General features: G+C 38.7%; 3 protein-coding genes and 2 pseudogenes across 3 annotated transcripts; all 5 read right to left on the bottom strand.

Moving 5' to 3' along the window:
* Positions 1 to 1,882: 1,882 nt before the first annotated feature.
* LOC129562733 (olfactory receptor 4K15-like) lies at positions 1,883 to 2,926 on the bottom strand. Its single transcript, XM_055436154.2, has one exon. It carries the CDS (start codon positions 2,924 to 2,926, stop codon positions 1,883 to 1,885), a length of 1,044 nt encoding a protein of 347 aa, XP_055292129.2.
* A 27,218-nt stretch (positions 2,927 to 30,144) lies between these two features.
* Positions 30,145 to 31,065, bottom strand: LOC129542123 (olfactory receptor 4K1-like). The gene has a single exon (XM_088840426.1). It carries the CDS (start codon positions 30,907 to 30,909, stop codon positions 30,145 to 30,147), a length of 765 nt encoding a protein of 254 aa, XP_088696552.1. The 5' UTR covers positions 30,910 to 31,065.
* A 6,911-nt stretch (positions 31,066 to 37,976) lies between these two features.
* On the bottom strand, positions 37,977 to 38,909 carry LOC148776934 (olfactory receptor 4K1-like). The gene has a single exon (XM_088840425.1). The coding sequence runs from the start codon at positions 38,907 to 38,909 to the stop codon at positions 37,977 to 37,979; it is 933 nt and encodes a 310-aa protein (XP_088696551.1).
* An 8,897-nt stretch (positions 38,910 to 47,806) lies between these two features.
* On the bottom strand, positions 47,807 to 48,768 carry LOC148776933 (olfactory receptor 4K5-like; annotated as a pseudogene).
* A 10,638-nt stretch (positions 48,769 to 59,406) lies between these two features.
* LOC148776932 (olfactory receptor 4K15-like) lies at positions 59,407 to 60,402 on the bottom strand (annotated as a pseudogene).
* Positions 60,403 to 72,089: the final 11,687 nt, after the last annotated feature.

Genomic DNA, 72,089 nt, shown 5'->3' with positions numbered 1-72,089 from the left:
CACTCAATGCATATATCATATGTTAGAGTTCATTGTTTCCAAGTAGGTATAATCATAATGCTAGACTCTTTTCTGGGCATCTGATTGTACGTTCAATTGTTCTTTGAGCCTGGAATTGTTCAGGAAAATTGATCTCATGGTCTTGTGTCTATTGCTACAATATTTGTCAGAGTAAAATCTGTTGCACAGGTAATCTTTGTAGAATCCTAAATACATAAATCAGACCCTTTCTGAGGCCTTGGATAGTGATCTTGGAAGAAGAACTACAAGCAGAGAGAGAAAATTCATATCTAGAGTAAAATTTCATTCCTGTAAAGACAATTTACTACCACCTGTGGAGGAGGAACTGATTGGCAAGTTCTCAATATCAATCTCTTCTACTTACAGGTAAAGTTTTAAGAGTAGTTGTAGTCAAAAAGCCTTCATGAAAGGGAATCCAAAGATTCAGAGTATATGTTGGTTGCTTAGTTGTGTCCAGCTCTTTGCAAACCCATAGACTGTAGCCTGCCAGGGTCCCCTGTCCGTGGAATTCTCCAGGCAAGAATACTGGAGTGGATATCCATTTGCTTCTCCAGGAGATCTTCCCAACCCAGGGATAGAACCCAGGTATCCTCATTCCAGGGAGATTCTTTACCATCTGATCCATAACCTAAATTCCAGCTGATTCATGTCTCTGTTATGTAAGTACTGGGGGGATACAGAACCAAAGTGGGCTAATAGATTACCCTTTCCCCAGACCTTAACTGCCTTCTCTATGGAGAATGGCATATAATGGACATTGATGTAAAACTAGTGAATGATAGAAATTGTGATTTTTTTAAATGGTGGGAAATCCTAGTCACATAGTCACTTGTTAAATCATGGTCAGGAACTTAATTCAGAATAAATCCTGATAGGGTTCTACGATCTGCTTTCCAAATGGTGGATGGTGCTCAGTTGTAGAGTACAAAATTTTCCTCCAGAACCCTTAGAGTTATCATTGATGCTCATCTATTTGATCTTGCTAGTGAATCCCATAATGACCTTGTATCTTGTGAATACTTCCATTTAATTGGAATTCATATGACCCAAATGGCAGGGAAGTTTACAAGGAAAAATGGAGCTGGTGGAGGAACCCCTTGAAAACTAACAATCCAATGATAAGTCACCAAACAAATGACTCGGAACAGTATTCACAATATTCTCCTGCTATTGCAGGAGAGTGAACATAAAATGGCAAAACAGAAAGTTCACGTCACTATTCTTCCAATTTTGAAAAGTTGTTGTAAAACAGTGCATTGCCTTATTTATACACAGTAAAAATAATTCTGTTCGTTGTGGTATAAACAATACTTTTCCAACCAAAGAAGGCCCCATGTATTTACAGTTTATAAAGTTAAAGATATTGTACCATTGATATAACATCAGTAGCTCTTTATCTTAAAACAAATTTAAATTTTAAAAATTAAGGAGGAAAGGATGTCAAAAAGACAAGTAAACATAATAGAAAGAAGAAAAGACGAAAATTGCTAAGGTTTCTTGTATCTTTCATTATCACCATTAACCTTTAGTTCAACTTAATCAATGCTTCCCACTGGTTAAAATGATTGGTTTTAACATGACAGTGATTCCATTCGTAGGAGAAGGGGACGACCGAGAATGAGATGGCTGGATGGCATCACCGACTCTGTGGACATGAGTTTGAGTGAACTCCGGGAGTTGGTGATGGAGAGGGAGGCCTGGCCTGCTGTGATTCATGGGGTCGCGGAGAGTTGGACACGACTGAGCGACTGAACTGAACTGAACTGAACGTGACAGTGATTCCATCTGTAAATATGTAGAGACACAGCTACAGTGTTAACAGTCCTGTGAATTTACTTTGTTTCCAGAAATACGATATTTCTTATGACTGCAGAACCTGGCCAGACTTCAGATAGCGACTCTTCAGTTTTGACATAGCTGCCTTCATTTCTTTATTCCTTAGAGTATAGATAACAGGGTTTAAAATGGGAGTAAAGATGGTATAGAACACTGCAAGGACTTTGTCAACTGAATAACTGCTGAAGGGCCACACATAGATGAAGATGCATGGTCCAAAGAAGAGTGTGACCACAGTGACATGAGCAGTCAGTGTGGAGCGGGCCTTGGCCATGCTAGCAGAGGAGTGGCTCCTAACTGTGATGAGTATCACAGTGTAGGAAAGAACCAACAGGAGGAAGGAACTCAAAGAAAGAAAGCCACTGTCTGCAACAATTAGTAGGCTGACAACATAAGTGTCAATGCAGGCCAACTTAGTCACCAGAGGGAGGTCACAGAAAAAGCTATCCACTTGATTAGGCCCACAAAAAGGCAAGTTAACAGTAAATGCCAGCTGGCTAGTAGTATGGACGAAACCCACACACCAGGAGATGAGTACAAGAATAATACATACACGGCGGCTCATGATTGTCATATAGTGAAGAGGTTTGCATATAGCAACATAACGATCATAAGCCATGGATACAAGAATCACCATCTCGCTGCCAGTGAAAAGATGAACAAAAAAAATCTGGGCCAGACAAGCATCAAAAGAAATAGTCTTGCGTTCAACCAAAAAGTCTGCAATCATTTTGGGGGTAGCAAAGGAGGCAACACATATATCTATAAAAGAGAAGTTTGCGAGCAGAAAGTACATGGGGGTATGAAGGCGGGAATCTGAGGTCACAGTGAGTATGATGAGAAAATTGCCCAGCAGTATTGCTAGGTAGAGTAGTGAAAATATGAGAAACAAGAAAGGTTGGAGCTCCTGGGAATTAGAGAGTCCCAGCAACACAAATTCAGTCACCTGAGAGTGATTTGTCTCATTCATTGACTTTGGAAAGGACTTCTCTTTAGTCACCTGAATGTGAGAGAAACAGATATCAATCAGTGAACTGAGCATGGGTTTGATTTCCCAGTTCTGCTTCATACCCTAGGACTCTAGTTTCTATTTATATTTGTATCTAAATTTTCACTTATCATCAAAGATCATATAGAGAGCACGACAACACTATTCAAGAAGGATGGAGGGGAGAGATGTTCAACCACCTGGCATATCCGATTACATCAATTTAACAAATGGAATAAACGAACTTAAAAATGAAATTGAGTATCTGAAATTTTTTTGACATTACAGAAATCCAGTCTAAGAATCTACAGAGACTAAATCATTTTTCTGCAGTAAAGAACATAAATCCTTTTTGAACTGCTAACACAAAGGAAGATATTTTCACAGACTTAATGTTGACCAAGACAGTTAGATACAAAGAGGTGTATACTGTGCTAACCTTTTGAAATAAATTTCAAAAATAGGTAAAACTAATCTCTAGGGTTGAAAAAGCTTCAATAATGATTATCCTTAAAGGGAAATTGGGGACAGAAAGGATAGGAAGGGCCTTCTGAACTGCTGGTGATGTTCTGTTTCTTGATGTGGTTGATAGTTACATAGGAGTATTCACTTTGTGAAAATGTATCAAGATACATATTTCTGCTCCATGTGCTTTTGAGTGTATGTGATATATATTCAAAAAATTAAATAGGAGAAGAAAAGATGGCATTACATTATGTGAGAGAGTTCATAGGAACTCATTGCCTTGAATAATTAAATCTTATTCCTTTCCCTATTGAGTTACAAATTATCTCAACTAAAATGCAAAACCACAGCAAAACTTAAAGATCCAGAGTCTATTGTAAGTCTTCCTAGAGCTGTGATTCATCTCTTCATGCAGTTCTATCATATGAAAGAATATAGTGTTAGTTCCTCCCAGTTTATTCCCCAAAGATATTAAGCTTTTTAAACTCAGCCATTGGTGTTAGTAATGTAGACATATTATTGAATTATGATTGATATTTTATTTGATTTGGCAAGGCTTAAAAATTGTATTGCATGAAAGTAGTCAGTAAGAAATTTGTATCATAGGAAAATTGTTTTTTTCTTTTCTATTCAGTTATTTTCTATTCTATCAGAACTTTCTCCCTTTTATGCTATTTTAACTTTAAAAAAACTTGGAAAAGTTGTGTGATTAAATGTAATGAAGCATATGATTTTGAAGAACCTTTCTCTGGATCTAAATTAGGTCTTAGGAAAGAGTATCTTTTACTGATTTCTACTCATCTGCAATTTTTTAAATTAATGTCTTCTTAGATTATAATTAAAAATTGCCTAGTATCCTTTGAGTTTCACTGGAATGTTTACACATAAAGACAGGGTATATAATGAATAATTTCAACCCCCAGGAACCAAGTTCAGGGACTCACCTGTATATTTCAAATCTCTAATTCTCTAGAAAATCTACCAAAGAATTAATTCACATTTTATCTCAGATTATATCAAAATATGATCCCAGGCTGTTCAAAAAGCTAACTAGCAGAGGTTGAAGTCAAAACAGGTGGCCAGTAAAATTACACATAGAAACAACTTTATATTTAAGGAGCCACCACATTCTCTTCAGTGCCATTCTCCCCTCCTCATCATTTCTCGGGAGTTTCGTATTAGCAAGTCAACTCCAGGAACCCACCCTGATGTATCCTCCCTGGAAAACACCCTGACTCTTACACCCCTGACATGAATCCTATACTGAATCCTTAGATACAGGGCAAGACTTAATATCTAACAAAACCAGCAAATAAGGGTTCATATCTGCCCTATCAGAAAAAGCAAAGTCTTAAGCACAGGGAGCTTCCAAGGGAGATCTTTTGGTGCTAGAACAGAAAGGGGCAGCAGGAGTCATTGTGAGAAGACATTCTGACATCTTTAGAATAAAATCTATTATGTGAGACAGTCATCCTAAGAGTCACTCTCCCATTGAGTCATTTGCATACTTGTATTCTTCACTGTCATTGGCTTATTGGGGTTCCCAGGAAAAGAAAGGATACTGCTTTCCAGATAGAATACTGGTAGAACTGATTCAATCAACATCTGAGTTTAGTATACAAGATCAAAGTGGTGAGCAAAAGAAACTGAATTAATTAGTCTAAGTATAAATCCTTTACTTCTAATAAAGTTCATTCTTCTTTAGTTCATTTATTCTCTAAGTACATAACTGTCCATTTTCCCCAGGGCTCTGTGCCATGAGCTGGTGATAGATCACTTAGGTTTATAACTTGCCTCCCCAAAGCTCATTTATTAATATTTATAATCCCTTTTTTCATTTAGAGAAGATGCTGAATCCTCATTTCCCTTCACTCCTTTTTAGAGGAATTGGACTGTCTTTTTACATCTAATAAAACTACTGTACTAATAGAAACATAAAGCTGTTAGAGTAAAAACAGTTGTCATTGGGCAGCTATATGACTCTGAACATTTAGTCTTTCAGGGTTCAAATATCCTCAAATATCAAATATAGAAAATGATGTTGCTCTCAAGGAGACATTGAAAATGTTTCTTAACCAATGACATCAGTGACACATCTTTAATCAATTGTAATGATTAAATATATGCAAATGTTCTGAATAATGTATTGTTTCAGACCAGAATAAATAATTATTACTATTTTCAGATTATTTTACTGGTAAAGATGGTGTTATCTGTCTCATTTAAGAATGAGTTCCAATTAGTAGATGTGTTCATGTAAACACCAATTTTTCATTTCTTATAATAATTAAAGATAAATTAACATGCATATAAGATTTACTAGGTGACCCTCAGTCCCCTTCTATATGAAATTCTATCAAATAATTATTTCTCCAATACTTCTATCTCAGAACTTAATACTGGTAGATGAAGTGAAATAATTGAGTATAGTTTACAGAGGCCACCAAACTCTTACCAGTCAGAGATACATCTTTTACAAGCTTTCCCACATTTCCGCTGCCTTTACCTTCTCCATGTAAATCCAGATCAGAGATTTAACCAACTCTGTGGAGACAAAGCTTGTGTGTCATCTTCAAAAGGATACTGACAAAATGCTTTCATTTACCTAAGATGAAGTGAAAAGTGTGGAGAAAGCTTATAATCGATAGCTATTAATTCATGGATCAGATTTAGTTGTTATTCTACATCTTCTAAGAAAACAGACCTGGCCTTGAAGAAATGAGTTATAAAGACGTTTATTTTTAAATAAGTAGGAAATAGACTCGAGATGCTTGTAGACAGGATGGGCTGTTTAGGGGGACATCAACCTGCATGCTGTGTCCTAACGCAGAACTTAAGTCACAGGGAGTATTTGGAGCAGTCCGGAATCTAAAAGACAAAGCAAGAGGTAAAAAGGAAGAAATGCCTCCCCTCCCCCCTAAAAAAACCCTGCTATTTTACAATTTTGCAAAGAATTTAGCATAAATGACTTTCAAAGACCTCCAGAAATTAAAACCAATTAAATATCAATAAGCATACATGAAGAGAATTAGTTTTTAGTCTCCACTGAAGCTTTAAGTATAGAATTATTTACCCACATATTCTAGGAGAATGCTTTCTTTCAACTTAACCTCATCTGACAGGTCCTGAGAATAGATGAAATTTTTGAGGGATTCAAACACTGTTCTCAAGGGGAAGCTCTGAGTGAACTTAATCTACAATTTCATATAAACTTTGTTTTTAATTAGCAAGAATATTTTTAGGAAGCATCACCAATGATAGTGGTTTTTATATGATTTTGGGTCTGTAAAAATATTGAAATATCAAGAATATAGTGTCATGTATCAGAACCATGTTTAGGAAATATTTATTCTTTTTCTTCCCCTTATCTTACTTTCTTTTGATTCAAAGTGTAGGTAACTTTCCCCCTGCTTCTCAGAGATATAAAATCATTAAATACTTGAATCAAATATTCAAATAACACTTGAATATTATTTTGTGAAATAATGAATTTACCATGTAGAAAGTTTATCTTAATAGTAGTAAGAGTCTAAAATACAGTAATCATATATGACATATCTTCTCTTTTCACAAGTAGGGCATATATTCAGCAGGATATTTTTATTTTCATAATTTATTTACATTGGTATTTCTTTGTCATGAATCAACAAAAGCCATTCTAAATTATAAGCTTTAAAATAGCCTAAAACCCAAATCAGCAGGTGATGTCTAAAGATATCATGGACTATACAAGAAGTTATAGCCTGAGTCACTGAAATGTATGTTCTGACTCTGCTGCTGCTGCTGCTAAGTCACTTCAGTCGTGTCTGACTCTGTGTGACCCCATAGATGGAAGCCCACCAGGCTCCCCCGTCCCTGGGATTCTCCAGGCAAGAACACTGGAGTGGGTTGCCATTTCCTTCTCCAATGTTCTGACTCTACCTCTCACTAAATAACTGCAATTTTAGGCAATTTACCACTATGAAGAGGGTGTTTGCTATGACCAGTGCGTTCTCTTGACAAAACTCTATTAGCCTTTGCCCTGCTTCATTCTGTGCTCCAAGGCCAAATTTGCCAGTTACTCCAGGTGTTTCTTGACTTCCTACTTTTGCATTCCAGTCCCCTATAATGAAAAGGACATCTTTTTTGGGTGTTAGTTCTAAAAGGTCTTGTAGGTCTTCATAGAACCGATTAACTTCGGCTTCTTCAGCATTACTGGTTGGGGCATAGGCCTGGATTACTGTAATATTGAATGATTTGCCTTGGAAACGAACAGAAATCATTCTGTCATTTTTAAGATTGCATCCAAGTACTACATTTCAGACTCTTTTGTTTACCATGATGGCTACTCCATTTCTTCTAAGGGTTTCCTGCCCACAGTAGTAGATATAATGGTCATCCGAGTTAAATTCACCCACTCCAGTCCATTTTAATTCACTGATTCCTAGAATGTCGACGTTCACTCTTGCCATCTCCCGTTTGACCACTTCCAATTTGCCTTGATTCATGGACCTAACATTCCAGGTTCCTATGCAATATTGCTCTTTACAGCACCGGACCTTGCTTCTATCACTGGTCACATCCACAGCTGGGTATTGGTTTTGCTTTTGCTCCATCCCTTTATTCCTTCTATAGTTATTTCTCCACTGAGCTCCAGTAGCATACTGGGCACCTACCAACCTGGACTGGACATGGAACAACAGACTGGTTCCAAATAGGAAAAGGTGTACGTCAAGGTTGTATATTGTCACCTTGCTTATTTAATTTATATGCAGAGTACATCATGAGGAACGCTGGGCTGGAAGAAGCACAAGCTGGAATCAAGATTGCTGGGAGAAATATCAATAATCTCAGATATGCAGATGACACTACCCTTATGGCAGAAAGTGAAGAGGAACTCAAAAGCCTCTTGATGAAAGTGAAAGAGGAGAGTGAAAAGGTTGGCTTGAAGCTCAACATTCAGAAAATGAAGATCATGGCATCTGGTCCCATCACTTCATGGGAAATAGATGGAAAAACAGTGGAAACAGTGTCAGACTTTATTTTTTTGGGCTCCAAAATCACTGCGGATGCTGATTGCAGCCATGAAATTAAAAGACCCTTGCTCCTTGGAAGGAAAGTTATGACCAACCTTGATAGTATATTAAAAAGCAGAAACATTACTTTGCCAACCAAGGTCCGTCTAGTCAAAGCAATGGTTTTTCCCGTGGTCATGTATGGATGTGAGAGTTGGACTGTGAAGAAAGCTGATCGCCGAAGAATTGATGCTTTTGAACTGTGGTGTTGGAGAAGACTCTTGAGAGTCCCTTATACTGCAAGGAGATCCAACCAGTCCATTCTAAATGAGATCAGTCCTAGATGTTCATTGGAGGGACTGATGCTAAAGCTGAAACTGCAATACTTTGGCCACCTCATGCGACGAGTTGACTCACTGGAAAAGACTCTGATGCTGGGAAAGGTTGGGGGCAGGAGGAGAAGGGGACGACCGAGAATGAGATGGCTGGATGGCATCACCGACTCTGTGGACATGAGTTTGAGTGTACTCCGGGAGTTGGTGATGGACAGGGAGGCCTGGCGTGCTGTGATTCATGGGGTCGCGGAGAGTCGGACACGACTGAGCGACTGAACTGAACTGAACTGAACTGACCACTATGAAGGTGCACCATTTCTTTTCAAAAATGGATAAGAACTCTTCCTCCTAATCTTTATGATTCTCTAATTCTCTGCCTTTTGAAAGCATAATCCCCAAAATGTGTTAGTTCCATTATAAAAATTATTACAAAATGTTGTATTAAAATAAAAGCATATTCAATCAAAAAAGAAATCCGTCCTGGTTTTAGTAAAGAAATACAGCTGTCTATTACTTTTCAGATATAGATATAGGGCAACAATAATAAGCAAAATGGACATAGAATAATCCAAGATTGAAAGAGTAGAGTATGATTGCTTCTCTTTGTTTTCTGTTCTAACTGAATTAGAAGGCTGAGGAAAAACAGCACTCTTCTAGTGCCTAGCCTCTAGAATAGCCTCTATTTTGTACCTCTAGGTACAAAAATATTTGTACCTACCAGGAAAATACAACATTCTTCAGGATCCATTGGATGGGGGCAAATGCACTGAACCCATGTCTTTACGGACTTCAGTCTTTACCATTTACACTTTGAAGTATCATTGTCCTCAACACACAGATATAAGAAAAACCACCACAAGTGTGAGAAGCTAATTAGTGATTTGACGTCACTAGATTGTAGTGACCATGGGACACAGAGACTTGTAATAACCGAAATTACCTTCATTAGGACTGATTGCATGAGAGTTTGTTTGCTCACAAGAATTACAGTATATCACCTTGAGGATTCACAAATGGACAAAACAGGAGGATTCATGGAAATGCTTTGTCCTATTGGAAAAAATGTAACATGGTGGAAAGAAGAGCCATGAGTAGTTTTGCTAGCTAGTCCTTTCTGCTTCAGGAGAGTTTTAGAACAGGGCCATCGGGGGTGTCAAAAATTGATGAGGAGCCATTTTTTTTGCCTCTGTGTACTACACAGCAGTGTACCATCTTGGTATGTTAATAGCTCTAGAAGATCCATGTACTTGGTTTCAAGGTAAGGCAGGGGAAGATCTTTTATAATAGAAACATTTTATCATGCTGAGTAGATTTTAGTAAAAAAGCTTTAAGCAATTTCCAGAAATTTAAACTTTTTAGTTCAAGCTTTTAGGGAAACTATAGCTAAGTGAAGCTATGATGTTCTCCTCCTTGGGGAGAAATGATAAAGAAAGGAATTCCCTATTATAACATAGAATTTTGAAATTAGTGTGGACACTAAAGTCAACTAGTCCGACATCTTAAATTTATAGATTGGTTGAAAGAGCTCTCGAAGAATTACTGTTTGATTCAGTTGATACTGACCAATACCACTTTCTAACCCCTTGCCAAATGTCCTTTCTTCTCTACCATCATGCCTCTTCCACAGTTTGGAACATTTTGATGTCATGATTAGAGCTAAATTGATTATTCATCTCTTCCCAGACACATGCATCTAAAGCACTCCTAAATGTTTTGTTGACAAGTACTTCCTAGTACCCTTGATATCTATCATTTCTACTATCCTTTTCCTATAGATAATTTCCAAAAGTCTGTCATTTGTAATCATTTTCTTCTTAGGGTCTCCTGCTGGATGATTAATACATTTAAGTAACTTTACTCCCTTATAAGAAAGAGCCCTAAGTATACACCTCTAAAGTTCCAAAATGTATCACAAGACACCTCTGAACCACAAATTTGTCATCTCCAAAACGTCCAACTCTTTGTGACCCCATGAACAATACAGTCCATGGAATTCTCCAGGCCAGAATACTGGAGTGGGTAGCCTTTCCTTCTCCAGGGGATCTTCCCAACCCAAGGATCTAATCCAGGTCTCCATTATTGCAGGCAGATTCTTTATCAGTTGAGCCACCAGGGAAGCCCAAGAATACTGGAAAGGGTAGCCTATCCCTTCTCCAGCAGACCTTCCCCACCCAGGAATCAAACCAGGGTCTGCTGCATCGCAGGTGGATTCTTTTATCATCTGAGCTAAAAGGGAACCCCTCCAAATTAACACATTTTCCCTAAATATATCTTTACCATAATACCAACACTGTTAATGTTATCCTTATCATTCTAGGAAACATTTAGGCTCAAAATCATCAATATGGGTGATATCTACTTCTCTAATATTCCTATACTTAATTCCTAAATATCATTTATTTCGATGGATGGGCTCACCCTGTTTATATAGGTTTTTTTTTAATGCCTAGTGTTTTCTAAACATGAATCATGAACCTTTCCCCTGGTTGTTACATGTAATTTGCACATTTCATTTTTAGCAGATGCATCCTCCTCCAAATTTGTAGATTTAATAAAATAATTATTCCCACATTGTAGAAAATTTAAAGTCTGTTTCTTAACTGAATGTGTGTTTTAAAATAAACTTAGAAGAAATAGGGTCATTCTCCATCCCCCTTCTCATGTCTTTGTCAGAAGCTTTCTCTGTCCCTTTTCTTACTTTAATAAAACTCTGCTACCCAAAAGCTCTTGAGTGAGCAAGCCTGGTCCCTGGGCCCAATGTTAAATCTTCTTCGGAGATCACAAATCTGACGTCTTTCACAGTAAGCTAGCATCTTGGGGGTTTGTCCGGGATCTTCAAGACAAGGTAAGCACACTCAGAGCTCTAGTCTCTCTGCTTTCTCAGTCTGCATGTTTTCTGCTTTCCTTTATTAACTCTATGGTGTGCTTGTGTGAATGAATGACACACCCTGCATTAAACAAGTGATGAGCCCTGCTTGTAGTTTCGCGGTGCCTTGTAGTGACTGAAGGGAGTCCCAAAAAGGGGAATCTTGTCGGGGATTTATACCGACCTGTCAGTGCCAAGAGACACCCAATGTCCCTGAGAGAGGAGAAGCCAGAAATGGGCAAAGCATGTGGACCTAACTTTCCTTTCTCGGTCAACTATTCCTGGTCTCTTTGACCATTTCGTAATTGCATGGGGAATTAGAACTACTAACCTAATCTGTCAGATCATAGACTTTCTAGGGACTTGTGATCCATGCTGTTACTATGTACTTTCACTTAGACCCCAAGTATGAAAGCGCCTAGCTTTGCTAGGAGCTGAAAGTTACTAGGAGCATGTATGGAGCGAGCTGGAAGTCTAGCTCCAGGAATATCTCTCAGGCTAGAGATTACTCTCTTGGCTGCCTGGCTCAGGGGCCAGCAGCCTGAAAGTGAGTCTCTGTCATGGCTGTGCTGCTTGTCTATATGGAGAGAAGCACTGCTGGTGACCATGAGGTTTTTGAGGACACAGATCAGAAATTGCCAGGATCTGTTCAGACTGGAAGTACAGTGGGCTTCTTCCTCTGGTAGCGCTAGCTCTTAGTGGACCAGAGGAGGCTCTCAGGTGGCTTTTGTCTCAGTTCCTTAGATATTCTTTTGTGGAATCTGTGGGAATGAACTGGAAGGATTGGCCCTAATAGCTTGAGGACAAAAATCACTTTTTCCTCACTGGCCGACCCTCCACCACCTCTTTTGCTATCATATATACTGGCGTGGTGACACTCAGAAGGGCCATCTTGGTTGTTGCTCGCCCCTTTACGACTCACCGCTTCTACTGCGGTTAGGACTGTACTCAGGAATGTGCACAGACACACGTAAGACGGATGCTTCCCCTAGCAGTCCTAGCTTGGGAAACATTCCAGAAAGCTACTCTGCTCCACCCCGGTGGCATTAGAGAAAAGGGCAAATCAAACAAAGGTCTTGGTTGTATGGAAATAAATCAATCTGGGATACCATCAGGTCTACCCCTGGTGCATCTCCACCCCGCCAAGGTGGTAGAACCAGGTAAGAACCGGTATGAGTAAGATGCCTGCATCAGTAAGGGACAGACTAAGTCTGACCAGGGAAGGGATGCTTTGGTGGCAAGTCTGTCTACACCCCCATCTAGAGCAGGGAGGGACGTCTCCGGTGGAAAGAAGCCATGGCTGTGGATGCCGCTTTTTTCTCTCTTACAGATGGGAGAACCACACCTTTAATATGTGTTTTAAAAAACAAGCTGGGACAAGTTTGATTCTCCAAGTTTAAAAAGACATATCTGATCTTCTTCTGTGATACTGAATGACCACAGTATCCTTTGGAAGACGGGGAACGCTGACCTGCTAAAGGATCTCAAATATTACTGTTCTACAACTAGACCGGTTCTGTAGAAAATAAGGGAAATTGGTAGAAGTGACATATGTGCTGTTCTTTATCTCTCTGAAAGACATGCCAGACTATGTCCTAAGGGTGCAGATTTGCATGTGAAACCTTCAGCTCCCTCCTGTTCTCTTACTTTACCCCTTTACCTGGGGCTCCCAACTGAACAGGCTGAGAATCAGGGCAACCTTCTAGGAAGGGTTGCCTCAGTCTCCCTAGAAGTTCAAACAGTCCCAGTTTTGGTCAAGACTATTTAGAGGATCCAAAAAGTACATAGAAGACTTTACAGGACTAACTTTATGACCTTACTTGGAGAGATGTTATGTATGTCTTGGGACAGACACTGATTCCTGACTCGAAAACTTGAGTTTTGGGGGAAGTTAGTACTTTTGGAGATGAATGGCTTGAACGTGAGACAAGGGGAAAGAGCGAACACAAAATAGCCCTCCTTCCAACTGGGAGCCAAGTAGTTCCAATAACAGAGCTGCTTTGCTGGATGTACTCTTGAAGGACTTAAGCAAGCACACACTCCTGGTAAATTCCTAGATAGACCATGGGAGGTCTCCACAAGTTTACTGATGTTGATCTTGAAAGTGCAGAAGGAGGAATGATCTTAAAAGATAGAGTTCTCATTCAGCCAGCTCCAGATATCTTCCCTAAGTCACAAAAACAGGAGTTTGGACCAAATCAGTCTTTAGAAAAACTGCTGCAGTTGGCTCAGACAGGATATTATGGTAGAAAATATGAGGAAGAAAATAAGAGGCAAAAAAGAACCAGGCAAAAGACTGAAGCCCCAATAATGGCTGTTAGACCTGCTCTGAAACAGCCTGAGAAAAAAGTGCCCAGAGGGACCCAGGTGAAAAGGGACGGACTTGTTATTACCGTGGAAAGGAGGGGCATCTCAAGCGGGATTGTCCTCAGGCATCTAAGCCGTCCCCAGCTCCATGTCCTGTCTGCAAAGGACCATATTGGAGAAGAGACTGCCCTCTGAGGTGTAGGCCCCAGGGCTTGTACTCTCACGACTATCGGGACCGAAGGTGCCCCGGGGGTCCACACACAAGCTCCCATCCTAGTAACACCTGAGGAACCTTGAGTATTAATAACTATGGAGGGCCAATAGGTTGATTTTCTTTTGGACACTGGGGCAACTTTCTGCTCACTAAAGCCCCTGGTCTGCTTTCCTCCTGATCCACTACCATAATGGGGCTGTCTGGACGAGTCAAATATTTTTCAATCATTGATTTGAAGGATGCTTTCTAGAGTTAAATCTATATTAGATCATCCTCTACCTATTACTTTAAGACAATTGAGAGGATTCTTGGGCATTACAGGCTATGGCCACATATGGATTCCAGGTTATAGGGAACTTGCCTGGCCTTTATATAGACTTACAATTGAGACTCAGCAGGCCCAAACTGACAAGCTGGTTTGGTCTCTAGCTCCTCAAAAGGCCTTTGCTGCTGCTGCTGCTAAGTCGCCTCAGTCATGTCCGACTTTTTGCAACCCCATAGATGGCAGCACACCAGGCTCCCCCATCCCTGGGATTCTCCAGGCAAGAATACTGGAGTGGTTTGCCATTTTCTTCTCCAATGCATGAAAGTGAAAAGTGAAAGTGAAGTCGCTCAGTCGTGTCCGACTCTTTGCGACCCCATGGACTGTATCCCACCAGTCTCCTCTGTCCATGGGATTTTCCAGGCAAGAGTACTGTAGTGGGGTGCCATTGCCTTCTCCCAAAAGGCTTTTAAGGCTCTTCAAATTGCTCTCTTGCAGGCTCCAACTTTGAGCTTGCCCACAGGATTAGAGTTTAGTTTGTTTGTTACCGAAAATAAAGGCTATGGCCACATAATTTAAGGGTAATTGTTACTATTGTTTTACTAATGCCTAAAGCTCAACCCACTCCAGTACTCTTGCCTGGAAAATCCCATGGATGGAGGAGCCTGGTAGGCTGCAGTCCACGGGGTCGTGAAGAGTTGGACAGGACTGAGCGACTTCACTTTCACTGTTCACTTTCACACATTGGAGAAGGAAATGGCAACCCACTCCAGTGTTCTTGCCTGGAGAATCCCAGGGACGGGGAAGCCTGGTGGGCTGCCGTCTATGGGGTGGCACAGAATCGGACACGACTGAAGTGACTTAGCAGCAGCAGTAGCAGCAAAGCTCATAAGGAATTGATGCTTTTGAACTGTGTTGTTGGAGAAGACTCTTGAGAGTCCCTTGGACTGCAAGGAGATCCAACCAGTCCATTCTAAAGGAGATCAATCCTGGGTGTTCTTTGGAAGGACTGATGCTAAAGTTGAAACTTCAATACTTTGGCTACCTCATGCGATGAGTTGACTCACTGGAAAAGACTCTGATAATGGGAGGGATTGGGGGCGGGAGGAGGCGGGGACAACAGAGAATGAGATGGCTGGATGGCATCACCGACTCGATGGACATGAGTTTGAGTGAACTCCAGGAGTTGGTGATGGACAGGGAGGCCTGGCATGCTGTGATTCATGGGGTCGCAAAGAGTCAGAAACGACTGAGCAACGGAACTGAACTGACCTGAAAGCTCATAAGTTTATTAATGGGCAAAATCTTACTGTATTGACTTCTCCTGATGTAAGTGGGATCTTAAACTCTAAATTTCAGAGCAACAATGCTCCACTGTTAAAGCTGTTGTAATTCAAGGGGTGTCTAAAGCTCTAGGAATAGAATATCACTTACACTTTTCCTGGAGACTCCAATCTTCAGAAGAAGTCAAAAAGGCTAATGACATTATTAAGAGGCATCTGTGTAAGCTAACTCAGGAAACACACAGTTGGTTTAAAGTTCTACCCATAGTTTTAATGAGGACTTGAACTGCCACTAAGAAAAAGATACTGTCTCTATGACAGAGTGTTTTAATGCACAGATATTATCATAGATCCTGAGGCATTAAAATTAACTATGTGACTCAGCTTTTAGCTTTCCAACAGACATTACCAGGAGGTTAACTTCTGACCCAGGCTTTGAGTCAATTAGAGGGCAGACACACTGAAATCATAATCACAGAAAACTAGTTGATCTGATCATATGGACCCCAGCCTTGTCTAACTCAATGAAACTGAGCCATGCCGTGTGGGGCCACCCAAGAGGGACGGGTCATGGTGGAGAGGTCTGACAGAATGTGGTCCACTGGAGAAGGGAATGGCAAACCACTTCAGTATACTTGCCTTGAGAACCCCATGAACAGTAGCAAAAGGCAAAATGATAGGATACTGAATGAGGAATTCCCTAGGTCGGTAGGTGCCCACTATTCTACTGGAGATCAGTGGAGAAATAACTCCAGAAAGAATGAAGGGATGGAGCCAAAGCGAAACAAATACCCAGTTGTGGATGTGACTGGTGAAAGAACCAAGGTCTGATGCTGTAAAGAGCAATATTGCATAGGAACCTGGAATGTTAGGTCCATGAGTCAAGGCAAATTGGAAGTGGTCAAACAGGAGATGGAAAGAATGAACGTCAACATTCTAGGAATCAGTGAACTACAATGGACTGGAATGGGTGAATTTAACTCAGATGACCATTATATCTACTATTGTGGACAGGAATCCCTTAGAAGAAATGGAGTAGCCATCATGGTAACAAAAGAGTCTGAAATGCAGTACTTGGATGCAATCTTAAAAACAACAGAATGATTTCTGTTCGTTTCCAAGGCAAACCATTCAATATTACAGTAATACAAGTCTATGCCCCAACCAGTAATGCTGAAGAAGCCGAAGTTGAACAGTTCTATGAAGACCTACAAGACCTTTTAGAACTAACACCCAAAAAAGATGTCCTTTTCATTATAGGGGACTGAAATGCAAAAGTAGGAAGTCAAGAAACACCTGGAGTAACAGGTAAATTTGGCCTTGGAGCACGAAATGAATCAGGACAAAGGCTAATAGAGTTTTTTCAAGAGAATGCACTGGTCATAGCAAACACCCTCTTCCAACAACACAAGAGAAGACTCTACACATGGACATCACCAGATGGTCAACACCGAAATCAGATGGATTATATTCTTTGCAGCCAAAGATGGAGAAGCTGTATAGAGTTAGCAAAAACAAGACCAGGAGCTGACTGTGGCTCAGATCATGAACTCCTTATTGCCAAATTCAGACGTAAATTGAAGAAAGCAGGGAAAACCACTAGACCATTCAGATATGACCTAAATAAAATCCCTTACGATTATACAGTGGAAGTGAGAAATAGATTTAAGGGACTAGATCTGATAGATAGAGTGCCTGATGAACTATGGACGGAGGTTCGTGACATTGTACAAGAGACAGGGACCAAGACCATCCCATGGAAAAGAAATGCAAAAAAGCAAAATGGCTGTCTGAGGAGGCCTTACAAATAGCTGTGAAAAGAAGAGAAGTGAAAAGCAAAGGAGAAAAGGAAAGATATAAGCATCTGACTGCACAGTTCCAAAGAATAGCAAAGAGAGATAAGAAAGCCTTCCTCAGCGATCAATGCAAAGAAACAGAGGAAAACAACAGAATAGGAAAAACAAGAGATCTTTTCAAGAAAATTAGAGATATCAAGGGAACATTTCATGCAAACATGGGCTCGATAAAGGACAGAAATGGTATGGACCTAACAGAAGCAGAAGATATTAAGAAGAGGTGGGAAGAATCACAGAAGAACTGTACAAAAAAGATCTTCACGATGAAGATAATCACAATGGTGTGCTCACTCACCTGGAACCAGACATCTTGGAATGTGATGTCAGGTGGGCCTTAGAGACCATCACTACAAACAAAGCTAGTGGAGGTGATGGAATTCCAATTGAGCTATTTCAAATCCTGAAAGATGATGCTGTGAAAGTGCTGCACTGAATATGCCAGCAAATTTGGAAAACTCAGCAGTGGCCACAGGACTGGAAAAGGTCAGTCTTCATTCCAATCCCAAAGAAAGGCAATGCCAAAGAGTGCTCAAACTACCGCACAATTGCACTCATCTCACACACTAGTAAAGTCATGCTCAAAATTCCCTAAGCCAGGCTTCAGCAATATGTGAACCGTGAACTTCCAGATGTTCAACCTGGTTTTAGAAAAGGCAGAGGCACCAGAGATCAAATTGCCAACATCCTCTGGATCATGGAGAAAGCAAGAGAGTTCCAGAAAAACATCTATTTCTGCTTCATTGACTATGCCAAAGCCTTTGACTGTGTGGATCACAATAAACTGTGGAACATTCTGAAAGAGATGGGAATACCAGACCACCTGACCTGCCTCTTGAGAAACCTGTATGCAGGTCAGGAAGCAACAGTTAGAACTGGACATGGAACAACAGACTGGTTCCAAATAGGAAAAGGAGTATGTCAAGGTTGTATATTGTCACCCTGCTCATTTAACTTCTATGAAGAGTACATCATGAAGAACGCTGGGCTGGAAGAAGCACAAGCTGGAATCAAGATTGCCGGGAGAAATATCAATAACCTCAGATATGCAGATGACACTACCCTTATGGTAGAAAGTGAAGAGGAACTCAAAGGCCTCTTGATGAAAGTGAAAGAGGAGAGTGAAAAGGTTGGCTTGAAGCTCAACAATCAGAAACCAAGATCATGGCATCTGGTCCCATCACTTCATGGGAAATAGATGGGGAAACAGTGGAAACAGTGTTAGACTTTATTTTTTTGGGCTCCAAAATCACTGCAGATGCTGATTGCAGCCATGGAATTAAAAGACGCTTACTCCTTGGAAGGAAAGTTATGACCAGCCTAGATAGCATATTAAAAAGCAGAGACATTACTTTGCCAACCAAAGTCCGTCTAGTCAAGGCAATGGTTTTTCCCGTGGTCATGTATGGATGTGAGAGTGGGACTGTGAAGAAAGCTGATCGCAAAAGAATTGATGCTTTTGGTGCTGGAGAAGATTCTTGAGAGTCCCTTGTACTGCAAGGAGATCCAATCAGTCCATTCTAAAGAGATTAATCCTGGGTGTTCATTGGAAGGACTGATGCTGAAGCTGAAACTCCAATACTTTGGCCACCTTATGCGACGAGTTGACTCACTGGAAAATAGTCTGATGCTGGGAGCGATTGGGGGTGGGAGGTGATGGGGACAACAGAGAATGAGATGGCTGGATGGCATCACTGACTCGATGGACATGAGTTTGAGTGAACTCCGGGAGTTGGTGATGGACAGGGAGGCCTGCGTGCTGTGATTCATGGGGTCGCAAAGAGTCGGACAGGACTGAGTGACTGAACTGAACTGTACTGAGCTGCTGTTTGAGCCAGGAACCAAGATGGGCCTGAGAATCTATGTTGGCTTGCTCTGCTGACTCCAAAAGCCCTGAGTCTGCAGTTTGACCCTCAAGACAATGCCTTCCTGTCCTGGGCTCGTTCCTACGCTGCATTCCACAATCAACATACTTGCTAGGTCTGCAGAGTACTTCCCTTCTCATCAATTGAAGGCTTCCCATGATGGGTTTCTCCGCTTCAAGGAAAGGACTTTCTTCAACTCTGTGATGACATCTAACAATCCTAAGATGGACTGGTGTAACATATTGTACCTTAACTATGGGCACAATGTGACTTTCAACTTTGACTATACATTATTTTGGTTTAATGACTATTTTGCTGCACTTATGAAGGTAAATGGGTCTAGATCTGGTGGTTTTTTACCTGATGTTTATCAAATATGGGATGAGGTCACATGGCTAACTCCTATAAAGGGACGCCTACTATCTACTGCTCTCATATGCTGGGAACAAATAAAGCCTTCCCAGAAGTTAGCTGACAACTTAATTATAATGATTAGAAACAATTGGGATTTTTGCCTCAAGAAATATGCAATGTAATCATTCCTGTGTTTTCCAATCCCAGTTCAAGTCCTCCTTTTGCCTGGCCAGGCACTGATTGGGACTGGATCTCTCAGTCACGCTGGCTTGCACCAAATGGGATCTACTGGATATGAGGCTCTTACCTATGGGCATGGCTTCCCCCTGGTTGGATAGGGAGATGCACCCTAGGTCTAGCTTTTACTCTTGGCTTCATATTTTCAGAGCTTCCAGAGAAGCCTACTAATCTGCCACACCTTAAAACTCATTGGGCAAGATATGTATTTCACTGGCATGATTATCTGGCTGCAATATTAGTTCCATCTCTGGGAACTACAGATCAGATGTTATGCCATGAGTTGACGCTCTGACTAACTTTCAGCCTTTAATGCTGAACAAATACAAATTAGAAAGGCAGTTTTACAAAACAGATTGGCCTTAGATATTCTAAGGGCTGCACAAGGAGGAACTTGTGCTGTTATTCATATCCAATATGAGTACTAATGTTTCTCACTTTACTAAACACATGAACAAGATGATTCAGGCTATGGATTCTCCTGAAGCCTCAGTCATCTCACTTTGGGAAACATTAAGTAGCTCCCCACGGTGGAAAACTATCTTAATCTTAATAAGTTTAATTGTTCTGTCTTTACTGTTTGCTTCCTGCATCTGTAACTGTGTAACTGGATTTGCTTTTAACCATTTGAAAGCTTTTAAGTTACAAATGGTTGGTTGTTCAGGCTCCTACGAGTGCCACAGACTCCTCCAACTTGGGGCCTCTTGATCAGAAACCCTCAATACGAGGGTTAGGAGAATGTATTGCCTCAACAATTTAGGGCCAGCACCCCATCACAGCAGGAAGTAGTTATGGAATGAAAATGATGCCCCTTTCTCTAGGCAACATAATTCTCCTAAAAGAAAAGAAGGGAATGGGGGAGTCAATTCCTAGGCAGGTTGATAAGAACTCCGGGGTTCCACGAGGAGGAGAAAGGGGTCTGAGGCTCTTGAAACAGAGATAGTGGTCTGGAATTCTAAAGGAGGCAGAAAGGACAACCATCTTTTTTTTCCTATACATTCCTTAGTCACATAAATCATTTTTTTCTTTAAGCTGAGAACTGATGATTATACAACAAACAACTCAGTTTGAACTCTGTCATAAGGATTATATAACAACAATGCATCCTGCTTGAGGACAGTTTCTCCTTCCTGAAAATCTTCTTGCTCTTGAGTGTCCAGGGAGTCTCAGGGTCAGTGGTGGCCTGCTGCAGGCTTGGGGGCACTGCCTGCAGCAGTGTGTGCATGGGACCTTTTGAAGGAGGTTGCCATTATCTTGAGAGTCCCTTGGACTGCAAGGAGATCCAACCAGTCCATTCTAAAGGAGATCAATCCTGGGTGTTCATTGGAAGGACTGATGCTAAAGCTGAAACTCCAATACTTTGGCCACCTCATGCGACGAGTTGACTCACTGGAAAAGACTCTGATGCTGGGAAGGATAGGGGGCAGGAGGAGAAGGGGACAACAGAGGATGAGATGGCTGGATGGCATCACCGACTCGATGGACATGAGTTTGAGTGAACTCTGGGCATTGGTGATGGACAGGAAGGCCTGGCGTGCTGTGATTCATGGAGTCACAAAGAGTCGGACACGACTGAGTGACTGAGATGAATTGAACTGAACCATTATCTTCATTACTTACACCACAGTTTCAGTTCAGTTCAGTCACTCAGTCGTGTCCGACTCTTTGTGACCCCATGAATCACAGCACGCCAGGCCTCCCTTGTCCATCACCAATGCCCGGAGTTTACCCAAACTCATGTCCATCGAGTCGGTGATGCCATCCAGCCACCTCATCCTCTGTCGTCCCCTTCTCCTCCTGCCCCCAATCCCTGCTAGCATCAGGATCTTTTCCAATTAGTTAGCACTTCGCATGAGGTGGCCAAAGTATTGGGATTTCAGCTTTATCATCAGTCCTTCCAATGAACACCCAGGACTGATCTCCTTTAGGATGAACTGGTTGGATCTCCTTGCAGTCCAAGGGACTCTCAAGAGTCTTCTCCAGCACCACAGTTCAAAAGCATCAATTCTTCAGTGATCAGCTTTCTTCACAGTCCAACTGTCACATCCATACATGACCACTGGAAAAACCATAGCCTTGACTAGTTTGGCAAAGTAATGTCTCTGCTTTTTAATATGCTGTCTAGGGTGATCATAACTTTCTTTCCAAGGAGTAAGCGTCTTTTAATTTCATGGCTGCAATCACCATCTGAAGTGATTTTGGAGCCCCCCAAAATAAAATCAGCCACTGTTACCCCATCTATTTCCAATGAAGTGATAGGACCGGTTGCCATGATCTTAGTTTTCTGAATGTTGATCTTCAAGCCAACTTTTTCACTCTCCTCTTTCACTTTCATCAAGACACGTTTTAGTTCCTCTTCACTTCTGCCATAACGGTGGTGTCATCTGCATATCTGAGGTTATTGATATTTCTCCCGGCAATCTTGATTCCAGCGTTGTGCTTCTTCCAGCCCAGTGTTTCTCATGATGTACTCTGCATATAAGTTAAATAAGCAGGGTGACAATATACAGCCTTGACGCACTCCTTTTCCTATTTGGAACCAGTCTGTTGTTCCATGTCCAGTTCTGTTTATTCCTGACCTGCATACAGGTTTCTCAAGAGGCAGGTCAGGTGGTCTGGTATTCCCATCTCTTTCAGAATTTTCCACAATTTATTGTGATCCACACAGTCAAAGGCTTTGGCATGGCCTCAGGTCAAATAACAGGGAGGGAACACAGCCTAATCTCTTCAAGAAAATTAGAGATACCAAGGGAACATTTCATGCAAAGATGGGCTCAATAAAGGAAAGAAATGGTATGGACCTAACAGAAGCAGAAGATATTAAGAAGAGGTGGCAAGAATACACATAAGAATTATACAAAAAAGATCTTCACGACCTTTATAATCATGATGGTGTGATCACTCACCCAGGGCCAGACATCCTGGAATGCAAACTCAAGTGGGCCTTAGGAAGTATCACCATGAACAAAGCTAGTGGAGGTGATGGAATTCCAGCTGAACTATTTCAAGTCATAAAAGATGATGCTGTGATATTGCTGCACTCAATATGCCAGCAAATTTGGAAAACTCAGCAGTGGCCACAGGAATGGAAAAGGTCAGTCTTCATCCCAATACCAAAGAAAAGCACTGCCAAAAAATATTCAAACAACCGCACAATTGCACTCATCTCACACGTTAGCAAAGTATTGATCAAAATTGTCCAAGCCAGGCCTCTATAGTATGTGAACCATGAACTTCCATATGTTCAAGCTGGATTTAGAAAAGGCAGAGGAACCAGAGATCAAATTGCAAACATCCGCTGGATCATGAAAAAGCAAGAGAGTTCCAGAAAAATATCTACTTCTGCTTCATTGATTATGCCAAAGCCTTTGACTGTGTGGATCACAATAAACTGTGGAAAATTCTGAAAGAGATGGGAATACCAGATGGGAATACCATCTGACCTACCTCCTGAGAAATCTGTATGCAGGTCAGGAAGCATCAGTTAGAACTGGACATGGAACAACAGACTGGTTCCAAATTGGGAAAGGAATACATCAAGACTGTATATTGCCATCCACCTTATTTAATTTATATGCCAAGTACATCATGAGAAATGCTGGAATGGATGAAGCACAAGCTAGAATCAAGATTTCAAGGAGAACTAACTAGCAATAACCTCAGATATGCAGATGACACCACCCTTATGGTAGAAAGCGAAGAGGAACTAAAGATCCTCTTTATGTGTGTGAAAGAGGGGAGTGAAAAAGTTGGCTTAAAGCTCAACATTCAGAAAACTAAGATCATGGCATCTGGTCCCATCACTTCACGGGAAATAGATGGGGAAACAGTGGAAACATTGGCTGACTTTATTTTTCTGGGCTCCAAAATCACTGCAGATGGTGACTGCAGCCATGAAATTAAAAGACGTTTGCTCCTTGGAAGAAAAGCTATGACCAGCCTAGACAGCAAATTTAAAAGCAGAGACATTACTTTGTCAACAGAGGTCCGTCTAGTCAAGGCTATGGTTTTCCAGTGTTCATGTATGAATATGAGAGTTGGACTATAAATAAAGCTGAGTGCTGAAGAATTGATGCTTTTGAAATGTGGTGTTGGAGAAGACTCTTGAGAGTTCTTTGGACTCAAGGAGATCCAATGAGTCTATCCTAAAGGAAATCAGTCCTGAATATTCATTGGAATGACTGAAGCTGAAGTTGAAACCCCACCACTTTGGCCACCTGATGTGAAGAACTGGCTCATTTGAAAAGACTCTGATGCTGGGAATGATTGAAGCAGGAGGAGAAGGGAACGACAGAGGATGAGATGGTTGGCATCACTGATTCAATGGACATGAGTTTAGTCAGCTTTGGGAGTGGTGATGGACAGGGAGGCCTGGCGTGCCGCAGTCCATGGGGTCACAGAGAGTCAGACACAACTGAGCGACTGAACTGAACTGAAAACCTCTGGTTAATCCTGTTATCTTAAAATGTAAACTATGGGAGTGGGTCTAGTAAGATCTTTGCAACCTTGAGACATTCTTTTGACTTATTGTAATAGCTAATTTTAAAAGTATATAACTCCCGTGCTAGCACTAGCAAGTGGGCTTTCTCTGCTCCCCTTCTGATATCTATGTCAGAAACTTTCTCTGTTCCTTTTCTTACTTTAATAAAACTCTGCTACACAAAAACAAATAAATAAATTTAGAAGAAATGTTTGGCTCAATGTATTGAAAGCTCATCAAACAGGTGCGAGCAGATTAGGATCATTATGCCTTCTTGATGGATTAAGCTCTTTACTATCACAGCATGTCTCTCTTTATTCTCAGTAATATTTCTTGTTCTGAAGTCTTCAGAGTCAGATATTGATGTGATTTCTTTGGTTCCCTTATAATTACTGTTTGCATTGTATGTCTTTTCTCCATCCTTTTATTTTGAGCAGTCTATGTCTTTATATTTAAAGTTGATTCCTTATACACAGCAAATAGCTGGTTCTTGCTTGTGGTTCACCTTGACAGTATCTGTCTCTTAGTGAAGTCCTTAGACCTTTCACATGTAATTACTTTAATGACTGTATATCTACTATCTTGCTATTTTTTTTTCTATTTAATCTTTGGGACCCCAAGAATTCTCCAGGCCAGAATACTGGAGTGGGTAATCTTTCCCTTCTTCAGGGGATCTTCCCAACCCAGGGATGAAACCCAGGTCTCCCGCATTGCAGGTGGATACTTTACCAGCTGAGCCACATGGGAAGCCCTTTATTTTATCTATATCTGCTCATTTTTCCTACTCATTCTGTCCTCTATTGGATTTCTTTTTTTAGTTTTCTATTTTTTCTGTTGGTTTTATTTTACCTTTAAATTTATCTATAACTTTTATCTTCCACTTTATTAAATGATATTGTACCATCTTATCATATAAGTATACTTCTTTTTTTATATAATGTTTTAATTTAAAATATTCACTTCATGTTATATCATTTACTTTGTCATGTTTTATTTTTTTGTTAGATGTGGAGCTTTAATCTTTAAAGAAACATTTTATTGATGTATGACTGATATACAAAGACTGTACATTTTTAATTGATACAGTTTGCTGAGTCTGAAGATAATTATACACCTGTGAGATTGTCACCACAATGTGTGTCAAAAACATATCCGTTACCTCTAAAAGTTTCTTTTTTATAGGTATTGCCTCTTTTGTAATAACATTCAGCATAAGACATACTCTCTAAACAAATTTCAAGTGTAAAATGCAGTATTGTTTACTATGGTCACCATGATGTATTAGAACTCCAGAGCTTTTCATCTTTTAATAGAAACTCCTTTGTCTAAACTAGTATCTCCCTGTTTTCCTCCCCCTCAGGCAACTGCTACTCTCCGTTTCTATGAGATTTTCTATGATTTTGACTATTTTAGATTTCTTGTATAAGTGATACCATGTAATATTTATTCTTCTGTGTCTGGTTTATTGCACTTAGTATAAAGTTCTCCAGGTTGCAGTATTTAAATGTTTCAGGGTGAATTTTTTTTAACTACTCACTTAGTTAATCTTTAAAGTTTATCTGAATTCAATTTGCTGTGAATCCCACCTCCTTCTACTTCCTGTTTATAAATTTTTTTAAAATTTTGTTGACAGTGTTTTGTTTTCTGAACTAGCACTTCAGTTTAGTAGATAACAATGCTATTTATAGGTACTGTTAAATGCTTTGTGCCTCATTGAAGTTTTCAGCCATAGATATTCTTTTCTGTTCTTAGTTAATGAAAGTTTTGTTTTTCAACAATGACTGTTTTTAAAGACTTTTCCCATGTATTGAGATAATCATATGTTTATTTTCTTGTATTTTGTTAGTAAAGTGAATTATATTGAATGATAGTCAAATTTCAAACCAATATTATATTTCTGGGTATCTTAAACTAGATCATCACTTTTGCTTCCTGTTTTTACATATTCTTGAATTTCTATTGCTGTTTTTAAAGGAATTTTTTATACTTCTTTTTAAGTGAAATTGGCTTAAAAAATTCCCTTATAATGATGCCTGTCAAATTTTAGAATGAAGTTTATTCTGGTTTCATTGGATGGAGGAATGCTCTTCCAGAAAGGGGAAGAAATATCAATCTCAGTCTTCAATGGCATTCTTACATGAAAGGAGTCACAGTTTTTTTTTATTTATGACTAGCTTTATCCAGTTCTTAATGGGGACTCTATTTTCTAGAGTCCATAATGTATAATATTTATAAATATTTAATTTTGTGCTTGAGAACTGGGAATTTATTTACTAAAGATAGAAGATGCCTAGATAAATTTATTAAGTTATAAATACAGACATATTTTGATAAATATACCAGATTGCTTTCTAAAAATTTATCAGCAATTTTTGACTAAAGAGAACTTCCGTATTTCCACATTTTCAGTCTTATTTTATTCCTTATCAGTATAACAGAGAACATAACACTTCTCTCTTGTTTTAAATTATATTTTTACTACCTAATAGATTGACTTTTTTTCTGTTTGTGTTTATCATTTGCATAGCTTTTCATGAAATTTGCTGCCTATGATATATGACTCATAAGTGTTCAGAAATAGTAAAATATGGTTGTCATTTGAGAATTAGGTTTTATAACATATATAATGTATAGAACATATGTCAATTCTCTTCAATTCAATTACAGTGACTCTTAGGCCAGTAAATTTTCATTTTAATCTGGTGAGAGGTATTAGCACACCCTGAAAAAGACTATATTTAGTCCTGAATATACAGGGAAATAAGAGAGGGAGTCACCAAGGCAAATCATAACAGTGCCCACCCCAACGTTGTTCAGGTGGTGTTTCCCTGTCAGGTTATCAGAGTATGATGATCTTGTGTCAATCAAGTAACCAACATAGCTTCACCAAAAGCACTAACTAATAATTCGATATCTATTCTAATTACAGTGCTGTGACTATTTGATTTATTTTATAATTACAATTTCAGTGGAACTTGACAAATTCCCCCAAGTTTCTTGCAATTATCAACAAGTTGGCATTTCTGGGTCTGTAAGTCTGTGGGCCAAAACTTGCACTAGGGCAATTCATTAAATTGGTATCAATTATGAGGTTTTCTGGTGGTTGGCCAGAAAAATGTGCTCTGCTGGTCATACCCTTCTGCAATTTGAATACAGAGTAAGTTCTGTGAGTCTTTGTTTCCTTAATGTTCAGTCATTTATATGAAGCCAGAGTTCTTTCTTAATCTCCTCTGACCACAACATCGGCATAAATTAAGTAAAAAAGTATTGAGCTACATTGAATTGAACAAAGCTGAACATTACCACACTGAGACTATTAACACTTCATATGTTTATAACATACCATTATAAACATATGTTTATGATGTCTATTATACCCTTCACTTGCTTTTATTATCTGGTAATGAGCTTTTTAATAGATATCTTGACTTCAGTTGAAATCTTTTACTGAACACGGAACTATGGCTTTGCCTCTTTTGTAAAACCTGTCATTTCTCATTTGAATAATATTCATATAGCCTGTTTTTAATAAATTTAAGTTTATTAAAGTGATATCCAATGAAGTAACCTCACACCCTCACGTGTGGACAACAAATGTGATAAGGAGATCAGATTGCTGCAGGGTACAAGGTCTCAAAGATGTGACTGAGGTAAGGACAATCTAGTTTTCCACTAGTTTCCTGTTTCATCACTCCAAATGCCTCATGTGTATCAAACAACAGTATAACTTACCTGAAAATCAGTGTTTTGAAGATTTTATCCTTTCTATGGCACTTACTGCATGTGCTTGTGTGACTAATAAGGGGCTGAATCAATTATGCTCACCTTCTTTATCACAGTCATTCCCTGATTTGGTGAGATGTTTCTGAAATTTCACTTAATTTTTTTTTAAAGTATAGGATATATTTCATAATTATTAATATGTGCACTTTCTGTGATTACTTTGAAATTTAAACACTCACATGAATTAAACAAATCACTGTCTATTTCAGTCAGTTCAGTTCAGTCGCTCAGTCGTGTCCGACCCCATGAACCACAGCACGCCAGGCCTCCCTGTCCATCACCAACTCCCGGAGTTCACTCAAACTCATGTCCATCGAGTCGGTGATGCCATCCAGCCACCTCATTCTCTGTCGTCCCCGTCTCCTCCTGCCCCCAATCGCTCCCAGCATCAGAGTCTTTTCCAATGAGTCAACTCGTTGCATGAGGTGGCCAAAGTATTGGAGTTTCAGCTTTAGCATCAGTCCTTCCAATGAACACCCAGGACTGACCTCCTTTAGAATGGACTGGTTGGATCTCCTTGCAGTCCAAGGGACTCTCAAGAGTCTTCTCCAGCACCCCAGTTCAAAAGCATCAATTCTTCAGCGATCAGCTTTCTTCACAGTCCAACTCTCACATCCATACATGACCACGGGAAAAACCATAGCCTTGACTAGACGGACCTTGGTTGGCAAAGTAATGTCTCTGCTTTTTAATATGCTATCTAGGCTGGTCATAACTTTCCTTCCAAGGAGCAAGCGTCTTTTAATTTCATGGCTGCAATCAGCCTGTTTAGATATCCTATAATTATTTTTAGCTGGTAGGTTTATTATCAATGATATAAATAAAATCTGTGAAGTGTTATGACAGTTGTCCCAGAAAGCATAAGACTACTCTTATAATTTGAATTATGGCCTTGGTGATGCTGCTGCTGCTAAGTCGCTTCAGTCGTGTCCGACTCTGTGCGACCCCATAGACGGCAGTCCACCAGGTTCTGCCCTCCCTGGGATTCTCCAGGCAAGAACACTAGAGTGGTTGCCATTTCCTTCTCCAATGCATGAAAGTGAAAAGTGAAAGTGAAGTCACTCAGCCATGTCCCACTCTTCGCGACCCCATGGACTGTCGCATACCAGGTCCTCGGTCCATGGGATTTTCCAGGCAAGAGTACTGGAGTGGGGTGCCATCGCCTTCTCCGTGGTGATGCTATTGATATGTTATTTGCTTCAAATTCAGAGCGTCAAAACTCAGTCCTATCATTAATACTATAGTATTTGGGGTATTTAAAATTTAACATAAATAATAAATATAATTTAAAATTTATGAACAGTATTGCCTTATTTATGAATGTGGAATATTTGCAACTACTTATAGGAATCAAGTTATTAGCTGAAATAATTATGAACTATAACTTATGAAAGCAATTTTCATTTAGCTTATAATGTCAAAGCAGTTTCTATTTTTAGCACTAAATTGCTTTCTATGCTACTCCAGTCAAGTTAGATGTGTTTGCTAATCTGATTTAATATGGAGATATCCTTAAAAGGTTGCAAGATTTTTTAACAAGACTTATATAAGGGACATTATAAATTTTAATATATGTAGCTACTGTTTGGGGGCTTCCCTTGTGTCTCAGACAGTAAAGAATCTGCCTGCAATGTGGGAGACCTGGGTTCAATACCTGGGCTGGGAAGATCCCCTGAAGATGGGCATAGCAACCCACTCCAGTATTCTGGCCTGGAGAATCAGAGGAGCCTGGCAGGCTCCATGGGGTCCCAGAGTCAGATACGACTGAGCAACTAAGCACAGCACAGCACAGTTACCCTTTCAGGGAAGATGAAGTGAGCCACAGAATATCAAAACTGGTAACATAATATGCGGTTCTGCATTGCATTTGCCAACTTTAGAGTGACAAATCAGGTCCTATAACCGGAAAGACTAATTATGATAGAAACATAGTGATAACAACTACACATGGGCATTACAAAGAACAAGAAGAAAGGACTTGTGTTGCTTCATCACAGTTGTCTAAAAGGCTTCCTTGGAATCCACATGTTGGTTCCTTAGTTTCTTCATGGCTTCCTTTACATCTTTATTCCTTAGGGTGTAAATCATAGGGTTAAGAAGAGGAGTGAATCCAGTAAAATATACAGAGATAAATTTATCAATTGTGAAGCTTTCAAAGGGCCAAATGTAGATAAAGATTAATGGGCCAAAGAACAGAACTACAACAGTAATGTGGGCAGACAGAGTGGAAAGTGCCCTGGATGTCCCACCAGAGGCTTGGCGATGGACAGTAGCAAGGATGATAGTGTAAGAAATGAGCAAAAGGAGAAAACAGATAAGTGACAACAGGCCACTATTTGTGAGCACCAGGATCTCTAAAACATAGGTGTCCAAGCAGGCAAGTTTAATCATGAGGGGGAGATCACAAAAGAAATTGTCTACCTTGTTGGGTCCACAGAAAGGAAGATCTATTCTGAATACCAGGTGACTGGCTGAGTGCAAGATGCCAATGGCCCAGGAGACCCCCACCAGGACAGTGCACAGTCTTCGGCTCAGGATGGTTATGTAATGCAGAGGTTTGCATATAGCGATATATCTATCATAGGCCATGGCAACAAGAAGTACCATCTCACTGCCCCCAAAAACATGCAAGAAAAAAATCTGTGACATGCATCCCTTGAAAGTGATGGTCTTGTGTTCACTGAGGAAATCTGCAATCACCTTGGGAGTGGCAAATGTAGCCTGACAGACATCAATGAAGGAGAGATTGCTAAGAAAAAAGTTCATTGGAGAATGCAATCGAGAGTCTGTAATCACTGTGAGAATGATAAGAATGTTTCCCAACACTGCAGCACCATAAAACACAGAGAAGACAAAGAAAAGGAAGAGCTGGAGTTCCCGAGAGCTAGACAGGCCCAACAAAATGAATTCAGTAACCACTGACTTATTGATCCATCCATTAACTGAATCCGGGCTGCTCAAGTTATTAAAGGGAAAAAAAAATTTATTTAAAAAAATAACAGATAAGGGTATTATTATTATTTCCAGGAATTTATATTTTTCTTGTGTTACATAACTATACAAATTGTCATTTACTTTTGCATTTATGGATTGGCTAGATAAAAGATGGATAAAGATTTACCCAATTAATAGTTGTCAATATGGAAGGAAGGGAAAATTTGATTTGATATTATATACCAATACACTTTTTATAGAAGTGTGCAAGATCTCAATAGCACTTTGAAAGTCCCATGTACCATACTTACACATTCAGATTACAAATTCAAAAGATGAATCTGATGCCTTTTACAGAATCTTGGAGGGACAAGAAATTTAGGCCAAGTGCAAAAAGATGAAAATCAGACCAGTTACTTTAGCAATGACATTGGAGAAATAAGTGAGATGTGTCCATGCATTTGAGAAAATCTGCAGTGATAATAAGAGAGAGAAATTAATTTGTAAGTTAAGCTACTATGAGTGACAAATTACTTTCACTTTTCTATATTAAAACAATTTGAGTTTTATATGATTTAGTAGTTAAAATGTTTTCCGAGAACCTCAGAAGCATATGTTCTTTTCAATCACTCTTTATTTCTCTCCATATGATCTCCTTTTCACAACAGTTGAATATAATATTATTTAATGAGACCTTTAAAGCACTTCAAAGATGGAACTGAATGTAATTTAATTACTGTGATATGTTTGTTCTTTAAACATATTTGTACCACTTATGTTTGCTGGTCATTTTTTAATCTCTTCTTTCTCTGATGAGTTTTTCACAATAACAAAAGTGTTTTTCCAAAGTCAACTGAAAACATAATTTATATATTAACTCAACAAATAATACAAATTGCCTGCTCTGCACCATTCAACCTTATGGAATCTGGAGCCAAAGCAATGCGAAAAAAAGGAGGGGAAATGTGCCCCACCTTCATTTGGTTATATCCTAAAGAAATGGTGGGACTGGCAGAGGCAATGGAGACAAAATATATATTATGTCATTTAGTGATAAGTGCTTCAGAGAAAATAAAGCAGGGCAAAGGAATATGGACTAACCAAGTGATCATAAAAGCCTCTCTGGGTAGGTTACGTTTCAGCAGCAACTAAAGAAAATGAAGAGCAAACCTTGAGGAAATCTACTTCAGACAAAAGGAATAGGAAACGTGCAATAAATTGTTTATGTGAAATAAGCATTCTCTTGAAAAACATCAGTATAATTTTGGCTGGTTTATTAGAAACTACATAATGGAAACTTAGCTTTTAACCTTACTATGAAATTGGCATAATCGACTTTTTTGAACAATAATCTGCCTCATAGGCTTAAACAATTTTAGAAAGCTGTTAATTCAGTCTCTTAATTGGGCTTCACTGGTGGCTCAGAGCTTAAAGGGTCTGCCTCCAATGCGGGAGACCCCGGTTCGATCCCTGGGTCGGGAAGATCCCCTGGAGAAGGAAATGGTAACCCACTCCAGTATTTTTGCCTGGCGAATCCCATGGACGGAGAAGCCTGGTAGGCTACAGTCCACGGGGTCGCAAAGAGTCAGACACGACTGAGCGACTAAACGGAACGGAATTCAGTCTTAAAATATGGACACACACTAAAAACCTAGTCTTTCTTGTTTTCTAAAAAGAAATATAGATATAAAATTGCATTCCAAATTCTATACATATACTTCTGTATACAGAATTTGAAAAGCAATTTATATTTTTATTTAAATGTGTGGTGATAATTGTGTCATTCAAAATAAAATTGAAATGATCTGTGATTTCTTGTAAGAACCCTTGAAATGAAGCTTATGGCCAGATCTCAGAAACTGGGAAAATTTTTCTGTGTCTGTAGTCACATTCAATGACAGCTGCATGAGATATATTGTATTATTTAGTAAAGGTAAGACATCCACATCCGCATTTTAAAATATAAAAATTACTAATTACTTTTTTGTGTTACTCATAGAATCTTATGCCTTTTAAAACATCTTCCTATAGTGTATCAATATATATACAAGGCTTGACAAGAGTTTTCGAAGTGATAAATGCAAAATCTATTGAGTTATTAAAATGACAATTTTTTGCCCAATTCTATTCTCTATCACCATATCTATTTTTTCAAAATAATTTAGCTATATGCTTACCTTCACCTGGTAAGCATCGACGTGTTAGCAGTGACAATAATCAAATAAGTCTAATGTTTTATTTCAGATTTTAGAATCTCATATACAAACTCCAAGCTTTTTTTTTAATTTAATTCTTTTATATTGGAGTATAGTTGACTTACAATATTGTGTTAGTTTCAGGTGTATAGCAAAGTGATTCAATTCTACATATACATATATCCATTTTTTTTTCATATTCTTGTCCCATATAGGCTATTACAGAATCTTGTCATCTCAATTCTATAAATACTTTAGCCCAGAATCCCTTTAACTCTGAATGCTAATATCTATATTTAATTTTTTGCTTCATGTGATTAAATTCCACATAACAGTTTTGAGCGAAATCACAGGGGAGCAATAATAGGTTGAAGAAAAGAAACCTCCAAAACCTATTGGCTTTTAAAAAAAAAAAAGAAAAGATTGAGTCACAAGAGCCCATAAGACAATATTTGAATACCATACTACATGCCCCCAAATCTCAGATAACCAATCCCATGGACTGCAATAGCCCATTAAAAAAAACTTCCTTTAGTGAGGTCATCTTGCTGTGGGAATTATTAACATACTTCAAGTTGTTTTTCTCAAAAACAAGATGATAAAAGCGTTTATTTGTCTATAATTGAAAGCAAAGTACATATCACAAGAGGGAAATGTAGTGACCTAGGAGTCTGCAACAGCAGTTACTCTTGTTTAACAAGCTGTCTCCCTCCATGTGCCTTTGTCTAAAGTGGCAAAGACAATAAACACCAGCCTAAATGCCCAGAGCAGGAATATGTATCATAAGAAGTATCAGTCTCCAATGGGCCTAAGATAATCAGAATCTTTTCTTTAATCCTTTGCTTTTATCTTTTTATGGAAATATCTATGATGAAGTTTTTGGAACTCCATATCTTATAATAAGCTACCCCTCAAAATCCAATATTTTCATTGTCTTTGCTCATTACTTAACCAAACATCAGAATCAAAAAGAAAGTCATTTGGGCATACAGTGGGTAAAACTGCTTAGATACACAAGTAGTTTGCTTTTGGATATTGTGGAAAGAGGTCTCAGAGCAGTGAAAGGACTGAAGTCTACAGAGAAGAGCAGGTGACAGCAAGAAAGGGAAACTTGGTGAGCCAATAAAGAAGCCCAGGTTTCTCTGAATTCTCTATTGATAGACCAGCTTCCTTCTTGATATCTTTCTCTTTAATATTTCACAGATATTTCAATTCTTCTGTTTCCAAACCTATTCCCCATCCCCAGCTAATGGCATTTCTTTTACCTCAGCATTTTCAGCCAGAAACTTAGTACCTTCTTTTTCCTCAGTCTTTTTCTATATACTACTTTGTATTCTTCCAAAATATTCCATTTATTAAATTATATTCATTATATTCATTTTAACTCCCCTGTCTAAACCGTCATCATTTTTCTCCTCAAATGTTTCAAGATCTTCTGATCATCTGAACTTTTACCATTGACTTTTTCAAATCGATTCCTCCAGTTTGATCTTTAAAAATAAAGTAAAACCATAAGTCATGCCAACCTTTAAAATAAAGCAGGCAGTTACCTTAAGGGTGTTTGCTTCAGTTCAGCTCAGTCACCCAGTCGTGTCCGACTCTTTGTGACCTGATGGACTGTAGCACCCCAGGCTTCCCTGTCCATCACCAACTCCTGGAGCCTACACAAACTCATGTCCATCACATTGGTGATGCCACCCAAGCATCTCATCCTCCATTGTCCCCTTTTTCTCCTGCCTTCAATCTTTCCCAGCATCAGGGTCTTTTCAAATGAGTCAGTTCTTCACATCAAGTGGCCAAAGTATTGTAGTTTCAGCTTCAGCGTCAGTCCTTCTAATGAATATTCAGGACTGATAACCTTTAGGATAGACTGGTTGGATCTCCTTGCAGTCTATGGGACACAAGAGTGTTCTCCAACACCACAGTTCAAAAGCATAAATTTTTCGGCACTCAGTTTTCTTTATAGTCCAACTCTCACATCCATACATGACTACTGGAAAAACCATACGTTTGACTAGATGGACCTTTGTTGGTAAAGGAACATCTCTGCTTTTTAAAATGCTATCTAGGTTGGTCATAACTTTTCTTCCAAGGAGTAAGTGTCCTTTAATTTTATGGCTGTAGTCACCATCTGCAGTGATTTTGGAGTCCAAAAATATAGAGTCTCTCACTGTTTCCATTGTTTCCCCATCTATTTGCCATGAAGTGACGGGACTGGATGCCATGGGTATTTGCTTACTGACTTATAAAACCTCTTTACAAATTAAAGATATTACCCCTGTAGATAATACTGCTTGTCACCTAATTTTTCTTTTGACTTTATTTGTGATAGAATTTTTTAAAAAAAGAAACTAAAACTTTTGTGGGAATTAACGCAGTCATATTTGCCAACTATTTTTTTAACTTTTTGACTTCTGAATTTTTTTATCAAACTCAATGTGACAGGTTGTGCCCAATCACTAAAATCCCAAGTAGACCCAACAATGATTAGAAAGTGGAAGAACGTGTCTCTGGTAGTACAAGGAACTGGCCAAATCAAATGACCACTCACAAATTCTAATTTCCCTCTTTCTCCTACTGTTCTCCCTCACCTCCATTTTTCCTTGTGTCACCTACCCCTCCTCTACCTCAGTATTTGACTATTGAGGATCAGAGCAGCTAAATGACAGTTTTTCAAGGGTACTATTGGCAACTCTCCATTTTCACCTGCAAGTCAGAGTTAAAAGGGAAAAAAATACTACGAACAATATCATGAATGCATTAATGGTTATTACATATTTAAAATGTTTTGGCACTATATAAAATTCGTTTAAAAAAAAAAAAGTCATGTTAAAGGAACATTACCATGTTTGATATTGTACAAATGAATTTGACCTGAACTCTAAAGTTCCAAGAATTCTTAGCTAATAATTAGTATCATGGTTCTAAAAGACTGTCTATATCTAAGAGTCAGCTGGCTCTGATTTATCATGCAGAGTTAATATCTAAACACACAGTCACTAAGTTATGTTTTAAAATATAATTAAAATACTGAACCCAATGTGATGACAATTGCAGGCTTTCTATTTTCTGTTAAGCAACTTTTTTCTTTGTAGAATACATTTAGTCTTTTTGTTATAAGGCCTTTTTCATAAGGCAAAGGGAGAAGTACATAAGAAACCTTTGGCCAGCGAATGAAACAATAATTTGTTGTTCAGTCACTAAGTCTCTTCTGACTCCTTGTGACCACATGGACTGCAGCATGCCAAGCTCCCCTGTACTTCATTATCTCCCATAGTTAGCTCAAACTCATGTCCATTGAGTCAGTGATGCCGTCCAACCATCTCATCCTCTGTTGTCCTCTTCTCCTCTTGCCCTCAATCTTTCCCAGCAGCAGGGTCTTTTTCAGATGATGTGTTGCTTCACATCAGGTGGCCAAAGTATTGGAGCTTCAGCTTCAGCATCAGTCCTTCCAATGAATATTCAGGGCTGATTTCCTTTAGGATTGACTGGTTTGATCTCCGTGCTGTCCAAGGACTCTCAAGAGTCTTCTCCAGCACAGATTTTAAAACCTTATTACCAGGTGGTGCTAGTGGTAAAGAACCTGATTGCCAATGCAGGAAATAATAAGAGATCTGGGTTCAATCCCTGGGTCAGGAAGATTCCCTGGAGAAGGGCGTGGCAATCTACTCCAATATCCTTGCCTGAAGAATCCCATGGACAGAGCAGCCTGGCAAGCCACAGTCCATAGTGTCGCAAAGAGCCGGACATGACTGAAGCGACTTAGCATGCTTGCAAAGCATTATTACAAGTACAAGAATTTTACATTCTCTCTTCTGTGTTCCAAGAAATAAGAAAGAATAGATCCGAGTTTCAAAAAAATTTTGTCATTTTTGTGCATTTGTATGTTTTAGGTACATAAGAAATTGACTTTTTCTGTGAATTTAAATATTCTATATCTGATGTATTTGCAGACAATTTCAAAGATATTTGCAATTTTTATGACTAATGTAGAACTCATTATAACTAACTTTTTCTACTTAAAAATAAGTAGACTAGGGAAATAGATAAGTATGCTGCTGATAGCAACAAATATCTAGAAAAAGTTTTGTAATGAATAGATATGTATATCAAATAATCTAGAAAAAACAGGAAATATTTATTGGGACATAGCAGCAGATAGGAAAAACTATAAATAACCAAAAATTTTCAATACATGAGGAAAAGATAAGCTAAAAATCATGCAAGAAATGTATACAAGTGAGGTGAAATCTATGTTTTAAAACAATGTTTTTCCACCATGTCAATTTATAGAAAAAAATATTATGAATAAGTTGATAGAGCCTAACAGAAACATAATTTACTTGCATGTTTTGATTACAAGACATAAAAATTACACAAGTTCAATTGAAGAGAATCACAAACTTAGTAACATGAATAGCTTTTTTTGTAGATTAGAATCTCTAAATTATTTATAAAATATTTTGAAAGGTTACTAAATATTTTCAAGAGAATTTGTACTTTAGAATTATGAAGTATGAAAAAGTGGTCAAAATTAAATAGCAAACCAAGAACTGGTTTTATGCAATTCCTTTGCAGTTGGGGAAAAAATCTAATTCTGTAATTGAATAACCCCAGTCATTAGCAAAAATAATTGGCTTGATGCTGTGATCCAGTAGGGGCTTTTCATTTCCATTGCATATTTATGTTCCTTCATGGTGTGTCCTAGTTTTTCCAGAAGCTCATATGACGGTTTCTCAATTTTCTCATGGCTGATTTAACATCTTCATTTCTCAGAGAGTAGATGATGGGATTCAACAGGGGTGTGCAAACAGTGTAAAACACAGAAAGGAACTTATCCAGCGAAAGTCTGCTAAAAGGCCATATATAAAAATAAATGCAAGGCCCAAAGAAAAGAATGACCACCGTGATATGGGAAGTTAATGTAGAAAGTGCCTTGGATGATCCGCTGGAGGAACGGTGACGGACAATGATCAAAATGACAGTGTAGGAAATAATTAAAGCCAGAAAACAGCTCAGTGACATCAGGCCACTGTTAGTTAGGGTCATAATTTCCATTTCGTAAGTATCCATGCAAGCCAACTCTACTACCAGGGGAAGGTCACAGAAGCTGTCTACCTCATTGGGGCCACAGAATGGCAGATCCACTGTAAAAGCCAAGTGGCTCACAGAATGAAGAATACCCACAGCCCAGGAAATAAACACAAAAATTATACATAGTCTTCGATTCATAATTGTGCTATAGTGTAGAGGCTTACAAATGGCTATAAATCTGTCACATGCCATAGCTACAAGCAACATCATCTCACTCCCAACAAAACTGTGAAGAAGGAATATTTGGGCCATGCAACCATCACAGGAAATAGTTTTGTGCTCCACAAAAAAGTCCACAAGCATCTTGGGGGTGGCAAATTTAGATTGGCAGATATCAATGAAAGATAGATTACTGAGCAGGAAGTACATAGGAGAGTTCAAATGGGCGTCAGAGGAAACAACAACAATAATCATGATGTTGCCCAGAACTGATGCCACATACACTATTGAGAAGATGGCAAAGAAGAAAAGCTGAAGTTCCCAAGAATTAGAGAGTCCCAGAAGCACAAACTCAGACACCATTGATTCATCTGTGTGAGCCATGTTTCCAATCTACTGTTACCTAAGTAAAAAAAGTCAGGAAAATGTCACAATGATTGACACTTATCTAGTATATATACCAAAGAAATATGATAAGTTTTCAATTAAAAGTTAACTTAATGAGACTATGTAAATAGTCAATAAACTAGTATTTAACATCTATGACTGCTGTGGAAAGCAGAAGTGAGAAACAAAGATAATTAGATATGGATCCTATCATAGACAGATAAGATATTCATATTAAAATTAAAAATATAAAATCAGAAACATGCAAACAATACCTGATGAAATAATACCATGCTGCTGCTGCTGCTGCTAAGTCGCTACAGTCGTGTCCGACTCTGTGCGACCCCATAGACGGCAGCCCACCAGGCTCTGCCATCCCTGGGATTCTCCAGGCAAGAACACTGGAGTGGGTTGCCATTTCCTTCTCCAAAATAATACCATAGATATTAGCAAAATGAAATTAACTATGCCAAAGTGGTAAGGTAACATATCATGGGGTATGTATCATTTTAGCTAAAACTATTTAAAAGCTTGTAATTTGCTAGGCAAAACTGAAGGAAAAGGCTATTTTAAGCATGGGGAATAGCAGAACTAAAGCTACAAGTGTGAAAACATGAAAGGCATACTCAGAGAGCCATGAGCTCAGTGGCTTGGCTGGAGGAGGGTGTGCTAAAGAACAGTAAAAATGAAGTTGGGAATGGTAGGTTAGGAGTAAATCATGGATTCAATTAGCCTTAAATGTAATTCTAGTGGGTTACATGAATGTTCTCCAAACTGAGAATCATAAAGTGACACTGCTTTAGAAAGCTTAATAGAAGCAATTTGTGACCATGTCGAAAGAAGAGGCAATGGTAATACTCTGAAAGTTTCTGTGAAAATCAAGAACGAGAACGTTCCTTTCATCCTTTGAACAATAGTTAATCAGAGTTCACCTTCTGTTGCATAAATACCAGCAGTGAATGAGTCACCTATGTGTCTTCAATCTCGTCCAACTCTGCCTTTTGTCTCTTCCCAAACATGCCTGACACACCTGGATTTATCAAAATCTGTTTGTTCTTTTGGAAATATTTTATATGACTATATGTGGTGCATTTTGAACACATAATAGATTTTTAAAAGAGAAAATTTAAGTAATGTGTTAATAGCCTCTAAAGTGATTTTTGACATTTTGCTTTATTACATTGGGCACCATGTGGGCAATTGATCCCAGAAGAAGACCCTGCACAACCTCTTGTGGATCAGAAGACATTTTTGGCTTTAGCCCTGTGTATCCAACACAACACAAGAGGTATTAATTTGTCACTATACCGATTGAAGTTCTACAGCCTGTATACTTCAGTGAAAGATATAACTGATACAACAGATATTTAAAAGCTTAAAAGCAAAACTGAACCAATAAATTAACCAATTAAAAATATTTACACTGTTAGAAGCTTTAATTTATGTGATTATAACCTGATTGCTGAGGCACTAAATTCTACCCTTTCAAAGAATACTCAGTGCATTTGATTTACAATCTCTAGTTTTAAGGGGAATCAGAAACTTAAGTTACTCAAGAATAGAAACAGATTAAAAAGGCAAGAACTGACCTCATTACAAACTTCCATTATGTGATTCTCTTCTCCATGTGGAAGATTTGGGCCAGTGTTGGCTTTTCTGAACATGTATTTACATGAGCGATGCAGAGAAGGAGACAAACAAACATTGGAAAGGAAAGAAATTCCATTTCTAAAACTAAAAATGATCCTACAAAGCTACAGTTATTAATTTTAAACATATAAAATTTGAGGCCATGATGGACTTCACATAACTTTCAGTCTCCTAGATAAAGCCTGACAAATATCATGATAATTTAGTGAAATAACATTAAAGAGAGAGAGAGGGAGAAAGGGAGAGAGAGAGATGAAGATAAGAAGAAAATAAGGAGGAGGAAGAGGAGAAAAGGGGGGCAGAAGAGGAGAAGGAGGAGAGTAGAAGGAAGAGGAGGAAGGGAAAGCATAGTGGTTAATAACCTGTAGTCAGTGGTATTTATTCAATATTTAAAGATCGTCTCATCTTTTAAAAAAGTATTTCTGAAATATCCAAATTTTCTACAAAGTATCTAATAGATGATAAGATTTGTCATTTCACTTTTCAAAATACAGGAAACAACTACAAAATCTTTTCCACCCTAGTTTCCTATGATTTCTTAATCCAAGTAGAATAGACTAGGGTCAATGCTATATCTCATTTTCTTCTTAATTTTTAAGGTAGTACCCATTAGTAAAAAAAAAAAAGAACAACTAACTTTTGTCACTTTTCAGCTGCGTGACTGCCTATGGAAGGTAGAACTAGATTATTTCCAAGGCTATTTTCATCTCTAAAATTCTAAGTTCAGAGGCGGTTATGTTATGGAAATATGTGGAGTTTATAAAAGTCACTCACAATTCCTTGGGCTAGGCACAGAGCACCAGAAAGTTATTAATGAATCATACACCTTTTCATTGTCAATGTACTTCAGAAGAAATGCTTTCGAAATGCAAAGTACGCTATAGGAGAATTTCCTCATTCTTGGTGTAAAACCAAGTTTGAGACACAGAAGTTGATGTTACATCCATAGCCATTTCTAAATTATGTTAATAGATCTCCAAAACCATAACATGCATAAATTTGTTTTCATTATTCAGTCTTACAATAGCTAATTACCTGTTTGCCTAACAGCAGAGCAAAAGCAGTAAAGAATACCCTTACTGGCCATTATATAGTTACACCTTCTTCATTCTAGGCAAATTGTGATAGCAAATAATCGTTTTAACAAATGGCCAATTATCTTCTGAATAGAAAGCATAAAAATGGCATATAAGGGACAGATAATGGTTATATCATACTTCCTTTTGTTTATCAAATATTAATCCTATTATTATCAACTTGGCTGCCCTTCATATTAAAAATATTTTCAATATACTCTTGACTTGATGCATTTAAACTTGTCCCTGAACTGAGCTGTGCAAAAGCATACCCCTCAGTTCTTGTCCTGAAGTAGTGAAGGCTCTGCTCCTCTTGTCCTAGACTATACAATTACAATATCTAAGGTAATGCAATATAAAGCTTTCCATCCTCAATCCAGGAAACTGATTTCTTTGGGGAAGTGAGAAATCACCCTTTAGAGATCTGATGTCATCCAACAGTGGGAGTAATCATGTTTTACAAAATAATTTTTCCAGGAGTGGAAAAGAAAGGAAAAAAGTTTATTACCAACGAGTTGGTGTGTATGAAAGCAACAGATAATTTATCTCTGATTCCTAGTCAGCAAAGTAATTTTTCAATTCCTAACTTTCTGTCGAGCGACTGAACTGAACTGAACTGAACTTTCTGTCAGTAACACAATCATCAGTCCAGTTCAGTTCAGTTGCAGTCATGTCTGACTCTTTGTGACCCCATGGACTGCAGCACGCCTGGCTTCCCTGTCCATCACAAACTCCTGGAGCCTGTTCAAACTCAGGTTCATCAAGTCGGTGATGCCATCCAACCATCTCATCCTCTGTCATCCCCTTCTCTTCCTGCCTTCAGTCTTTCTCAGCATCAGGGATCAGGATCTTTTTCCAGTGAGTCAGTTCTTCACATCAGGTAGCCAAAGTTTTGGAGTTTCAGCTTCAACATCCGTTCTTCCAATGAATATTCAGGACTGATTTCCTTTAGCATTGACTGGTCTGATCTATTTGCTCTCCAAGAAACTCTAAAGAGTATTCTCCAACATCACAGTTCAAAAGCATCAATTCTTCGGCACTCAGCTTTCTTTATGGTGCACCTATCACATCTATACAAGACTACTGGGAAAACCATAGCTTTGGCTATATGGACCTTTGTTGTCAAAGTAATGTCTGCTTTTTAACATGTTGTCTAGGTTGGTCATAGCTTTTCTTCCAAGGAGCAAGCATCTTTTAATTTCATGGCTGCAGTCACCATCTGCACTAATTTTGAAGCCCAAGAAAACAATCATACTGTCTTACAAATGATCACCCAGCCTCAGAGTGGTTTCCTCCAATCACAAGGAGCCCACTATTTCACAGGACACTTAGTCTATTGTTAGAGTGCTTAACTGGTTCTACCATCTGTAGTTTAATAAAGAAAACCTACTCCCACTTAAACATAATATCTCTTCAAATATTTTAAGGCACCCTCATATCTTCTACCGGAGAAGGCAATGGCAAGCCACTCCAGTACTCTTGCCTAGAAAATCCCATGGATGGAGGAGCCTGGTTGGCTGTAGTCCGTGGGGTCGCTAAGGGTCAGACACGACTGAGCGACTTCACTTTCACTTTTCACTTTCACACATTGGAGAAGGAAATGGCAACCCACTCCAGTGTTCTTGCCTGGAGAATCCCAGGGACGGGGGAGCCTGGTGGGCTTCCGTCTATGGGGTAGCACAGAGTCGGACACGACTGAAGTGACTTAGCAGTAGCATATCTTCTACATGAAAAATCTATTTCTCTCCCAAAATATTTCAACTGTCTGTGAAATGAAAATATCTCCTGTCATATCAATAAATAAGAAATGTTGAGTCGTCAGCGATTTCTGGGCTTCAAATGTGGATGAGGGCCCCCAAAACAGAGCAGAATGCCTGTGATCCAGCAGATGCCACCATCCTACCCCGTATGACAATCGCTGAAGAGCTGGGGGGATGCCAGAAATAGCCATTTGCCACACCTGCCACTCCATATGGTGAACAAGGAATTAAAGATGTAAACAACCTAGAAACAGAATTTGTCCCTAGATAGCTGAGATGCATATGAAAGCAATGAATTCAGTGAGCCTGAGCCTTGCATCTTCCCATGATATCTGGTTTTCCTTACTACTTAAAAATAGTCTTTGATGTTCAGACTGCTTACCCACTTTGCCGCAAACTTGTATATAGCCTGATTCCCTCTCCTGCCTCTTTGGAGAAGTTATCTCAGAGCTACTGAGATGCTGTCTCCCAGGCTTAGAGTCCTAAACATTCCCACCAAATAAAATAATTCTCTACTTTGAGTTTGTGACTATATTTTTTAGTGGACAAGTCTTTTCAACTGTATTTTATATAATACATTGTCTAGATTTCCAAAGGTTGTGATGTAGATGTAGGTTTTAAATGGTCATCTTTAAAGAAGGAGATTGAAATAGATTTCTCCTATCACTTTGCATGTGTATATGCTAAGTGTGTGTGTGTACTCAAACGCGAGTAAAATGTGCACATGCCTAAGGACACAAGAACAATGGCATGTACTGCAGCATTGATTGAAAGAGATCGGTACTGGAAACAACCCAAGTATCCATGAATTTGAGAGTAAAGATGTATAATGTTTTAGTGTGGTGGAATACATTCAGTGATTAAATTATTACACTATTTTTATAGATGAATATGTGTAAGATTAATAACCTGACAAGGGAAATATAAGATTGGTAAAATTATCAAGCACACATTTCTACAAACCAAACATATGGACACACCATATATGGACACACATTGACTAATATTAAAATGCACAACATGAAAGTTGTGAGTTACATTTTATTCAGGGACCTTACTGAAGACTATAGCCCAGGAGCGCTTTGCTTAGTTGCTCAGCCGAGTCCAACTCTTTGCAACTTCATGGACTGTAGCCCACCAGGCACCTCTGTCCATGGGGATTTTCCAGGGAAGAATACTGGAGTGGGTTGCTATGCACTCCTCCAGGGAATCTCACCAACCCAGGAATCGAACCACAAGCTCCGGCATTGCAGGCGGATTCTTTACCATCGGAGCCACCAGAAAAGCATGGAGAACAGCCCAGGAGACAGTGTCTCAAAGAGCTCTGAGGAATTGTCTGAAGAAGTGAGGGAGGAGCCAGAGTACAAATTTCTTTTGCTGAGAAAAACATGTGGTCAAACAAAATAGCAGATTACTGCTAATTACAAAGGAACAGACATATCAAATTAATGCTTTTAGTGCTTTTCTATGTGTGGAAAAATACAAGAAGCTGAGGTCATTGAAAACTGTCCTTCAAAGGGCATCTTGGCCATCTAGAGGTAGCATCCACAGCATCGCGTGCTGCCAGTGCTTCTCCATTCCGAGCCTCTCAGGCGCGCTGGCAGTAGGTGACTGCAGTGGTGAAGGTTTGATCCTTTCAGAGCTGATACAAAAGGCAACAATTTTTTTCTTTATACTAGGTTCTTATAATAGTAACTTTGCGCTTTGAATGGTCAGAATTAGTTTCTTTCGCTTGCAGGAAAAGAAAAAATGATTATCGTTAAAATAGCTGTAGGGAAGCACAATTTGCTACCCCAAAATATTCCTTTGGCATGAGAATTATTTTGAGATGAAGACAAGTAAGATGCAAAGACTCAGGAAGAAACTTTGATATTCCCTTTAACTGCCTCAAGAATGTAGACAGGATCTGTTTTAGGAAGGGAGCTTGATGGGCTTCCCAGCTGGTGGTAAATAATCCGCCTGCCAATGCAGAGACAGGTTTCCATTGTTGGGTTGGGAAGGATGGGTTCCATTCCTGGGTTGGAAAGATCCCCGGGAGAAGGGCACAGCAACCCACTCCAGTATTCTTGCCTGGAAAATCTCATGGACAGAGGAGCCTGGCGGGCTAGAGCCCATAGGGTTGCAAAGTCAGACACGACTGAAGTGACTTATCGCAGCACACTGTCACCTTGATAGCTATAATATGAACTAGGTGTATAGCCGGGAGGAACACAGCAAAGTCTGTTTGTTAAGATTCTTCTCAGTGTCCCATTGTCTCTGCACAGCTCAGCAAATATTCGTTTACCAAACATTTGCTTTTGTATTTCCATGTAAATTGCCTTCCTCTCACCATACCTCTATCCCCAACATCCTCTTTTCTCTTTAGCTGCAGGCAGTATTTAGGTGAAGGTTTTAGCCATTTTGGTGAGTTACCCAGGTTTCCAGGTCTCTCACATGTATGTATGTTACTAAATTTTGTTTGATTTTCTCCTGCTAAACTGTTAACTGATATAGCTTCTTTGTCAAGAAATAGACAAAGAAAGGACTTCCCGACATTTTTAAAAACTTTAAAAATGGTTCACATCAAAAATACACATATTTTTTTAAAAAAGGAAATGAGCTAAGGAAAAAATATGTGTGTGCTAAGTCATTCCAGTAGTGTCCAACTCTTTGCAACCCTATGACCTGTAGCTCACCAAGCTCCTCTGTCCATGGGATTCTCCAGGCAAGAATATTGGAGTGGGTTGCCATGCCCTCCTTCAGAAAGGAAAAATATACTTTTTATTAAAGGAATACTTGTAATTTTCTTCTAACCTTTCTTATTACCTTTTCTGATGAAAGGAATCACCAGACATAATTGTTACCATTGCTCTTTTTCTTGGCACACATTGGCTGGAAATTCTTCTAACTTATCTGAAATCGTATCCACTGCTAAGAAAGTTGTGAACTTCATCAACATTTAAAGGTAGGACTTTGAATTTGCAGCTCGTAAAGAGATTACATAAAGAATTAAGAACAAAATGTGTTTTTCTCTACTACAAGAAAAATTGCTGGCTTTCCAGACATTCTTTAAAAAAACTTAGTTGAGATATAGATAGCACTTTATATCTCCTTGAGCGAGACCTTGCAAAGATACTTTGTTCATTTACATACAATGTAAGTGAGGCCATGTGGAAAAATTCAAAATTTGGAGTCCTCTGACAGGAACATTTCTTCCTCTGTGAAATTAACTCTGGGAATTCAGACTCCATTTCTTAATATTTAGCATTTTATTTCAAGAAGTTCATTAAGATACAAATTTAAGATTAATTCAATGTTATATATGGCATAGAGATTTCAATGTCAAAAATTACCTACCAAATCAATTTACCCAAACTAAAAACCAATGCCTTCACATTACAATGTATAACTGAACAATAAAGTGCCACAATAAATAAAAAAAGCAAACAATAAAGTGCAAAATTAGAGTTTTCATTCTTAGCATAAAAGAGAGACTAATATTTCCATAATCTATTTGCCTTGTATGAATTGAGAGATTTGGGAAAGTAAAATTAGAAGGTCTAATCAACAGTAATAATTTTCCTAACTGTCCCCAGAGTCCAGGGTAGAGATCCATTTGTGGGGTCCTGATTGCTAACCAGGATGTATGTTTAACATTGATCATTATAACAAAGAACTTTGTATTTGGCCCACATACAAAGAGTGCTGCACAGCTCCTTATAGAACAGACTGAAAAGTCAGTGTTGAATTGGTCGGCTTTAAAGATTCTCCTGTCTTCTACAACTAGTAATTTCAGAGGAAACTGGCATTTCCTTAACTGATCAGAGAAAGCCCACTAAATATTTGAAAAGTAAACTTCCAGTTATATTTAGTTCCATACTTTAAAGCACTGTTAATTATTGGAAAATAATATGGGATAGGTATAATTGATATTGGAGGAGAAATCTCTTAACTGAAGAATCTTCACTTAATTTTATGCACTTATCTTAAATCAGTGAAGCTGCTGTCCTCTGGATGGGAAAATTCAGTTTCAGATTCTTGAACACTATTTGCCTATATTGATTCTTAGGCATGTAAATTAGGAAACTCATAAGATTTTTAAAATGTCTAAAGTTATCCCCACCAAAGAATCAGCTACTCATTCTTTTTTCCCATCCTATTTATATTTACCTATAACTAAAGCATCTATGCTATCTATATACAACCATCCCATAACTTATCTCCAGAACAAGTAGTCATGATTTTTTTTTTCAAATTCTTGGATATGTAACTTTTGCTAAAATGATATCAGGGAAAAAACTTAATATCCACTAAATATCTCTAAATCATCTTCTTCATTACTTTCACCACAGTTAAGATATACCACGCAAGCATGTTGAAAATATTTATAAACAGACTATTGATTTGTGGAATTTGAATGAATTTGGTCTTAATAAAGGGAATTCTTCACTATTACTGGCATTTCAGAAATTTTCTTGGGCCTCAAATAATGGGTCATAATTTTCCTCAAGGCAGTCTTCATATCTTTGTTCCTTAAATAATAGGGTTTAGAATGGGAGTGAAAATGGTATAAAATATGGCAAGAACTTTATCCACAGGGTAGGTGGTAAAGGGCCACACATAGATGAATATGCAAGGTCCAAAGACTACTATTACTACAGTAATATGGGCAGCCAGAGTAGAAAATGCTTTGGCCATTGCAGCAGCAGACTTAAACCAGACAGTGATGAGAATAATGATGTAAGAGCTGACCAAGAGTGAGAAAGTGCTTAAGGAAAGGATTCCACTATTGACTACAATCAGGATTTCAATGATGTAAGAGTCCAGGCAGGCAAGTTTGGTCACTCGAGGGAGGTCACAAAAAAAGCTGCCTACTACATTGGGCCCACAAAAAGGCAGATTCACAGTAAATGACAACTGGCTTAGTGTGTGCACCAAGCCCACAGCCCAGGAGATCATTACCGGAGCAGCGCACGTCCTTCGGCTCATGGTGACGACATAGTGCAGGGGTTTGCATATGGCTACGTATCTGTCGTAGGCCATGGAGACAAGTAGCGTCATCTCCCCTCCAGTGAAGAGGTGAGTGAAGAAAATCTGAGCTATGCAGCCACTGAAGGAGATGGTCTTGTGTTCACTCAGAAAATCAGCAATCATCTTAGGAGTAGCAAAGGAAGCCTGACAGATGTCCACAAAGGAAAGGTTTCCCAAGAGAAAGTACATGGGAGAGTGCAGGCTGTTGTCAGAAGTCACTGTGAGGATAATGAGAAGGTTTCCCAGCACAATGACCACATACACAGAGAAGAAAACAAAAAAGAAAATCTGGATCTCCTGAGAACTAGAGAGTCCCAGTAACACAAACTCAGACACCACCGATGAATTGACCTTATCCATGGATCCAGGCTGCAGACTTGCTCTGAAACAATCCTGAAGAAGGGAAATTGGGGGAATCAGAATTACACACTATAACACTTTTAATGTAAATGATTCTGAGATACCAGATATAATGCATATTTGCTGAATGAAAAATTTTGAAGAGACCATGATAATATATCTGAAGAATCAGAAGGAGCTTATGAGAATGTCCAAATAATTTTACCAGTCTCATTAGAATCCCTTGAGTTTTGGGATAGTCTTAATAATCTTTCACACAGTAGTAAAGAAGCTCATTCATGACCTAACTTATCATGATCACAATGTAAAAAAACTTTACTACTATTGCAGGAATAATAACAATTTAAACAGTTCCTACTAAGGAGATACTGTTGAATATATATTTTCCAAGTCTATAGTTGCAACCTAGACTGTCAATTACTCTTTTGCATAATTTCTTAAAATACATATTATAACTTTATCTTAATTATCTAAAACTCATCTTTGCTTAATAATTTAAAAACAAAACCTAAATTTTCCATTATGTTTCCTATAAAGATTAGACTTAGAATAATTTATGATCCCCTTGCCTAGGGTCCTCCATGAGATTATTAAGACAACTTCATAATTAAAGACTAGTTGTTTCAGCATAGAGAAATAAAAAATAATTGAATTATAAATGTCCCATGCTCCTTTAAATATATTTTATTTGGAATCAGAATAATCCTGAGAATTATTTCAAACTTGCATTTCATTTCTTCCCTGTAATAATATAGCCCTGCTATATAAATCCAATTCCATTGAACTGAAAAAAAAAAAACTTTTCAGGAAGCTCTATTTATAGCTGTATTTGTTCTCACAATTAACCATTGATCACATTTACAGTAATGAACCTTAGAGTGAGAAGTGATCTTACCCCCATGTAAGAGCATATATGTGTTCAACTGCCTATTTCATATAAGAAGTTAAAGTCTCACTCTGTCTCTGGGATATCGTCCTAGACTCTCAATCCCACCCTCTCTAGCTTTATTGAAAATAACTGATGAGTAAAACATAGTTAAGGTATACAGTGTGATATTTTGGTACCTGTATACACTGTGAAATTATTACCACAATCAAGCTAATATTAACATCAATTATGCCACGTAGTTATATTTTCATTTGTAAAACAATTAAAATCCAGGCTCGCAGCAAATTTTAAATTTATAATGCATTACTACTAACTATAGTCACCATGCTGTATGTTAGATCTCCAGAATTTATTCATCCTACATATCTGAAACTCTATACTTTTTGATCAATGCTCATTTAGATCCAGATGCAATCACAATCCACGCAGGGAAGCCCTCAAGTAGAAAATCATTTCCTATATTTTTATTGGAAGAATGTTCCGAGAAACATTTCAACTTATCCACGTTTTGTATATACATTATTGTGGACTTCTGGAGTCGAACTATTAAGAGAATCCATCTTAAAAAATTAAAAATTAAATGAATGTGTTAGTGACAACAGTGTTTATAACAGTATGTAATTGACAGTATTCTGAAATATACCATACATTATTTTATTACCTTTTCCATGTGGACTCACTTTCTTTCTGTTTCCCCATCTCTAAAGTTGTTCTTGCTCAAGTTTATGAACTTATACATAAAATGATGAACTCTACCTAGTGAAAATGTTTATTGTATGAATACAATGTGTATAAAGGGGTTCCCAGGTGCTGCTAGTGCTAAAGAACCTGCCTGCCAATGCATGAGACACAAGACACGGGTTTGATCCCTGGGTCAAGAAGATCCCCTGGAGGAATTAGTAATATTCCATTATATGGGCTTCCTGGTGGCTACTGGTAAAGAACCCGCCTGCCAATGCAGGAGATGGAGGCTCAATCCCTGGGTTGGGAAGATACCCTGGAGAAGGAAATCACAACCCAGTCCAATATTCTTGCCTGGGAAATCCCATGGACAGAGGAGCCTGGCGGCCTGTGATCCATAGGGTCACAAAGAGCTGGCCTTGACTGGCAACTGAGCACACAGCACAGTGTGTATCAATTATGAGAATAAGGTGCATTTCTGACTCACAACTTTTCTCCTCAATTCAACTGTTTCCCCTTCCAGGATTTTTCACTGTGTAACTGTCACTGTTATTCTTCCAGGCTGTAAACCTGGAAGATCCCCTGGAGAAGGAAATGGTAACCCACTCCAGTATTCTTGCCTGGAGAATCCCATGGATGGAGAAGCCTGGTAGGCTACAGTCCACGGGGTCGCAAAGAGTCGGACACGACTGAGCGACTGAACGGAACGGAACTGTCACTGTTATTCTTCCAGGCTGTAAACCTTACTTTTTCCTCTCTCTTCCACTTGTAACATCTCATTACTCGTTAAAGTGAAAAAATAAATTTTAAATTCTTTACCTTGACAACCAAGTATACATGGTTTCGTCTGGTTTTTATCTACACTGCTCTCTAGCAAAGACACACTCAATCATTTATTAAGCTGGTAAACACTACCTATTCATTTTTTCCTATCTTTCACAAATAGATGGTCTATTCCAATGCAAATGTCATCTCCTCAAAAAGTCTTCACAGAGCTTAAGCTGAAATTTCTCACCTCCTAATTTTGTTGAGGTGCTTTACTTTCATGTATATCATTGCTCTTTTAAGGTAAGAGTTTGTGGGTAGCTAACATTTCCCACCACATGGAGCGATGCTTGAATACTTGTGCATCTTATGTACAACTCACAGGATATAGTGCAGATATTCTGCATGGAATAGACTTTCCATAAACGCACTTAGTGCTGACTGAAATATATTCCACTCCATACCTATCATTTGCTTAGTATTTCTATCTTCTCATCTCCCTGTGCTCAGAGGCCTTCCCAGTAAATTGTCTGCAAAGCATAAACTGCCTACATAAACTTCATCTCCACACGGAACAAAAATACTTCATCTCATTAATGATACACGCTCATACTTGAGTTGTTAAAACCAGTGCCCATAATCAAACCAACAAATTCAAAGGGAATAAAATAATCCCTTTGGATTGCAGCATAGAGAAAATTACTTATTTTTTGTATTGGAAATAAACAGCAGTCTGTTTACCAAGCTTTTAAAAAGTGATAAAAAATAATGAGAATCTTAACAAGAAATTTGCACAGTATTTCTATAGGTTTAAATAAATCTTGTAAAACCCACTTTTACAGAGTGTAAAGTAAATCATTGATGCAAAGATATACAACCACAAAACTATAAGCTGAATTTGGTATTAACATTTCCACGATTTTTTTAATAGTTTTCCTTCATAGGCCTGTATCCACAAAGAAATATATAGCCTTGATTTTCATGTTTATTTATTCAGGTGCTAGGTAAGCATGCCATATTGGATTTTTTAAGGTACAATTGGAGTTTGTCATAATCTGCCCAAGAATACTTCACCTTCTTACATAATTTCTCAGAAATTCCTCCAAACCTGCTAAAACACACGAACATTCTCATCTTGACTCATTTTCTATTACTTCTAATACATTTTCCTCCCATCTGTGGATTCTCTTTGAGGCACAATGTAATAATGCAATACGTACCTGGACACAATCTATTTTTTAAAATGTACATTTTTGTTAGACATAACTACCTGATATAAGACATATCAGAGATGTAAATTGAACTCTTCAATTTTCTATTGTGGGATTAACTTTTTCCACCTGGTTATAGATGCCTTTTTCTCCTGTCAGATTGGAATAGTGGATGGTTTTATCTAAGTGACCAACTGAGGCTTTGGAGATGTAGCAATAGATAGCAAAGGTTCATCTTCCAATGGGTATTATTAATACTTTCCACTACATATTCCCTTTGGAACAAAGTAAATAGCATCCCACACTGCTGACAATTACAATGAGGGCCATAGAATCACAGGAGAAAAAGGGAGGGTCTTTCAGCCTTTGGGCAGTATACAGAGAAGAGGACAAAGAATAAGAACTTAAAGGATGTAGATTCTTGTTCCCAACTCTATTAATAACTAAGAATAAGTTATTAGGTAAAACATTTAACTCTGAGCCTCAGTTTACCCTTCTGTAAAACTATTTTAACATTTCAAGTATACTCAAAGAGAACTGTTAAATGTCTTTGTATAGTGTCCAACTTTGCCATATTTTAATGTTTTGCTATATTTCCTTCATCTTTATTAGTAATAAAACACTGTGAAAGGTAGCAAAATATACCACCCTGAAATATGCCACTTTGGCTTAAGAATCATTTTAATCTCAGGACACTTGAGAAGAAGCAGATATAAGCAAAGTTCTCTGTCCTCCCTATCTGCCTAAACCCAGGACATACATTTGTGTGGGTGTTCCCTTCTCCTTTCTACCAGGAAGGTCAGAAGTTAATCAGAGACAACTCTAGATCCTTACCAACTGAGATGACAGCAAGGAATCTACATAACAAACCTCACTAACCTTATTTAAAGCAGTCTGTTTAGCTCGCTTGTTTATAAATTGCTCTGACGGGTACCTGTTATACATTCTATTTGAGCAAAGACTTGAAGGGATTGGAATCATAAATACGTATATTCCTTGTTGGATGGGTTTCCACATGTTTTCCACAAATTTAGCCTCTGTTTATCCTCAGCTTAAAGGGAAACCAGTCTTCTCTTTATTTTGCACCCTCACTGTACTTGGCTTCTAACTCTTCAGAGAACCCAACCTCACTACCTGCCTACACGCCTGGAGAAATATTTGTACTTAGGGGCTCACCAGCCATATTCTTTTGGGTAAAACACAATTCCTGAATCTCAGTTTCTCCATTTGTATGTGGGAATGATGGTGAATCACTGGGCCTCATTCTCTACCTAAAAGCTAGTACCCATTTCTTCTAAGGTTACTAAAATAAAAGCACAATAAAAATCATGTGATGAGCATGACATCTTTAATGATAAGAGAGACTCAACCCACATTTTTTTTTGACAGGAAAGAAAAAATGAAGATGGGGGAACAACACCTCCTCAGGTCCAGTGGGGATAGAAGTCTGGTTTCTCAATACCCAAGAATAACTGAGGAGCTTCTAGTCATTGCTGGGTGGGAGAGAGTTCTGGCTCCTCCTGAGGTCTCCTTCAATACTACCTGGCTGGGAGGGATTGGAGGCTGATGCTGCTACCCACTTACACCAAGGGAGGAGGAACTGATTATAGTCTGACACAGATGAGAGCTCTGGCTCTTCTGACACCATCTCAGGAGGTGGGGGGATTTGGGTTCATTTTTACAGTTTGGGCAGGGATAGGAGTCTAAGCTATCCATTGGCCTTTGCTAGTGTGAAGTGGGATGAAAGATTTTTTGGTATGGTGTTTGGCTGGAGTAGAGAAATTATTTTGGAAGTTTTCTGTCTTGCCAGCTGCCTTCTTGGTTCTTCAGCTTGAATGAAGAAGATTTTGTTAGGATTTGTTTTTTTCTTTTCTCATTAGAGTTCCTGAGTTGTTGGCTTTTTAAGTTATATAATGTCATTCCTTGGGCCCCTATCCAGTCTCCCTTCTTATAATGTTCATTTTGTAGATTATGTCCACTATTATAATTGTATTTAGCAGGAGGACTATGGAAAATTATGTCTACACTTTTTACCCTAAGCAGAAGTCACCTGCTTTTACTTTATGATGGTAATATTTTCTCCTTTTTATTTGCTATATATATTTAGTCATTTTGAACATATTTCTTATATATCTAATAGATTTACTACTGATTTGAGGGGGAGGTTAATCTATTTTGTCTGCTGACTCTTGTTTACTGGGGATATGTTCCTCGTGTTTTGTGAGTTTGACTGTGAACTCAAACTCAGCAGGACTTCAGTTCAGTCCAGTCACTCAGTCATGTTTGACTCTTTGCGACCCCATGAACTGCAGCACGCCAGGCGTCCCTGTCCATCACCAACTCCTGAAGCTTGCTCAAACTCATGTCCATTGAGTCGGTTATGCCATCCAACCATCTCATCCTCTGTTGTCCCCTTCTCCTCCTGCCCTCAACCTTTCCCAGCATCAGGGTCTGTTCCAGTGAGTCAGCTCTTCGCATCAGGTGGGCAAAGTATTGGACTTTCAGCTTCAACATCAGTCCTTCCAATGAACACCCAGGACTGATCTCCTTTAGGATAATGAACTCGTTGGATCTCCTTGCAGTCCAAGGGACTCTCAAGAGTCTTCTCTAACATCACAGTTCAAAAGCATCAATTCTTCTGCGTTCCAAAGCAGGACTTCATGTGTCTAAATCCATATGATCCTTCAGAAACAATTTTGTTTTTGCTTTTCCAAAAGCCACCCAAACTTCATTGTCTCTTTGAGTTCTCAGTACTGAGTACTGTGCTGTGCTCAGTTGTGTCCGACTCTTTGCCACCCCATGAACAGTAGCCTGCCAGGCTCCTCTGTCCATGGGATTCTTCAGGAAGAATACTGGTGGAGGTTGCCACTTCCTCCTCCAGGGGATCCTCCTGACCCAGAGATAGAACTCATGTCTCCTTCATGTCCTGCACTGGCAGGCAGATTCTTCACCACTGCCCACCAGGGAAGCCCCTGAGTTCTCAATATCATATGTGATTTTATCAGGTAATTGTGTTCAAAATATACATAGCATATAAATTCAAACTCTAAACTTATATGTAGGTAATCCTACTATTGTAATTTCCAAGAGGAAGCCTTTTTATATCCATAAGTTCAGAGTGAAAACAGATATTTTGGTCTTTTCCTTGTGCTACTTAGTTTTCTCTGCTAGTCCATACTTTCACTGAAGTTCCCAGACCCAAACAGTCCTGCACAAACAAAATTTACCCCTGATAGCCAAGCACTGCCCATCATTTTCATGACCTACACTCACTTTCCATCAACATCCCCCTCCCAAAACTTCCACTATTTCAGATACTATGATGTCCTTCATTTCTGTTAAATAATACCAAAAACTCAAAAGTATTTTTATTATTTAAGTTTCAACAGTGTTGCCAATAGAGGTGTAAGCTTGGTTTTCTAATTCATAGATATTTTGTAAGGATGGAATGAGATGATATATAAAAGTACAATTTATAAACTTTATGTGATCATTGAATGTATGTTTTGCTTTATCATTCCCATTGTTGTATTACACACACCTAATTAGGTTATTATCTTTTAAGTCTGTGTTTCACAGAAGAATCAACAAAACCTTACAGAATGGTAAATTTATGGAGGAAAAATGAGTCTAAAACTGCTTAAAATATAATTGGCATTAAATCCTATTCCATACAATTATTTCTTCTATATATGGTATATCAAGAGCATAATTTGCCTTTGGTCATGGACTTTCTTTTAAAGACCAGAAGTCAGAAGTTAAATTCAGTATTATAACTTTCAAGTCATGTAATACTAAAACTCAAGTCACAAAACTGGGTGAATTTATTTTTCATAAAATTCTTGTCAGTAGCTACCATGAATCATGAGTCTTTATCAGCATGAGTTCCACAGGCCTACATGAGGATGAAAAGGTGCTCTTGCAAATTACCTTGGGCCAGAGACTGGAGGTAATTTGTTGGTTGGTCCCACCAGGTGAGATTCTCGTGAATCAGGCACTGATAGCAGAAATCCTAAGAACAGACAGCATGGAATTGATGAGCATATCCCACCCCAGAAACTAGGCTGCCTAGTTTCTGGCATGGACCCAATCAGGTCTCCTTTCAGAACCTGCAGTTGCCCTGTCTTGTGACTTCTGATTACACATGGGGTTGTTTCCACACTCATACCTGTGACTGAATTGAACAGCTGATTGCCTCACTCTACCTTATTTTACCTGATGAGGTCAAGCAAAGGTGTATTAACTGCAAGAAAAAAAAAAAAGAAGTTAAATTTACTTGAATCATTTCTTCTTCTTGCCAATTATGAGTGTGTTCAACTAAATTAATTTGTATGACACTCACTCTCAGTTTTCTAACTGGTGAAAGAAGGTTACATTATGAGTAAAAATTGAATATTAAATTTAAGTTCGAAAATGTAACCTTCTTTTGAAAATTCAAAATAATGATTTTATACTTTTAGAGAGCCTTAAAATATGTATTCTCAATTATGTTTTATTGGTCAACGTAAATTAAGAGGGCATGACATGGAGATAGGGAGGAGAATACATCGAGCAAAGTCACACATTTAACACTATCAGAAAAAAGTCCTCTCTTTATATATGGAGAGATGTCTGTTTTTGTATGTACTCTTTGAATCCCCAACTTTAAGTGTCAATTCTGAACTTTGATTTAATACACTGAAATATGTAAACATTACTTGTGGAGTCACATTTTAGTATTTGTAACATCGTTAAAGTAAATATGCAAATCTATTTGGTTTCTGAGTTCAGATGAGTTCTGCAACATAACCTATGTGCTCTTTGACCTCTAAGTTTGATTCGTTTGCAATGAGACTTTAGATTGCAAGAAATAATCTGCCAAAAAATTTATCTCAGTGTAATTAGTTCCTTAGTTCAGATAAATATAGCTAGAATAGCAAGGAATACAGTTGTTTGTGTTTGTATACATATATGAAGAAAGAAGAGACAGGGAATGAGGTCTACAATCAGAAGGACTTATTCTGTCAACTAAAATGGTGAGAACTGTGCCAAGTTTTCCTCATTTTCCTCAAGTAAAATTTATGACAATAATGATACCAGATAAAATGATGACTAGAAAATAACTGTAAATTAATTACTATCCTAAAACTTGAAAATACCATTTACATATTATACATATTGGTATTTTGTACATCTCCATATTTACCAAGTAGATTGGAAGAAGCTTGAATTTGATCACTTTTTTTTTAGGAAAAGAAGACTTTTATTGACGTATAGTTGATTCATAATATTATATTAGCTTCAGGAGTACAGCATACTGATTCAGTATTTTTACAGTTTATATCCCATTAGAAGTTATTACAGGATAATGGCTATAATACTCTGTACTATACAGTGCATCCTTGTTGTATATCTCTTTTATACACAGTCATTTGTGTATTTTTGGCTTCCCTGGTGGCTCAGACACCCTGCAATGCTGGAGACCTGGGTTGGATCCCTGGGTTGGGAAGATACCCTGGAGAAGGAAATGGCAACCCACTCCAATACTCTTGTCTGGAAAATTCCATGGATGGAGAAGCCTGGTAGGCTACAGTCCATGGAGTTGCAAAGAGTTGGACGCGACTGAACGACTTCACTTTCACACAGTCATTTGTATCTCTTAATTCCAGACCCCTAACAGGACCCTTTCCCATTTCTTCTCCCCACTCGTAATCACTAGTTTGCTTTCTATATCTGTGAGTGTGTTTCTGTTTTACTGTATGCCTTCATTTGTTTACTTTTTAAATACTGCACATAAATGATATCATAGTGTATTTGTTTTTCTGTGTCTAAGTTAAAGTTATTTTACTAAATGTAATATTCTCTAGGTCCATCCACATTGCTGCAAAAGACAGAATTTCATTCTTTTATATGGCTGAGTAATATTCCATTGCTTTATATATATATATATATATAAAACATCTTTTTTATTCATTTATCTATTGATGGACACTTGGATTACTTCTAATAATGGCTATTGTAAACAGGGTTACTATGAATATCAAGGTGTGTATATCTTTTTGAATTAGTCCTTTCATTTTTTCCAGATGTGTGTGTGTGTGTGTGTGTGTACAGTGGAATTGCTAAATCATATGGAAGTTCTATTTTTAGTTTTTTTTTTAATACTGTTTTTTACTGCACCAATTTACATTTTCATCAATAATCTACAAGGGTCCCCTTAGAAAAAGAAGACTTTCAATATTATGGTTGGTGTCCATAGTGCTGCTGCTGCTGCTGCTGCTAAGTCACTTCAGTCATGTCCGACTCTGTGCGACCCCATGGACTGTAGCCTACCAGGCTCCTCTGTCCATGGGATTTTCTAGGCAAGAGTACTGGAGTAGGTTGCCTTTACCTTCTCCATAGTAGGTTGCCTCAAAATGTGCCTCAGTGGCATACTGATTATTAAAGTTACTATTTTGATTCTTAAAGTTACTTAAGAAATGACCATTGCAAGAAGGACACTCTGACCCACATTTCTGTCTGCTGAAAGTATGAACTCTGTTATATGAGGGGTTGCACCCTCTATATCTGGAGGTAGAAAGACACACGTATCACCAAAGACAGGGAATTGGACCAAGAAGCCTACAGAAGCAAACCTTGTTACTTCTTTACTTTACTGTCCCAAGTGCAAACTCTGCTTAGATTCTTCACTAACTGGGCACCCAAATCCTAAGTTTCTTTGTCCTGTCAATTCCTCACAAATTTGTTGTTTTTTGTTTGTTTTTTGTCTATAATGTATAAAAGCTGCCTACTTTGGCCTCTTATTAGGTTTCATCTCTGTGAGAGCTTCATGTGGATGAATTAAAATGTGTTTCTTTTTCCCCTGTTAATCTTTGTGTCAGTTTTTTTTTACTAGTTTATCCACAAGACCTCACAAGGGGTAATAGGAAAAATACACCCCACCCCTTCCCAACATTATAAATAATTTTGCCATGAAATGTAATGTAATGTCACAAGCAAAAGACAGGGTGTCCTATTCTTCTATTATCTAAGATAGCTAGTTTGATGTTCTATAAGCAAAAGATAGGAAAAGGAAGAAAATGTGTCCGATGGTATCTGAGACACAGCAGTAATTCACAGAAGAGGGCACACCGACCTGGCTATCATCACGGGCTGTGTTCGCCGCAAAGGAGAACTGGAAGACCGCTGGGAACGCGCCTGTCGGTGCCCCAGTTTCTGCACTGCTGATATCACCTCCTTATTTCTCAAGGTGTAGATCAAGGGGTTTAAAAGAGGAGTAAAAACTGTATAAAATATTGAGAGGAGCTTATCCACTGGGAGACTGCTAAAGGCCAGGCGTAAATGAAGATGCAGGGCCCGAAGAGGAGGGTTGCTACGGCGATGTGGGCAGTCGGGGTGGCCCTTGCCTTGGCCATGCCCGCTGAGGAACGCCGCCGCACAGTGCCCAGGATGACCGTGCAGGAGACCAGCAAGAGCCCAAAGGAGCACACGGCCTTTAGAGCGCTGTCTGACAGCATCAGGACCTCCAGAGTGAAGGTGTCTGTGCAGGCAAGTGTGATAACCAGGGGAAGGTCACAGAGAACACTGTCCACTCTGTTGGGGCCACAGAATGGGAGGTTTACTGTGAAGACCAACTGACCGACTGAGTGCAGAACCCCAGTGAGCCAGGAGCCACCACGAAGCTGATGCGCTTGCGCACATTCATGATGGTGACATAATGCAGGGGCGACATATGGCCACGTATCTATCGTATGCCGTGGCCACAAGGAGCATCATCTCACCACCGGCAAAGACATGCAGGAAGAATATCTGGGCCATGCAGCCTTCAAAGGAGATGGTCTTGTGCTCCACGACGAAGTCAGCAATCATTTTGGGGGAAGCAAAGGTGGACAGACAGACGTCAGTGAAGGAGAGGTTACTGAGTAGAAAGTGCATGGGTGTGTGTAGGGAGGGTTCAGAGAAGATTGTGAGCACTATGAGCGGGTTCCCCAGCACAACAGATAAATAGAAAAGTGTAAAAAATGCAAAATAGAAAAGTTGTAGCTCTCGAGAACCTGAAAGACTGTGCAACACAAACTCAGTCACTCCTGAATTATTTTCTTGGTCCATGGTTTCAAATTTCTGAAACTGGGTCGGAAATGTTCCTGTAAAGTAAAATAGAAATATATCATAGGATTGGGAGAGAAAATGAGCAAGGCCAAGCTTGATGTCAAATCCCTCTCAACATACTTACATTCCTTATTAGCACATTAAATACATGTTGTATGCAATCATTTATTTTTTAATGACTGGATAACTTGGCGTTCATCTCTGCATTGGAGCATGATAGTTTTATTCTAAAAATAGAAGTTTACCAATCATCACAATTCCTGAAACAAGAAAGAAACTCTAGACTCATACTGACAGCTTTCAAATACTATGTCTTGTCATTTCTAGCAATATGACCTTGGGTATATTAATTAAACTCTCTGGGGTTCACTTTTTGCAACTGTAAACTGGAGAAAATAATAATGTATGACTCATAGGATTTTTGTAAAGATTAAAAGAATTACAAGTGTCCCTTGCTTATTGAAAGTTTGCTTTACAGAAAAAGACTTGTATTAGCGCCTGTGTTGCTAACTTAAATTCAAAGAAGACTTTTGCTTTTATAAAAAAAAGGATAAAAGCAAAAATAGTGTTTGGCGTTTATTTTACAGTGAGTTGTTATAGAGGTGTCAAGATCCATGAATAGCAAGAAGTGGCACTGCCAAGCTTCTTCCCAGGACGACACTTAGGTTCTTAGCATCTGGCCAGCATACCTGTGAACTGTATCTGGGAGTGTCTGTGTTTTATCTCAGGTCATTTGTGCATCCATTAGCAAGTTATGTCCTAAGGTAATTACTGCTTCACTTTATGCATTTTTGCTTGCAAATGTTTCGCTGATATGCCCTATTTTTGGATTGTAGGGAATATCTATATAATATTAATAGATAAAACACTTAATGTTAGCCCAAGTTCATGCACCTGACACACAGAGAGTTCAAACAAACCAAAATATCAGAGTTTGTAGCAGATAAAGCTTTACAGAAGGGCCATGAAAGGAGATGGGTGACTCAAGCCCAAAATAATAGGCACTTTTAAAAGCCAGATGAGGGAGAAGGGTCACACGGTTTGTGATCATCCATCTCATGCACAATCCTCTGATTGGCTGATGGCAAGGCAACAGGGCAGTGCCATAGGGGTTAACAATACCAGTCCTTAGGCTCCAGGAGGCCTGGGGCTATGTGCTCCTGGTCATCAAGTACTTAGCATCTTCCATTGGATAAAACAACTCAGGAAATGTGCATCAAATATTATTATCTAGGTACTTCAGAGAGCAGCTAAAGCAGAGGCTGTAGGGGAAGGCCTGTTGGGGAAGGCCTCATAAAGTCCACCTCTGTTAAACTTATAACAATACTTGGCCCATAAAAGCTATTCAACAGTTGTTAGGTACAATGCCTTTGTTTCATCTATGATAAAATATTTGCATGTGTTAATTAATGTAGTACGTAAATATCAAAGTGTGATATTTGATATCATCCCACTTAAGAGAATGGTTATTCCATGCACTTTAGTGGCACCTCTTTACACAAAGACCATTTTCCACCTTAGGCAAAATAATCAAAATAGTAAATAAAGTCTATCTTTGGAGAATTCCACAGACAAAGGAGCCTGGTGGGCTACAGGCTCTGTAGTCACAAAGAGTCAGACAAAACTGAGAGACTATCACTGCACTTCACTTAGTTCTTCTGTCTCTACTTTCCTTTGACCATCAACTCAGTGGACCTTTCCCCTTTTGACTGCTCCAACTTAAGAATTCAAGGTCATCACACTCCTTTCCACAGATACCTGGTAAAACCTGCAGGCAGATAAAGTAGTGTTCTTCACTGTCCAAACCTCTGTTTCTTTATCTGAAATTAAGGAAACTTTCTAGAGCAGTCTGAGACCCATGTACTAAAATCACCTGTATACAAAACTCTTGAAAATGTTATACTCACGGAAAAGCTTATAAAGGTCTACCCTAAAATGTTAACGGTGGTTATCTCTGAGTGAAAGAATGCAATAAATTTATTCCTTATACATTTTTATGTTTGCTGAAGTTTTTTGTTGTTGTTGTTGCTAGATTCACAGAAGGAGCCACAGGAAATTTCATTATTTTCTGCTCTTTATAAATTTTATCATTACTTCTTTATAATTTTTATCCTTTTACTCTTTCACTCTTCATTAGTTTTTTTCTCCCTAATTCCTTTTTTTAAAAATAATTTGATTTATTTATTTTTGTCTGTCCTGGGTCTTCATTGCTGCTTGGGCTTTTCTCTAGTTGCTGCCAGCAGGGGCTACTCTCTAGTTGCAATATGCAGGTCTCTCTTGCAGTGGCTTCTCCTAATGTGGAGCTCGGGCTTCAGGGTACTTGGGTTTCAGTAGCCGCAATGTGTGCGCTCAGTAGCTGTGGGTTCCGGGGCTATAGAGTACAGGTTCAATAGTTGTGGCCCATGGGCTTAGTTGCTCCATGGCTTGTGGGATCTTCCCAGATCAGGGATAGAACCTGTGTCTCCTACATTGACAGGTGAATTCTCTACCACTGAGCCACCAGGGAAGCCCCCCAACCCCCAATGCTAATTTCTTATATAGAACACTAAGCTTACAATTTTATCTATATTTTAACATGGTATTTATAACTAAAAATGTTCCCTGGAACTTTGGTAGCTGGTAAAGAATCTGCCTGCAATGAAGGAGACCCCAGTTCAATTCTTGGGTCAGAAAGTTCCTCTGGAGAAGAGATAAGATACCCACTTGAGTATTCTTGGGCTTCCCTGTTAACTTAGATGGTATACAATCCACCTGCAATGTGGGAGACTTGGGTTCAGTCCCTGGGTTGGGAAGATCCCCTGGAGAAGGGAATGACAACCCACTCCAGTATTGTTGCCTGGAGAATCCCATGGGTAGAGGAGCCTGGCAGGCTACAGTCTATGGGGTGGCAAAGAGTAGGACATGACTGAGTGACTAAGCATAGTACCCTATTTGTATTACCAAGCTCTAAATGTTTTTTTTCATTGCCATTATGTTTTTTTTTAAACTCATGAGTTACCTACAAAATTCTTTTTCTTATTTCCAAAGGCACAGGGTTCTATTTTTTTTTTTTTAAGGGGAAGGGGGTTGGGGAAGGGAAGACTATTATCATTTCATATTTTATTGAATTGTAATCAGATAATGCATTGTATAATAATAGAATTTCTTGTATTTATTGAGACTCTAAAGCCCACATGTTAATTACATTTTTGTAAATGGTATGTGAATTCCGGGAAAGAGCACACATTCTTTAGTTTTCAGGAGTCAGTGTTCTGTAGATGCTTCATTAACTATGCCAAAGCCTTTGACTGTGTGGATCACAATAAACTGTGGAAAATTCTGAAAGAGATGGGAATACCAGACCACCTGACCTGCCTCTTGAGAAACCTGTATGCAGATCAGGAAGCCACAGTCAGAACTGTACATGGAACAACAGACTGGTTCCAAATAGGAAAAGGAGTGCGTCAAGGCTGTATATTGTCACCTTGCTTATTTAACTTATAGGCAGCGTACATCATGAGGAACGCTGGGCTGGAAGAAGCACAAGCTGGAATCAAGATTGCTGGGAGAAATATCAATAATCTCAGATATGCAGATGACACTACCCTTATGGCAGAAAGTGAAGAGGAACTCAAAGGCCTCTTGATGAAAGTGAAAGAGGAGAGTGAAAATGTTGGCTTGAAGCTCAACATTCAGAAAACAAAGATCATGGCATCTGGTCCCATCACTGCATGGGAAATAGATGGAAAAACAGTGGAAACAGTGTCAGACTTTATTTTTTGGGGCTCCAAAATCACTGCAGATACTGATTGCAGCCATGAAATTAAAAGACGCTTACTCCTTGGAAGGAAAGTTATGACCAACCTTGATAATATATTAAAAAGCAGAGACATTACTTTGCCAACAAAGGTCCGTCTAGTCAAGGCTATGCTTTTTCCCGTGGTCATGTATGGATGTGAGAGTTGGACTGTGAAGAAAGCTGATCGCCAAAGAATTGATGCTTTTGAACTGTGGTGTTGGAGAAGACTCTTGAGAGTCCCTTGTACTGCAAGGAGATCCAACCAGTCCATTCTAAGGGAGATTGATCCTGGGTGTTCATTGGAAGGACTGATGCTAAAGCTGAAACTGCAATACTTTGGAAACCTCATGCGACGAGTTGACTCACTGGAAAAGACTCTGATGCTGGGAAAGTTTGGGGGTGGGAGGAGAAGGGGACAACCGAGAATGAGATGGCTGGATGGCATCACTGACTCTGTGGACACGAGTTTGAGTGAACTCCGGGAGTTGGTGATGGACAGGGAGGCCTGGCGTGCTGTGATTCATGGGGTCACGGAGAGTCGGACACGACTGAGCGACTGAACTGAACTGAACTGAGATGAATCTCTGCAGATTTTTTCCACAATTGTTGGAAAAACCATTTGATTTGTAAGTTATTGAGAAAGTATTTTTAAACAGCATCTTGGATTAAGAGAATTTGCATAGTCTTTGGAAATTAAGAAAAAGCTGAAAAGTTGGCATTTATTAATGCTTATATTACCATTCTTGTTTTGCTGTTGTTGGCAGGTGATTTATAAAGAAGATGGAGGCATTGCTACGTGAATTGGAAGTGCTGACTAGTACATTCAGTGGCAGAAGGTAACCTTTTTCCTCTTAAAGCAGACATTTTTAGAGTGCAGTCAGGTTAGAACATTAATGTGGATCAATGTTTGAAAGTTTATTTCATTATGAAACATTTTTACAACAATGAACAAGGAAATGAACCATTAGTCCAAGAGGCCAAAACTGTACTGTGGACAGATTACCTTATATAATTAGCCAGGAACAGCTATCCCCTAGGCCAATGGTCTCCAATGTTTTTGGCACCAGGAACTGATTTTATGGGAGACAGTTTTTCCACAAACAGGGGTTGGGGATGGTTTCAGGATGATTCAAATGCATTACATTTATTGTGCACTTTATTTTTATTGTCCTGGAGAAGGGAAAGGCAACCCACTCCAGTGTTCTTGGTCTTCCCTAGTGCATCAGACGGTAAAGAATTTGCCTGCAATTTGGGAGACCTGGGTTCAATCCCTGGGTTGGGAATGTACCCTGGAGAAGGGAACGGCAACCCACCCCAGTATTCTTGCCTGGAAAATTCCATTGACAGAGGAGCCTGGCTGGCTACAGTCCATGGGGTCACAAAGAGTCAGACACGACTGAGCGACTTTCACTCACTCTCGTTTCTGTCGTAATTACATCAGCTCCACCTCAGATCATCAGGCATTATCCCGAGTTTGAAGACACCTGCCCTAGACCACAGATAAAGGAGTAGTGGTCTGGTTCAGAGAAAGCCCTCAGTCTGTATAAATGTTTTTCTCCCCTTTCTTTTAGGGTGTGTGTGCTTTACTATTGAGATTTAGGTAAAACAGGCACAGAGAAAGGTCAATCTCTGCCTTGCTTGAGCTAGTTCACAATATATTCACCTATTTCCTTTTTTTTATTTTAGAGCAAAGAAGATCCATGTAGTCTCTTTGCAGAAAAATTATTTTAATTGCTTCAGTGCAGACTTAATTTTCTCCATTTGTGAAAGGCTGTGTGAAATGAGAGGTAGGGACAGCAGATACAAAATGACTCCAGGATCCAAATAGGATCTCTACTGATGAGGATAAGTTCTCAAGGGCTTCTGGGTTGAAGTTCTGTTTTTGATCTGAGAAGTAGTTATAATCGTGAGTGCCTTATATTTCACTAGGGTATGCATTTGTTGTATTTTTTAACCTTGGTTTTACTGTACAATAGAAAGGTTATGGTGATAAAATATGAATATTAGTATGACAGACATTATTGATTGACTCAGCCTCCAATCCATCCTCCTCCAGGATGTTTTCTGTTGCATAAAAAACTTGAAATCTATAAACTGCTGTTTTTAGTGAAGGTTTTCTGTGCAAATTAGGTTCCACCAATTAGATGCACCCACATGAGCTTAAGAAGGCTGGCTTGAGGCAGATGGTAGCACCAATGTAATCACTGCTGGTGAGCAAGATGATGAGATGCAAGAGAGAAGTAATTGTGGCAGCCTGGCCTGTATTCTAGTGACTTTGCACTAGCTGCATGGGTGTTGAGGACAGTGAGGCAGCGGCAGCAGCATAAGGATCGAAGCTTTTCACCTTTAAATCTCACTACTGGGGTCTATTCTGGAACCCAACAACACTAGTAGTAACCCCCAAGTCCTACTTCTCTGTTTGTTCCAGTGGTTTGGTAAATATCTAATGCAGTGATATGCCAGCTGGATGAAGCACAAGCTGGAATCAAGATTGCTGAGGGAAATATCAATAACCTCAGATATGCAGATGACACCTCTTTTATGGCAGAAAACAAAGAGGGACTGAAGAGCCTCTTGATGAAAGTGAAAGAGGAGAGTGAAAAAGTTGGCTTAAAATTCAACATTCAAAAAACTAAGATTATGGCACCCAGTCCCATCACTTCATGGCAAATAGATGCAGAAAAATGGAAACAATGAGAGACTTTATTTGGAGGGGCTCCAAAATCACTGCAGATGATGACTATAACCATGAAATTAAAAGACACTCGCTTCTTGGAAGAAAAGCTATGACCAAACTAGACAGCATATTAAAAAACAGAGACATTACTTTACCAACAAAAGTCCATCTAATCAAAGCTATGGTTTTTCCAGGAGTCATGTATGCATGTGAGAGATGAACTATAAAGAAAGCTGAACACCGAAGAATTGATGCTTTTGAACTGTGGTGTTGGAGAAGACTCTTGAGAGTCCCTTGGACTGCAAGGAGAGAGATCCAACCAGTCCCATCCTAAAGGAAATCAGTCCTGAATATTCATTGGAAGGACTGATGCTGAAGCTGAAACTCCAATACTTTGGCCACCTGATGCAAAGAGCTGACTCATTTGAAAAGACCCTGATGCTGGGAAAGATTGAAGGCAGGAGGAGAAGGGGACAACAAAGGATGAGATGGTTGGATGGCATCACCGACTCAATGGACATGAGTTTGAGTGAACTCCAGGAGTTGGTGATGGACAGGGAGGCCTGGTGTGCTGTGATTCATAGGGTCGCAAAGAGTCGGACACAACTGAGCGACTGAACTGAACTGAATGCAGTGATCCGCAACATTTTGGGCACCAGGGACTGATTTCATGGAAGACAGTTTTTCCACAGACCTGTTTGGGGAGCCGGGGGGTAGTTCAGGTGGTAATGCAAGCTATAGGAAGCAATGGGAACAGTGGTTTCTGTTTTCTTCACTGAAGGCTAAGTAATATAATTATACCAGACAAGATGAAAAAGTTAGTAGATACATATTTAATTGGATTAAAACAAATTTGTAAGTGTGCTTTCAAGCACTAGCATTTTCAGCCTAAGATACACTTTCTCCTTTCAGTTTCCTTTGGTGGGTGGTGGATGATGAAAAGGGGAAAACTGAACTTTTATTGATGGCTTCAGAGTCTTAGCACAATTACAAGGCAAAAACCAGGGTCAGGCAAATTGCTGATAGGCTAGAGATTAGTAGCCATAAAAAGGCTACGAGAGATAAGAAAAAACCTGGACCCTCTAGGCCTAAATATTTTCTTTAATAACAAAGCAAATTTTAAAGAGATAGTAAATGTAAATCTCCATACACTGGTAATGTAACTTACCAGAGTAAAATATAAAACACAAACATGATACTTTAGTACATGCTATTAATAGATGTTGGGATTCGTGAATGTGTATATGTATACATGTTTGTATTTAACAAAAATCAGAAAGAAGCAGATAAAATGTCAACTAAATTATACCAACAACCATACAGATTGCATCAACCCATGATCCATGTCATAGTTTCAAACTTATTTGGATGTCGGTTCTTCTGAATCCATCATAAGTTGTGCATATTTACCTCATGGTATAACTAATAGCATTGAACATAATTCACAATAAGAAGTACACTGATCTTTATAAATTAATCATCACTACTGGAGCAAATAAGAAAGACTGTCAAATTGCTCAGTGGATTTTATTGGCATCTGAGAGTAAAATATAAAAATGCAAGACGTTCACATGAATTATATTTACATGACTGCTTTTTCCTCCTTGTTTCCCATCTGGATGCTGCTGCTGCTGCTGCGTCACTTCAGTCGTGTCCGACTCTGTGTGACCCCATAGACAGAAGCCCACCAGGGTCCCCCGTCCCTGGGATTCTCCAGGCAAGAACACTGGAGTGGGTTGCCATTTCCTTCTCCAATGTGTGAAAGTGAAAAGTGAAAGTGAAGTCACTCAGTCGTGTCTGACTAGTAGCGACCCCACGGACTGCAGCCTACCAGGCTCCTCCATCCATGGGATTTTCTAGGCAAGAGTACCAGAGTGGCTTGCCATTGCCTTCTCCGATCTGGATGCATGCATCCAAAAATAACCAAGTAAAATAATAAGGAAAACATGGGAAGAGAATAGGGTTATTTCAACTTTCTTGTCAATTTTGCTTTAAGTGTTTTGTTTTAAAGTTCATTTGAAAAGCAAGGTTATTTTGCTTTTCATTGTTGTTGGTCATTGTTTAAGTTTGGAAACACATCTACAAAGAGTATAAACATGTTGAAATGATAGCATCTACCAAGAACTTCTTCCACTTGGCACCAGAGTCCAGTAATCGCATTATCCCATGCCTTTATCAATGCAGAAAAATTCTTCACATAAACACAAGTTCATATACAAGTTATACTTATCTAAGTTAGTATTCAGTAATCTGTGCATTTATCTATGTCTTCACATTAATAATACAGAGGATCAAACATCACCTTTCTTATTCCGGCCATAATTGTGGTGAAAATCCAGTCTAAGATCAATTATTTAATAATTATACATTGTATAGAAGCAATCACACAGTAGTAAAATAACAATTTAGAAGTTCTCTTGATTCACAAAAATTATTACCAGTGAGAAAAATAAGTTTCTAGAGGTTTGAATTAATATTAGAACCAGTGTAGTTTTCTAGTGGAAGATACTTTTAATTTTCCTAGTTAATTAACACACATTAATTTTATGTACATATATACAGACATAAGGAGCTTCCCTGGTAGCTCAGTGGTAAAGAATCCGCTTGCCAATACAGGAGATGTGGGTTCAATCCTTGGGTCGGGAAGATTCACTGGAGGAGGAAATGGCAACCCAGTATTCTTGCCTGGGAAATCCCATGGACAGAGGAGCTTGGCAGGCCATAGTCCATGGGGTCGCAAAGAGTCAGATACAACTTAGCAACTGGACAACAACAATAACAATACAGACACAAATATTTTAAATTTATAAAATAAAAATTTACCTGTCAAATTAAACATGTCAATTGTTAGCTTAGGAAAGTACCAAGTTCCTTAAAAATACCCAGAGTTGTTTAGAATTATATTTTAATAACATTTATTGAATGCATATTATTTGCTTTATATGAATAACTTCCTTTATTCCTTAAAAAACGCTGTGATGTAGGTACCATTACCATTTTACAGATGCAGAAACTGAGGCAAAGGTACGTTATGTATCTTGCCCAAGTTTACAGCACCAACAAACTGTAAAACAGGCATTTAACCCTGGTAGAAACATGCCCGAGTCTAACATTTTTGTAGAAGTCGAACCTCTACACCCAGGGTAGATCCAGGTTCTGCAGAGCCTAAAGTTTAGGTAATATAAGGTGACTTCTATAAGAAAAAAAGAGTCAAAATTAGTGAACAAGTTGTTGCTGGGATCCATTCCAGAGCTTTTGAAGAAAGGCATGCAGAGGAGGGGTCTAAACCTTAACCTTCAATGCAAATCCACCATCATCACACTGTATAATATTTTGAAATGTTCCTCAAATATTTTTAGAAGTATATAAAGTGTATATGATTTTTGGATTTTATTGTCATTAGTTCAGTTCAGTTCAGTATCTCAGTCGTGTCCAACTCTTTGCGACCCCATGAATCACAGCACGCCAGGCCTCCCTGTCCATCACCAACTCCCGGAGTTCACTCAAACACATATCCATCGAGTCGGTGATGCCATCCAGCCATCTCATTCTCTGTTGTCCCCACCTCCTCCTGCCCCCAATGCCTCCCAGCATCAGTCTTTTCCAGTGAGTCAACTCGTCGCATGAGGTGGCCAAAGTATTGGAGTTTCAGCATTAGCATCAGTCCTTCCAATGAATACCCAGGGTTGATCTCCTTTAGAATGGACTGGTTGGATCTCCTTGCAGTCCAAGGGACTCTCAAGAGTCTTCTCCAGCACCACAGTTTAAAAGCATCAATTCTTCGGCGATCAGCTTTCTTCACAGTCCAACTCTCACATCCATACATGACCACGGGAAAAACCATAGCCTTGACTAGATGGACCTTGGTTGGCAAAGTAATGTCTCTGCTTTTTTAATATGCTATCTAGGTTGGTCATAACTTTCCTTTATATCCAATTCCTTAGTGTTTTACAATTTACATTTTGTCATTTCATCTAGACATGACTTTTACAGTTTTTTTTTTTCACCTGCATTTGATAATATTGCTTAATTGTACTAAACAGCTTTTACAGTTTTTAAGAACTCATAGGTTTGGTATTGCCAAGCTTCCCAAACACCTAAGGGAATATGAAGTTGTTTGTCAACATACTCTTCTTGTAAATTCTCCATGTCCCTATGTTCCCTTAAATGTGTTATTGGAAATTCAGATCATTTAAAGCTATCCTCAACCTGTTATGTTTATACTGGTTTCTCTTCATCTAGCCTGCTTTATAAAACATTATTTCTGCCTTTAGATACCCTAGTGGCAAATGGCACCATCTTACCTGTTTTAGGAGCCTGTGGCCATTAGACTGTATTTACCCTTGGTTCAAGAGTGTCAGCAGCATGTTGAGGAGACACGGCAATAAAATAATCCACCAGTGGCTCCTAGTTAAGTTTTTAGTGTTTATGTAATGTGTAGAAGTATCCTGTATGATGACTCCTCATGCTGAGCAATCAGAGAAAGTGGTAGTTCTCTTTATATATGGAAGTTGTCCAGAGGCTATCTATGGTCGTTTTCATTCTCAGCTAGAAAAACTTACTATCAATCCAAGTACTCAATCTCATTATTGACTTGCCTTACAGAGTTACCTGCTGATGAGTTATACTGTTGAGAGTTTGGCAAATGTCCTTGGGTTTTAGAATTATCCACATAAGCACTGAAGATTGATGGCATCCCTTTAAAAAGACTCCATAGTTTTATCTTGCAAAAAGCAGTTCATTTAAAAACATAATTCCTGTTCAAATAAAGATATTATTTGAAAGCATTACTTGGAGCATTTCTAAAACAACAGATAGAAAAATTCTATATAAATGAGTTCTTTAATCCTGAACATATTTGCACATGTAACTGAAACAGAGAAAATTTATGCATACAACCAAAATTTGTCCATCTGTATCCTTATTTCAAATAGAATTAAGCTATGACTTTACAGCTATAGACACACTTTATTCTTGTGTTAATAATGCAGATGATTTTATTCAACAATTTCAAAAATGCCTAGTTTAAACACAATATCACACTTTTAAACTGTAAGCATCCCTTAGTTTAATACTTTAATTAATAAAATTAAAAACACACACTAAGGAAGAAAAACATATTTCTCATCATTTGGCTTAAAATGAAAAGTTAAGAATTTCATTTTCTTAAATTCTCTCTTGTTAGTGGTATTTAATGCATATATAATTCTTGGTTTTCTCTGTTTGTTTAAT

The sequence above is a fragment of the Moschus berezovskii genome, chromosome 9, assembly GCF_049115385.1.
Source record: "Moschus berezovskii isolate FMDL1 chromosome 9, NW_MosBer_1.0, whole genome shotgun sequence".
NCBI lineage: Eukaryota > Metazoa > Chordata > Mammalia > Artiodactyla > Moschidae > Moschus > Moschus berezovskii.
Note: the sequence above shows the minus strand (reverse complement) of the source record. Positions and strands in the feature narration are given on the sequence as shown.

Bases quoted from the DNA above. Each gene is read 5' to 3' on its own strand.
- LOC129562733 (XM_055436154.2), bottom strand. From the start codon at position 2,926: ATGAAGCAGAACTGGGAAATCAAACCCATGCTCAGTTCACTGATTGAT.
- LOC129542123 (XM_088840426.1), bottom strand. From the start codon at position 30,909: ATGAACTTTTTTCTTAGCAATCTCTCCTTCATTGATGTCTGTCAGGCT.
- LOC148776934 (XM_088840425.1), bottom strand. From the start codon at position 38,909: ATGGCTCACACAGATGAATCAATGGTGTCTGAGTTTGTGCTTCTGGGA.